At 40.8% G+C, this 60,948-nt stretch overlaps 3 protein-coding genes across 3 annotated transcripts; all 3 read right to left on the reverse strand.

Moving 5' to 3' along the window:
* Positions 1-13,878: 13,878 nt before the first annotated feature.
* On the reverse strand, positions 13,879-14,817 carry LOC116587604 (putative olfactory receptor 2B8). The gene has a single exon (XM_032338227.1). It carries the CDS (start codon positions 14,815-14,817, stop codon positions 13,879-13,881), a length of 939 nt encoding a protein of 312 aa, XP_032194118.1.
* Positions 14,818-37,997: 23,180 nt separating this feature from the next.
* On the reverse strand, positions 37,998-38,936 carry LOC116587602 (putative olfactory receptor 2B8). Its single transcript, XM_032338225.1, has one exon. The coding sequence runs from the start codon at positions 38,934-38,936 to the stop codon at positions 37,998-38,000; it is 939 nt and encodes a 312-aa protein (XP_032194116.1).
* Positions 38,937-49,087: 10,151 nt separating this feature from the next.
* LOC116587598 (putative olfactory receptor 2B8) lies at positions 49,088-58,908 on the reverse strand. Its single transcript, XM_032338220.1, has 3 exons — positions 58,865-58,908; positions 50,918-51,055; positions 49,088-50,046 (listed from the first exon to the last, which is right to left on the reverse strand). Exon 3 carries the CDS (start codon positions 50,024-50,026, stop codon positions 49,088-49,090), a length of 939 nt encoding a protein of 312 aa, XP_032194111.1. The 5' UTR covers positions 50,027-50,046; positions 50,918-51,055; positions 58,865-58,908.
* Positions 58,909-60,948: the final 2,040 nt, after the last annotated feature.

The raw sequence follows: 60,948 nt of genomic DNA on the forward strand, positions 1-60,948 counted from the left end.
GAGTGTTAAAGTCCCCTACTATTATTGTATTATTGTTGATGTGTTTCTTTGATTTTGTTATTAATTGGTTTATATAGTTGGCTGCTCCCACGTTGGGGGCATAGATATTTAAAATTGTTAAATCTTCTTGTTGGACAGACCCTTTGAGTATGATATAGTGTCCTTCCTCATCTCTTATTATAGTCTTTGGCTTAAAATCTAATTGATCTGATATAAGGATTGCCACTCCTGCTTTCTTCTGATGTCCATTAGCATGGTAAATTCTTTTCCACCCCCTCACTTTAAATCTGGAGGTGTCTTCGGGCTTAAAATGAGTTTCTTGTAGGCAACATATAGATGGGTTTTGTTTTTTTATCCATTCTGATATCCTTTGTCTTTTGACAGGGGCATTTAGCCCATTCACATTCAGGGTAACTATTGAGAGATATGAATTTAGTGCCATTGTATTGCCTGTAAGGTGATTGTTACTGTATATGGTTTCTGTTCCTTTCTGATCTACCACTTGTAGGCTCTCTCTTTGCTTAGAGGACCCCTTTCAATATTTCCTGTAGAGCTGGTTTGGTGTTTGCAAATTCTTTCAGTTTTTGTTTGTCCTGGAAGCTTTTAATCTCTCCTTCTATTTTCAGTGATAGCCTAGCTGGATATAGTATTCTTGGCTGCATGTTTTTCTCATTTAGTGCTCTGAAAATATCATGCCAGCTCTTTCTGGCCTGCCAGGTCTCTGTGGATAAGTCAGCTGCCAATCTAATATTTTTACCATTGTATGTTACAGACTTCTTTTCCTGGGCTGCTTTCAGGATTTTCTCTTTGTCACTGAGACTTGTAAATTTTACTATTAGGTGACGGGGTGTGGGCCTATTCTTATTGATTTTGAGGGGCGTTCTCTGAACCTCCTGAATTTTGATGCTCGTTCCCTTTGCCATATTGGGGAAATTCTCCCCAATAATTCTCTCCAGTATACCTTCTGCTCCCCTCTCTCTTTCTTCTTCTTCTGGAATCCCAATTATTCTAATGTTGTTTCGTCTTATGGTGTCACTTATCTCTCGAATTCTCCCCTCGTGGTCCAGTAGCTGTTTTCCCCTCTTTTGCTCAGCTTCTTTATTCTCTGTCATTTGGTCTTCTATATCACTAATTCTTTCTTCTGCCTCATTTATCCTAGCAGTGAGAGCCTCCATTTTTGATTGCACCTCATTAATAGCTTTTTTGATTTCAACTTGGTTAGATTTTAGTTCTTTTATTTCTCCAGAAAGGGCTTTTATATCTCTCGAGAGGGTTTCTCTAATATCTTCCATGCCTTTTTCGAGCCCGGCTAGAACCTTGAGAATTGTCATTCTGAACTCTAGATCTGACATATTAGCAATGTCTGTATTGATTAGGTCCCTAGCCTTCGGTACTGCCTCTTGTTCTTATTTTTGTGTTGAATTTTTCCGTCTTGTCATTTTGTCCAGATAAGAGTATATGAAGGAGCAAGTAAAATACTAAAAGGGTGGCAACAGCCCCAGGAAAATATGCTTTAACCAAATTAGAAGGGATCCCAAATCGTGAGGGAGTAGAAAGGGGATAAAAAGAGGTTCAAAAAGGAGAAAGAAAAAAAAAGAAAAAAGAAAAGAAAAGAATTTAAAAAAAAGAAAACAAATAAGAAAAATATAAAAAAGAAACAATATATATATTGGATAAACATCCCATTTCTTATTCCTCTCCTAAGGTCAGATGTTTCCTGCTATTTCATACAAAAATCTCCTTATGGGGGCTCCTGGGTGGCACATTGTTTGAGAGTCAGACTCCTGCTTTGGGCTCAGGTTGTGTTCTCAGGGTACTGAGATCAAGCCCCAAGTCAGGCTCCACGCTCAGGGCAAACTCTGCTTAAGTTTCTCTCTCACTCTCTGCCCCTCCCTGCCACTGGGTGGCTCAGTCAGTTAAACACCTGTCTTCCACTCAGGTCATGATCTCAAGGTCCAGAGTTGGAGCCCCACATTGTGCTCCCTGCCCAGTAGGGAGTCTGCCTCTCCCTCTCCCTCTGCTGCTCCCCTCCCCATTCATGTGCGCTCTCTCTCTCTCAAATAAATAAATAAAATCTTAAAAAATAAGAGTAACTTCTTTAAAAAAATCTTTCCACAAAGTTATTAAATGAGATTTTCTAGAATTATCCAATGTAAAAACACAGCCCACTGTTTCTGATCAAAATTTAAATCCAGAGAGTGAAAGAATGGCATTTCTAAACTTATTAACTTATGTGTATCTTTTATGACAACAAAAAGAGCATACTTTGTCCTATTCAGCTCTTTACTGGTGTGGATTTTATCAACAGCACATGTCCCCACCACCTCCTGGTAAGTGGTTATTTTCTTTGCAATGTGACCTGCAGGAATAAACTATTACCACACATGCTTGGGTATATTTGTACACATTTCAGAACACATTGGAAATACATCATTTATAATCCTGTCACTTCAAAGGAGTACAAGCTAAAGAAAATAGTTTCTTCTACTATTGAAATTCACAAGAGTTAAGAGATTGACCTACAAGATTATAAGTGGAATACATTTATTTGTGCAAGTGCATATCCCTGTGTGTGTGTGTGTGTGTGCGTGTGTCATAATGTACTAATATATATGTTACATCAATCTAATGCAAGCCACAATGTAACCTATTGTGGTGGCATTTGAGAATAAATATTCTTTGGGAAGTGTAGGATGGTTTTTCCCTGAAAGGCACTGAATCAGAGAGAGGGTGGTTTCATGCTAAAACACACCTTGTAGCCAAGATACTTCCTTTAAAGACAAAAAAACAGAGTTCTCTTTTCCAAATATTAATAAAGAAGTTTTCCGAAAAGAATCTTGCAAAACTATTTCAATATTTCCAAATGGTTGAAATGGGGACTTAAAAATACCTGGAAAGCACTGTTTCTGACCTGCTACCAAGAATCAGGGGGAGGAGGGGAGGAGTCAAGATGGCGGAGAAGTAGCAGGCTGAGACTACTTCAGCTAGCAGATCAGCTATATAGCTTATCTAAAGATTGCAAACACCTACAAATCCAACGGCAGATCGAAGAGAAGAACAACAGCAATTCCAGAAACAGAAAATCAACCACTTTCGGAAAGGTAGGACTGGCGGAGAAGTGAATCCAAAGACGGGAAGATAGACCGCGGGGGGAGGGCCGGCTCCCGGCAAGCGGGGGAGCAATGGAGCACAAAATCAGGACTTTTAAAAGTTCCGCTGTTCCGCTGAGGGACATGGCTCCAGAGGTTGAACCGGGGTGAAGCCCACGTGGGGTCAGCGTGGCCTCAGGTCCTGCAGGGTCACAGAAGGATCGTGGGTGTCTGAGTGTCGCAGAGCTTGCGGGTATTGGAACGGGGAAGCCGGCTACAGAGACAAGCCAACAGTAAGCTCACAACTCGGTGTTGCCTTGAACCGGTCTCAGGCTCGGTGAGCTCGAGCGCAGCCGGAGGTCAGGCAGACAGGAGTTATTGGGCGCTGTTCTCTGAGAGTGCACTGAAGAGTGGGGCCCTGGGCTCTCGGCTCCTCCGGGCGGGAGACCAGGAGGCCGCTGTTTTTATTCCCATCCTCCGGAACTCTACGGAAAGCGCTCAGGGAACAAAAGCTCCTGAAAGCAAACCCAAGCGGATTACTCAGCCCAAACCCTGGTAAGGGCGGTGCAATTCTGCCTGGGGCAAAGACACTTGAGAATCAATACAACAGGCCCCTCCCCCAGAAGATCTACAAGAAATTCAGCCAAGACCAAGTTTACCTACCAAGGAGTGCGGTTTCAAAACCAAGGAGAGCAGCAGAATTCCAAGGAGGAGAAAGCAAAGCACGGAACTCATGGCTTTCTCCCCATGATTCTTTAGTCTTGCAGTTAATTTAACTTTTTTTTCTTTTTCAAATTTTTTTCTCTCTTCTTCTGCTAAAATTTTTTTAACTTTTACCCTTTTCTTTTTTAACGATTTTTAACTAGTTAATCTAATATATTTTTTTTTCTTTTTTATACTTTATTCGATTTCTTTTGTTTCTTTTCTTTCTTTCTTTCTTTTCTGAACCTCTTTTTATCCCCTTTCTCCCCCCTCATGATTTGGGATCTTTTCTGATTTGGTTAAAGCATATTTTCCTGGGGTTGTTGCCTCCCTTTTAGTATTGTACTTGCTCCTTCATATACTCTTATCTGGACAAAATGACAAGGCGAAAAAACTGACTACAAAAAAAAAGAACAATGGGGCGCCTGGGTGGCTTAGTGGGTTAAAGCCTCTGCCTTTGGCTCAGGTCATGGTCTCAGGGTCCTGGAATCGAGCCCCACATTGAGCTCTCTGCTCAGCAGGGAACCTGCTTCCTCCTCTCTCTCTCTCTCTGCCTGCCTCTCTGACTACTTGTGATCTCTATCAAATATATAAAATCTTAAAAAAAAAATAACAAGAGGCAGTACCAAAGGCTAGGGACCTAATCAATACAGACATTGCTAATATGTCAGATCTAGAGTTCAGAATGACAATTCTCAAGGTTCTAGCCGGGCTTGAAAAAGGTATAGAAGATATTAGAGAAACCCTCTTGGGAGATATAAAAGCCCTTTCTGGAGAAATAAAAGAACTAAAATCTAACCAAGTTGAAATCAAAAAAGCTATTAATGAGGTGCAATCAAAAATGGAGGCTCTCACTGCTAGCATAAATGAGGCAGAAGAAAGAATTAGTGATATAGAAGACCAAATGACAGAGAATAAAGAAGCTGAGCAAAAGAGGGACAAACAGCTACTGGACCATGAGGGGAGAATTCGAGAGATAAGTGACACCATAAGACGAAACAACATTAGAATAATTGGGATTCCAGAAGAAGAAGAAAGAGAGAGGGGAGCAGAAGGTATACTGGAGAGAATTATTGGGGAGAATTTCCCCAATATGGCAAAGGGAACGAGCATCAAAATTCAGGAGGTTCAGAGAACGCCCTCAGAATCAATGAGAATAGGTCCACACCCCGTCACCTAATAGTAAAATTTACAAGTCTCAATGACAAAGAGAAAATCCTGAAAGCAGCCTGGAAAAGAAGTCTATAACATACAATGGTAAAAATATTAGATTGGCAGCTGACTTATCCACAGAGACCTGGCAGGCCAGAAAGAGCTGGCATGATATTTTCAGAGCACTAAATGAGAAAAACATGCAGCCAAGAATACTATATCCAGCTAGGCTATCACTGAAAATAGAAGGAGAGATTAAAAGCTTCCAGGACAAACAAAAACTGAAAGAATTTGCAAACACCAAACCAGCTCTACAGGAAATATTGAAAGGGGTCCTCTAAGCAAAGAGAGAGCCTACAAGTGGTAGATCAGAAAGGAACAGAGACTATATACAGTAACAGTCACCTTACAGGCAATACAATGGCACTAAATTCATATCTCTCAATAGTTACCCTCAATATTAATAGGCTAAATGCCCCCAATCAAAAGACAAAGGGTATCAGAATGGATAAAAAAACAAAACCCATCTATATGTTACCTACAAGAAACTCATTTTAAGCCCAAAGACATCTCCAGATTTAAAGTGAGGGGGTGGAAAAGAATTTACCATGCTAATGGACATCAAAAGAAAGCTTGGGTGACAATCCTTATATCAGTCCAATTAGATTTTAAGCCAAAGACTATAATAAGAGATGAGGAAGGATACTATATCATACTCAAAGGATCTGTCCAACAAGAAGATCTAACAATTTTAAATATCTATGCCCCCAACGTGGGAGCAGCCAACTATATAAACCAATTAATAATAAAATGAAAGAAACACATCGACAATAATACAATAATAGTAGGGGACTTTAATACTCCCCTCACTGAAATGGACAGATCATCCAAGCAAAAGATCAACAAGAAAATAAAGGCCTTAAATAACACACTAGACCAGATGGACATCACAGATATATTCAGAACATTTTATCCCAAAGCAACAGAATACACATTCTTCTCTAGTGCACATAGAACATTCTGCAGAATAAATCACATCCTCAGTCCTAAATCAGGTCTCAACCGGTATCAAGAGATTGGGATCATTCCCTGCATATTTTCAGACCACAATGCTCTGAAGCTAGAACTCAACCACAAGAAGAAATTTGGAAAGAATCCAAGTATGCAGAGACTAAACAGCATCCTTCTAAAGAATGAATGGGTCAACCAGGAAATTAAAGAAGAATTGAAAAAAATCATGGAAACAAATGACAATGAAAATACAACGGTTCAAAATCTGTGGGACACAACAAAGGCAGTCCTGAGAGGAAAATATATAGTGGTACAAGCCTTTCTCAAGAAACAAGAAAGGTCTCAGGTACACAACCTAACCCTACACCTAAAGGTGCTGTAGAAACCCTAAACCCAGCAGAAGAGAAATCATAAAGATCAGAGCAGAAATCAATGAAATAGAAACCAAAAAACACAACAGAACAAATCAATGAAACTAGGAGCTCGTTCTTTGAAAGAATTAATAAAATTGATAAACCCCTGGCCAGACTTATCAAAAAGAAAAGAGAAAGGACACAAATAAATAAAATCATGAATGAAAGAGGAGAGATCACAACTAACACCAAAGAAATACAAACAATTATAAGAACATACTATGAGCAACTATACGCCAACAAATTTGACGATCTGGAAGAAATGGATGCATTCCTAGAAACATATAAACTACCACAACTGAACCAGGAAGAAATAGAAAGCCTGAACAGACCCATAATCAGTAAGGAGATTGAAACAGTCATTAAAAATCTCCAAACAAAAAAAGCCCAGGGCCAGACAGCTTGGCCAGGGGAATTCTACCAAATATTTAAAGAAGAACTAATTCCTATTCTCCTGAAACTGTTCCAAAAAATAGAAATGGAAGGAAAACTTCCAAACTCATTTTACGAGGCCAGCATCACCTTGATCCCAAAACCAGACAAGGATCCCATCAAAAAAGAGAGCTATAGACCAATATCCCTGATGAACACAGATGCGAAAATTCTCACCAAAATACTAGCCAATAGGATTCAACAGTACATTAAAAGGATTATTCACCACGACCAAGTGGGATTTATCCTAGGGCTGCTAGGTTGGTTCAACATCCGCAAATCAGTCAATGTGATACAACACATCAATAAAAGAAAGAACAAGAACCATATGATACCCTCAATAGCTGCTGAAAAAGCATTTGACAAAGTACAGCATCCCTTCCTGATCAAAACTCTTCAAAGTGTAGGGATAGAGGGCACATACCTCAATATCATCAAAGCCATCTATGAAAAACCCACCGCAAATATCATTCTCAATGGAGAAAAACTGAAAGCTTTTCCGCTAAGGTCAGGAACACGGCAGGGATGTCCATTATCACCACTGCTATTCAACATAGTACTAGAAGTCCTAGCCTCAGCAATCAGACAACAAAAGGAAATTAAAGGCATCCAAATCGACAAAGAAGAAGTCAAATTATCACTCTTCACAGATGATATGATACTATATGTGGAAAACCCAAAAGATTCCACTCCAAAACTGCTAAAACTTGTACAGGAATTTAGTAAAGTGTCAGGATATAAAATCAATGCACAGAAATCAGTTGCATTTCTCTATACCAACAACAAGACAGAAGAAAGAGAAATTAAGGAGTCAATCCCATTTACAATTGCACCCCAAACCATAAGATACCTAGGAATAAACCTAACCAAAGAGGCAAAGAATCTATACTCAGAAAACTATAAAGTATTCATGAAAGAAATTGAGGAAGACACAAAGAAATGGAAAAATGTTCCATGCTCCTGGATAGGAAGAATAAAAATTGTGAAGTGTCTAAGCTACCTAAAGTAATCTACACATTTAATGCAATTCCTATCAAAGTACCATCCATCTTTTTCAAAGAAATGGAACAAATAATCCTAAAATTTATATGGAACCAGAAAAGACCTCGAATAACCAAAGGAATATTGAAAAAGAAAGCCAAAGTTGGTGGCATCACAATTCCGGACTTCAAGCTCTATTTCAAAGCTGTCATCATCAAGACAGCATGGTACTGGCACAAAAACAGACACATAGATCAATGGAACAGAATAGAGAGCCCAGAAATAGACCCTCAACTCTACGTTCAACTAATCTTCGACAAAGCAGGAAAGAATGTCCAATGGAAAAAAGACAGCCTCTTCAATAAATGGTGTTGGGAAAATTGGACATTTCTTTACACCACACATGTAAATTGACTCAAAATGGATGAAGGACCTCAATGTGAGAAAGGAATCCATCAAAATCCTTGAGGAGAACACAGGCAGCAACCTCTTTGACCTCAGCCGCAGCAACATCTTCCTAGGAACATCACCAAAGGCAAGGGAAGCAAGGGCAAAAATGAACTATTGGGATTTCATCAAGATCAAAAGCTTTTGCACAGCAAAGGAAACAGCTAACAAAACCAAAAGACAACTAACAGAATGGGAGAAGATATTTGCAAACGACATATCAGATAAAGGACTAGTGTCCAAAATCTATAAAGAGCTTAGCAAACTCAACACCCAAAGAACAAATAATCCAATCAAGAAATGGGCAGAAGACATGAACAGACATTTCTGCAGAGAAGACATCCAGATGGCCAACAGACACATGAAAAAGTGCTCCATATCACTGGGCATCAGGGAAATACAAATCAAAACCACAATGAGATATCGCCTCACACCAGTCAGAATGGCTACAATTAACAAGTCAGGAAATGACAGATGCTGGCGAGGATGCGGAGAAAGGGGAACCCTCCTACACTGTTGGTGGGAATGCAAGCTGGTGCAGCCACTCTGGAAAACAGCATGAAGGTTCCTCAAAATGTTGAAAATAGAACTGCCCTATGACCCAGCAATTGCACTACTGGGTATTTACCCTAAGGATACAAACATAGTGATCCAAAGGGGCACACGCACCCGAATGTTTATAGCGGCAATGTCCACAATAGCCAAACTATGGAAAGAACCTAGATGTCCATCAACAGATGAATGGATCAAGAAGATGTGTTATAAATACACAATGGAATACTATGCAGCCATCAAAAGAAATGAAATCTTGCCATTTGTGACAACCTGGATGGAACTAGAGCATATCATGCTTAGCGAAATAAGTCAAGCAAAGAAAGAAAACTATCATATGATCTCCCTGATATGAGGAAGTGGTGATGCAACATTGGGGGTTAAGGGGGTAGGAGAAGAATTAATGAAACAAGATGGGATTGGGAGGGAGACAAACCATAAGTGACTCAATCTCACGAAACAAATTGAGGGCTGCTGGGGGGAGGGTGGCTGGGAGAAGGGGGGTTTGGTTATGGACATTGGGGAAGGTATGTGCTATGGTAAGTGCTGTGAAGTGTGTAAACCTGGCAATTCACAGACCTGTGCCCCAAGGGATAAAATATATTATATGTTTATTAAAAAATTAAAAGTTAAAAAAACAAAAAAAGAATCAGGGGGAGCTCCTGGAAAGGTTTTGACAATTGATCATGATGTCATTTTGACCATGAGGATCCCAAATAATCCAACCATTAAAAATGTCCGGGATGAGGGATTCCTGGGTGGCTCAGCCATTAAGCATCTGCCTTCCGCTCAGGTCATAATCCTGGGGACCTGGGATCAAATCCATCAGCAGGCTCCTTGCTCAGCGGGGACCCCACTTCTCCCTCTGCTGCTTGTGCTGTGCTCTCTCTCCCTCTCTCTCTCTCTCTCTGACACAAATAAATAAAATACTTAAGAAAAAAAATGTGCAGGATGATTACTGAGATGAAGGACACAGTTCAAGAACTGAACAACAAACATCATTCTCAAAAGAGCTTAAAACTGTCCTCAGAAATCTTGCCTTATCAGAAGAACTTACAATTCTTAAAGACCCCATAGATTTCTTTTTGATTTGGCTTTCCTTTTTTTTTTTAATTTTATTATTTTTTTTCAGCGTAACAGTATTCATTATTTTTGCCCCACTGCTGGTGGGAATGCAAGTTGGTGCAGCCACTTTGGAGAACAGTGTGGAGATTCCTCAAGAAATTAAAAATAGAGCTTCCCTATGACCCTGCAATTGCACTACTGGGTATTTACCCCAAAGATACAGATGTACTGAAAAGAAGGGCCGGCTATACCCCAATGTTTATAGCAGCAATGGCTTTCCTTTTTTTTTTAATTTAATTTTATTTTTTCAGTGTTCCAACAGTCATTGTTTACGTACCATACCCAGCGCTCAGTTCCGAATGGTTAAAATAAATCCCCCAACAGTGTAAATCAATGGAATTAAGTTTCTAGAAAGCATCAAGGGTATGGCAAGTGCAGAGACCCAGGGCAGATTCTAAAATGGGCCTCAAGGTCATACTGACTATCTTGAATGGAAGCTACTTCAGAAACAGCAGGTGCAAGGACACCACACTGTCCTCTGTCCTCCTGAATGCAGGAAACAAATCTCCCCATGAAAGGCACCTGACCAGGATGAAGAAGTAAAAGACATCCCAAATCCACCAGTAGGGACCTTGGAGTTGAGAAAGCTACAGACACAAACCTTGCTACTTTTTTAGGAATTGGCACATCAGCCCAAATTCTGATTACAATTCCTTCCTAACTAAAGCTCCCAAAAACGTATTTCCTCTATCCTGTCAATTCTGCACACATTTCTTGTCTCTTTATAGGAGGTGTAAAAACTGCCTGCCTTGGTCATTTCTTTGGGTCTCAATTTCATCATTGAGCCTCCATGTTCAATTAATAAACCTTCAAATTTTTTCTCCTGTTACTCTACTCTTACAATTTAATTCCAAAACAAGTGGAAGAACCCTGGGAGGAAGAAGGAACTGTCTCCCTCCCCAGAGCAAGTGTTCAGTCCCTAGACCATCTCAGGGACCCCATCCCCTGACCCCTCTGAGCAGCGCTCGTTTCTGGACTGACACAGAGCAAACCACATCCCCATGCACAGTGGTTCCCAGAGTCTGCAAGACCAAGTCTGAAATACGCTGCAATACCACAGCCAGGAAAGAACTTCTCACCTGTATTACAAGACAAGCATCTGAAAAGAAGCCACCTGCGAAGGAAAGGGCTCACAGGGACCTATAACCTGTTCCTCCCTCCTCACTGAGCCTGGACAGAGCAGATCTGGCAAACAGTAACTGAAATGCACAGACTCTGAGCAACGTGAGGGTCTGACAGGGGTGGCTGTGCTGTGATTTCTGACCTAGTAGTGATTACAGCACAATGCAGAAGGTCTGTTTAGAACCTCCACTCTACACACTGCAGATATGCTACCAAATGACAGTCCTAAAGCCAGGACAGGGCGATGAAGGTAGGGAGACACAATGTGTGAATCCCCCCAAGCTTTCTCTGTGCTGACTCATACCACACTAGTTCTGTCTCACATTTGAGAAGGAAAATGTTTCCCATTGCAGTGAAGGGGTCTGCCAGGCTGTGTCTGATGGCTCTGGGACCTCCTGCACACACTCCTGCTACTTGGTATCCTTCGCTAACTGGCAATGAATCACCAGCTGTTAAAAATTGTGTTTCATGTGAGTGTGACGGACATTCTGGGCTTCTGCCATCACTATCTGAGCAAATGGTGTGTGCCCTGTGCTCCTCAGGAGCAGAAGAGCTGGAAGAATCCATGACTTGCTCTAGAGCATCAGCTCCTGACCTCCAGGGGCTAAACACAGATGGAATAATTTAGCCAAGCCTTGGTACAAGTGCACAGCCATGCGACACTTACTGGTGACCACGCAGATGGAAGCAGTGCAAATAATATTGGTGACAATTTACACAACTCTGGAGTCTGTTACAGACAAGGCATGGACACCATGGGGAGCAGATTCCTAACATTAGAAAAATGTCACAGAACAATCCTGAACTTCTTAGACTCTTAACTGACTTCTTTTTCTGTCATAGATCCCAGAGGTCTTTGTTCTCTATAACTTATTTCCATGAGTTGTAAATATCCAAATGCCACTCACACATTCACTTAAAGGAAATAAATATTTTGCCCCAGGTTCTGTGTGTCCTTAAGAGCAGAGAAGGAGTTGTTTACCCACTACAATAGGCTCTGTAACGTCATGAGACCTTGAGGATTTTGCACCAAAGACAGTTCACTTGAGGGACTTTAAAGTGACCATTTGGGTATAATTGTCAGGATGTGGCTGACATAATGGAAAGCAGGAAGTTTGTCACCCACGGGATAAACAGTGGACAGAACTGTTTTCCTACTGGCATACAGGAAGCATCACTATGGAGTCAAGATACATCCTAGGTGTTGATTTCAAGTAAGAATACTGTGATGCTCGTATTGATACAGAGAAAACATGACCGTGTGCATAACCTCCCCTGGCTGTCATTTGCAGCCTCCACATGCTGTCTCTGCAGCAAGATCACTTGGCACAAGCATGGCCAGCTCAGGGTTCAAGGCCCTGGGAAGGCCTGCTAGCTGTCAGGAGAGGGAACAGGAGAGTTGTTATGTGCATGTGTCCACCCCAAGACGCAAACACATCTACCTGCACTCGACTGTGTGCAGAATTAGGAACTGTGTGACACTTACTTCATAATGAGATGGCTATCTATAAAGCTTAGACACACAGAGATCTTTAATAGCTCATGTATATTTTATTTCTTCTTTAAGTTTTCTCCTGGTGAAAATGAGTAAGCTCCACAGAACATGGGATTTCCAGGGAAACCGAGGTCATTTCTCTTACTTTCATGTGTCCCTACATTCAAATTGCCTGGGGCCTTGGGCAGATGTGAGGTACAAAGCATAGATCAGTTGATGCCTGGATCAAAAAATTTACAAAATGGTACAAAGAGAAGATCTAAATGTTTCCCCCTTTGAAATTTTGCTGCATTATTGTAGATAGAACATATAGAATATTGACTAGGAACTGAGTTATGTACTTTCAGATACAATAATGTCCTAAAAGTCATTTTGAATGCAGGGGGTGGCTCCCAGGCCATGTAGCCGGCTTTCAGACCTCACACGGGCGCTCCTCTGCCTGCAGCACAATGTGACACGTAAGCACTGTCTGGGGCTCAGCAGCTGCTGCTCAGTGTATCGGCAGCAACTCACCAGGCCCTGCCCCTGTGTGACAGGAACGCCTCACACAGGCTGTATAGAACCACTGTCACACTGCTCACATCACACCTGCACTGATATCTGAATGGCTGTATCAGAAGTGATGTTACCAAATTTCTCGTCCATCTAAAAGTATGCTGTTCCCACAGATGCCCACCTAATTCTGTGAAAAGGCAATGATACAGTCAATCTATGGACCTGGTAATCCGGCCATGATCCAAATGCAAGAATAAGTGACCCTCCTACAGAAGTTACTACGAAATGCTAAAATGTTAACACTTCTTACAGCGCGTTAGTGGTTCCTATTCTTATCTTGCCTATGCCTTCATATCATGGGCATAAATGTCCTTTTGCACTTAGAAATGGAATAGGATTCCCAAATGGAAGTGAAATAAGAAAACCTGTGGAGCTCTCTAAAATATGAATGTGAGGAAGAGCTCGGGCAGCCAGGTAGGTGCACGTGGTGAGTGCCCAACACGTGATTCCAGCTCAGGTTGTGATCTCAGCGTTGTGTGACCAATCCCAGCATCAGGCTCTGCACTCAGGGTACAGTTTGCTTGAGATTCTTTCTCCCTCTCCCTCATGCGCTCTCTTTCTCAAATTAAATAATAAATTCATATATATATATATATGCAAATGATCTAGGAACAAAAATCAGCCTCTCTGGAAGTTCTGTGGATCCATGAACTTGGATTTGAGCACTCATTTGCTCCAAAGAATGAGGTAAGTAAATTCCCTTGAGACTTATCACGGGAAATTTGAGATGATCCACATAGGTCACAAACATCTCAATCACTCTGGCATTCAATGTGTTCCATCAAAGGGTCTTCCTGCCCAGTCATCTGGAATCCTGGCCCCTGCAAAGTACCTTCTTCATTGCTCCCGTCACATCCTTGTTCCTCAGTGTATATATGATGGGGTTGACCGTGGGGGTGACGATGGCGTAGAACAGAGAAACAAACTTGACCTGATCCTGGGAGTAGTTGTTGCTGGGCTGGAGGTAAGCATAGATGGCCGTGCCATAGAACAGGGAGACCACTGTGATGTGGGACCCACATGTGCCAAACGCTTTCCTCTGCCCTGCAGATGACTTTATTCTTAAGACCGCCCTGACGATCTGACCATAGGAGAAGATGATTAATGCCACAGGTATGAGGAGAATGATCACACTGGCAAAGAAGAGCTCAGACTCATTCACAGTGGTGTCTACACAGGCAAGCTTGAGCAGTGCGGGAATCTCACAAACAAAGTGGTCTATTTTATTTCTCCCACAAAGTGGCAAAAGGAAGATGAGCACTGTCTGCAACAGGGAGTTGCCAAAACCAATGAACCATGACACAGAAGCCATGAGGGCACAGAGACGGGGGTGCATGATCACAGTGTACTGCAGGGGCTTGCAGATGGCTGCATAGCGGTCAAACGCCATGACCCCTAACAGAATGCATTCCGTGCATCCCAGCCCAAGCGAGATGAAGAGCTGAGCCACACAGCCACCAAACGAGATAGACTTGTCTGTTGTCCGGAGATGAACCAGGAATTGCGGGACACTGCTGGTCGTGTAACACAGGTCCAGAAAGCTTAGGTTGGAGAGGAAAAAGTACATGGGAGTCTGAAGATGTGGGTCCAGTTGAGCCAAGGCAATGATGGTGGTGTTTCCCAGCAGAGTGAACAGATAGAAGATCAGGAGAACCACAAAGAGGACTAGCTCCAGTTGAGGCCGGTCAGAGAACCCCAGCAGGAAAAACCCCGTGAAAGAACTGCCATTCTTCTGTTCCATACTCTGTTAGCACATGTTTCCTGCCTGGACCAAGCATTTAGCAACTTTTAAAAGAAATCATAAAAAAGAAGAAGTTGGGGGGGGGGTGGATCTGTCATAAGACATGGCCACAGAATATTAAAGGTTGTACTTAAGTAAATGACTGAAATTGACATAGCTTATACCAATTTAGTTCCACATTATCATGAACAGTGAATCATTAATACATAATTTAAGAAAATGAAATAATGGACATTGTGTTGCCATCAGTCATAAATATTAAAAGTCTTTCAGTCTGAGCTTAAAGACACTTAAAGTACTATAAGTTTGTACATACATTCTAGAAAGAATGGGGATGAGGGAAAAAGAGGGAGAACCATCAGGAAGAATCAGAAAGAAGTAAAGAAAGAGAGACTTTACTGTAAATACATATTTCATGATTGTACACAACTGGATTTCTACACACCTCACATGCAATAAAATAAAACATAATCGCAAAAATACACTCAGATATAAGAATTTATTAACTGAAATGTACATATACAAATAATTAATTACATTCAAAATATCATTAATAGTTCTGCATATGAACATTGTATATATTAGAGAGATACAGTATCTCTCTAAGATACTAAATTTATAAAAGCTACAGGTTTGTTCGGATTTTTTTCGTATGGTAATAAAACAACTAAATACTCAAATCAGAGAGAACCTGAAAACACCACCACCATTCAATTATACTGCTTAACTTTTGTCCTAAAGATGCTTAAAATCACGGTAACAGTATAACCAGAACTCTGAAAAATTCCTTGGCCCTGCATAGTCAGGGGGGATCAGAACTCTAAAATCCACTGGCCATGACATTCCTCTTCCTTCTGCAGATTTCTGCTCCAAACAGTACCAAGTAGAGCACATGAAATTCCTAAAAAACGGGGGATTATCCACTGTCAACATTCTACTCAGAATAAACATTTTAAAAATTTACCCAACTGTGTAATCTATGTACAAAATGTAATGTTCTGCTTCACTCCCTATGGTAAAACCCTTATGCTAAAATATTTAAATAGATAAATATATAGAGATATGGACAAATATATTCTCAAAGCAATGACAAGTAAATGCCTATAATGGAAACCTTTAAGTACAACACAAAAGGTCATAGAACAGGATATTTGGATATTATCTAAAATCTCAGATACCCGTCCATATTAGATTAATACCTTCTGGAAGTTGTCTTGCAGAGTTAATGATACTGAATCAGACACGTAACCAGCGCTCGGGTGAGTCTGATGACCCTATACTTCTAGCTGCTTAGTACTGAAGAAGCAGTTATAAACCAACCAAAGAGGCTCAGAAAATGAGTGTTTCAGTTCTTTCATGTTCAAATGCTTAGACATACAGTTCATTTCTTGTTCTTCTGAGACTGAATATCTGAATCAGGTTTCAGGGCAGACCCACTAGTCTGTGCAAGGAATTGGTACAAAACTGGCATAAAATAAGTATTTATGGAATCAGAATAGAGGATAAAGTATTTCACATTATTTTTTACTTCCTTGGATTTCCTGTAGAGATGCATTCAGTTGAATCCACAAAAAAAAATCTATCCACAAAAACATTCTTAATGGAATTAATTATAAGAGTTTCTGAGACAGTGTAAATGTGCAAAACAGGGAATGTGCCCAGACTCACACCTGCTCAGAAGAGCAAATAAACTACAGTCAGTTTCATGCACACACGCACAAATACAGATAAATTATCTGAAAGAAATTGCTGGCATTTTCAAGGTGTCTAATGAAGGCTTTACTCACCAAAGTAAGGAGGACAAAAGGGAAATGTTAACTCATCCAAGGAAAACACCAGTATCATATTGTACCGTCACAATACATAGTGATCTATTTTCACATTATCTTATCAATAAGGACTAAGAAGGAAGGGAAGAGAAGACAAAACTGTGGTGACCTGAACTTGTACAAATGGTTTCCTTCTTTACCAGATTATTTATATATATACGTGTATGTGTATATACATATATCTAAAGAATGCTGAATGGCTTCTATCCGAAAGGTACAAAAAAGAATATGATTTTCCATTGAAAAATAAAGTATCAGGCAAAGGAGAAGCCCACTAAAAGAGACAGAAAGAATGGGATTGTCTGTGGAGGTTACAATTGCTTCCAGTGCCTTCCTGGAGAGAACCCTGGGAGGGAACAGGAATACTCTTGTCATAGTCCACCGTCTTCTTTCTTTTTTTTTTTTTTTTTTTTCACATTACATCTAGGAAAACTATTCCCCTTGAGCAGCACTGGACGTGAGAAAGAGCAGCCTGCATAATGCATTCTTCGGATCTCAACAGCTTGAGCTGCGGACCCGGCTCACTGTCCTCCCTTCCACCTCCCCCGCTCAGCATCCGTCCCGCTCCAATCTCTGTGCACCACCTCAGAACACATCTTCCCAGAGAAAGGACATGTGTAGCCTAAGGTTAAATGAAAAACTTCATTTCATCTACTTCTTACCACGTAAAGACTGTGTGAGTAGACTAAAAACCATCATCTCTACGTAGGTAGGTATCAAATGCCTGAATGCAGTAAGAGACATTCATTCCTCTTGGACAAACTATGTAAATAATCCTGGCTGGACAGGAACAGTAAACACACCATCCTATGTAAGGAGCACAGAACGCCATCTCTAGCAATTATCATGATGTGAGACTGTAGAGGAAAATCCAGTTACAAATCCACACATAAATTATTATCTTGCATACAAAACAATACATCCTTGAGAAAAGCACAGGTTATACATTGAGAGACTAAAGAGTTATTTGGTGAAATAAAAATAAATAGATTCTACAAAACAGAAACAATGGCACTTTATGTAATAATCACCATCTAAAAACAATAAAGTAGGAAATGACATCTCAAAAATAAACAATTCTACAATAAAAATTAAGAGAACAGACATCTGATGGAAGAGGTTAAATGTTTAGTACCAGCACATAAAAGCTGATAGAGCCATTACTGGGTGTTCAACGCTGATACATAAGTCTAAAACTTCAAGTGGAAGAGTCCATATTTCTTGAAAATCACATACTCAGTAAGGGAACTACACATTTTAAAGACCAAAGATCTCATGAAAATGTCTGTATTGAACATATTTCAAATATATAAGAGTCACCAACATAATTGACATACAAACCCTGCACTATTCAGTCCCTGAATGAATCCTGAAGTACTGTTGGCAGTGGTAGAATGAATCGCTATTACTTTAATAAATCTTCTGTCCCCTAGGTCTGAGCTGACCCCACATATTCTACAACAGGCCCCCAAGGTCAATGCGGGATGAGCTAGTGAGGGGGAAGGCAGCTTTCACAACCCTGGAAATGACGGGTCTCACGAACCGGACAGTGCTTTCCACCAGGTTCCATGGGAGAAGGGAATCAGGTAGGATGTCCACTGCACGTGGTTTGTTTAGGGAGTGCTCTCAGGATAAAGGCGATGAGGGAAGCAAAACAGAGCAGAGAATGATGCTAAGCAAGGATGTGGTCTCAGGTAGAAGATGGCATGCACCTGATCCCATAAGAAGCTGGACACAAGTCTCCCATACAAGTATACATCTGTGCTGGTGGAAATACTCAGCCCTCGCTGTCTAATGCAATAGCCACTATCCCCATGTCACTACCTGAGCATTTAAATGGCCTCACTGAGAAATGGAATTTTGTATTCTATTTAATTTGAATTAATTTAAATTTAAATGACTTCCTGTGGCTACATACTCCAGTATTGGACAGCACAGCTCTGGACCATGCATTGCATCAGACCTGCCTTGACATTGGCAGCCTTTTGTGATCTCCCGTGAGTCTGTCTGGCTGTGAGCTGCCCCAAATATGTTCCTGAGACCCCCTGGCAAAGTGGATCCCTTTCAGCTGAGGGCAAATCTCTGAAGAAGGGAATGGCTGTGCACCTGGCAGCCCATATTCCTAACACATAGGGTTAGGATTGGAGCAGCAGCCAGGTAAAGAGCGTCTGAGCAGGGCCCCAACAGCATTCACACAGAGTCCATTCATCATCCTGCACAAGGATAGAAGGATGGAACCCAGTGTCCGAATAGAAATGTGCTGACACAATATGGAACTCCCCTGTTGTAATCTTCAACATAGCATTTTTATAAAACTCCATACGTATTTTAGACATGTTGGGAACTCATAAGGGAAAAAATGACCATTTAGAAGTGATAAACACTGACAATGAGTTTTCAGCATAGAAAACAAATACTGCCTATTTTCACAGACAATACAAACTATTGGAAAGCATGGAATCAGAGTCTAATACTTTGACACATAGGCATACTCTAATTCTATTCCTGAAGGGCATATTTTATTACCACTATATACGCATACTTAAAGTGTTTTCCACGTGTGCATACACGGGTATAATAAAGGTACTGCTGTACACTGAAACGTCTGGGAATGATTTGGTGGAGCCTATAACGAACAGCTAAATTTAGTTCTTACAGTTTGTGAACTACCACCGTCTGTTCCTTTAGACAATGGACCATTATGCAAACCAATACAGCTTTTCTGTTTCAAGAACATTCCCTACTAAAAAGAAACCCATTTACCATTCCTAAAACAACACACAGACCAAGTTCCATTTCACTCACCTTTGCTCAACTTTTCTGTGGGTTCTAAGCTCTTTCCCTACTTCCATTCCAAGTCATTGTCTAAAGACAGTACTGGAGATTGGCACTTAGTTGTACACAGTAAGTGCAAAGGCTGACTATACCAATACTGGGTTATCCATAGGTTTTTCCTAAGCAAAAGGATGCTTTCTGTGATGACATCACGTGTCTTCATGTGGTACAGAGATCTGCACTTTGCCTCTAGGACGTGGGAGATGAAGGCAATTGCAAACTCCACTATGGTTTCCCAAAAGCAATGACCTGCCTCTAAGACAGGGAGTCCCTTAAGAGTGCAGGAGAGGTGCTGTGACACTCAGCTGTGGCTGGGCTGGCACCGAAAACCAAATGTGTTTCCCTGGCTGACGTCTCTGGGGAGCAGATGCCCCACACTGTTAATGAGCCCCTGTCACTGAGCTATGTAGAGATGGCCGTCCTCAGGGAGAACAATGATCAAGGACAATGTCAGAGGAGACCTCGTCTGTCTCCTTTGTTACTTCACATATTTCACAGAGGACAAGTAACTCCCGTGATCTCCCCAGCCACCTTGGCTATCATCTGTGAATAATCTATAGCTTTTACAAGTCACCTTAGATTTTTATCCTCACAGCTGACCAAATATTTACACATAAACAACTCAGCTATATAATTTTAATGTAAATATGTGAATAAATTATTATTTTAATTTCATTCATAACCAATGTATATGGAATCACAGAGCTAATAATTAGGCATATTCTTTTTTTTTATAAATATATAATGTATTTTTATCCCCAAGGGTACAGGTCTGTGAATAGCCAGGTTTATACACTTCACAGCACTCACCATAGCACATACCCTCCTCAATGTCCATAACCCCACCCCCTTTCCCGACCCCCCTGATCCCCAGCAGCCCTCAATTTGTTCTGTGAGATTAAGAGTCACTTATGGTTTGTCTCTCTCCCAATCCCATCTTGTTTCATTTATTCCTTTCCTCCCCACAAATCCCCCATATTGCATCTCCACTTTCTCCTATCAGGGAAACCATATGATAATTGTCTTTCTCCGATTGACTTTTTCACTAAGCATAATACCCTCTAGTTCCAACCACATTGTTGCAAAAGGCAAGATTTCATTTCTTTTGATGGCTGCATAGTATTCCATTGTATATATACTACATCTTCTTTATCCATTCATCTGTTGATGGACATCTAGGTTCTTTCCATAGTTTGGCTATTGTGCACATTGCTGAATTAGGCACATTCTCATCATTACCATGAATATAAAGGAAGGCAACCAAATTCTACCAAACTTCTAATAGAGCAAAGGGAAAACAAAATCTCAAATCATCTAGAACACTGTTCAGTTAATATGGATAGGTTTGTGATATACTCAGTTTTTTTTTAAAAAATCATCTCTTTTTAACAAGACACATATGATTTAATTTCAACTACTCTTGCATTTAAGTTCCAAATGATTTTTACTTTTTGGAGATAGTTAAAATAATCACTACAGAAAAATGCGAGGAAGTTCAGTGATCTGTGGCTGTTTCTCCTGGATCCGTAAGTTCCAGGTTCATTTACCCTGTTCAACCAAAAGAGATTAACTACTTCCTGCTAAAAAAAAGTTCTTAGATTTGAATTTTCTCAGTTATCCCTATACCAAATAGATCCTCTCGTGAGACTCAGAGGGGGAGCTGGCAGCCACTACAGTGTGGGTGTCCTGACTAGGGAAGGAATCACAGACCTGCTGTTAACCATTTGGGTCCCAGGTCCCACTCACTAACAGCCTTACATGCTCAAGTCACTTTGACAATCATGAGGCATTATCTAGAGACGCTGACCCACACTCACATTCCTGGATCCAATATTATCCAGGACGGTGCTCTGCCGCCTGGCCCAAGACACACATATAAGACACTCCACAGCACTGTCACTGATATTAACCAAAACCCAGATGAATCCAAAGACCCATGCACAGTAAACTGGTAAACTGTGACCTATTCATACAGGAGTACTTTCCAACAGTATGAATAAAACTCCAACTAAACAAACTGGAACACTCTTTTTCACACAAAGTGCTGAGGAAAGGATGCAAGTTACAAAGTAAACAATCCCCCTGCATAAGTTCAAAAACAGGTAAAACAAACTGCTGTTCATGAACTCATACATGTGGGGTAAGGCTATAATTACAGTACAAAATTATAGTCACAACTAAAAATAGTATCAAAGGGCTGATTATAACAAAGTCAAGAACAAAGGAGAGAGAAAGGTATGCAGTTGGGTAGAGGCCAGCGGAAGATCTCTCCAGGTCTAGTTAGCAAAGGAGGCAATATCATAACCATTCACTTCTTTTTTCTTTAAGATTTTATTTATTGATTTGAGAGACAGAGAGCAAAGCAGAGGAAGGAGCAAAGGGAGAGAGAGAGACAGACTTCCCACTAAGCAGGGAGCCAGATGCGGGGCTCGATCCTAGAACCCTGGGATCATGACCTAAGCCAAAGGCAGACACTTAACTGACTGAGCCACCCAGGTGCCCCTCCGTGAGGACGGTCCTTCCTCTGAGAGATCTAAATTGCCACCAGCTCAGTACATTCTCCAACAGGCTCTATATCTGGTCTGTGAACTCTTCCCAGCTCTCTGGTCCTCTTGCTCACTACTTGTCCTCCCTTTGAGGGAAGCACTGGGAACAGCCCAACCTTCCTGCTAAGTGAGATGTCACCACCCTGCACTGCTGCCCTGTGCTGGGATCCATGGTTATCACTGGATAAACAGATGAAGAGCCTAGTAGGGAAAATGAAAATGAAATGCCTCCCAAAAAAGGGAGAGACAGAGAAGACAAATCCAGAGGGATAAATGACAGAAGCTGAAAGAGACAGGCGACACAGAGAGAGGTTCCAGTTATATAGAGAACAGATATCTGAATGGCTAACAGGCACATATTAAAAAAAAAAAAAAATGCTTGGGGCACCTGAGTGGCTCAGTGGGTTAAAGCCTCTGCCTTCCGCTCACTTCATGATCTCAGAGTCCTGGGATCAAGAGCCACATGGGGCTCTCTGCTTAGCAGGGAGCCTGCTTCCCCCTGCTCTCTCTGCCTGACTCTCTGCCTACTTGTGATCTCTGTCTTTCAAATAAATAAATAAAATCTTTTTTTAAAAAATGCTCAATGTCACTCGGCATCAGGGAAATGCATATCAAAACCACAATGAGATATCACGTTGCACCTGTCATAACAGTTAAAATTAACAACAGAAGAAACATCTGATATGGGGGAGGAAGCAGAGAAAGGGGAACCCTCCTACACTGTTGGGGGGAATGCAAGCTAGTGCAGCCAGCCACTCTGGAAAATGGTATGGAGGTTCCTCAAAAAATTAAACATGAGCTATCCTACAACTCAGCATTTGCACTACCAGGAATTTATCCAAAGGATACAAAAACACAGTGTCAAAGGGATACATGCTCCCCAATGTTTACGGCAGCATCATCAACAATAGCTGAATTATGGAAAGATCCCAAATGTCCATCGACTGATGAATGGATAAAGAAGATGTAGAACACTACTCAGCCATCACAAAGAATGAAGTTTTGCCATTTGCAACGATGCAGATGGAGCTGGAGTGTATTACGCTAAGTGAAATAACCCAGTCAAGGAAAGACAAATACCATATGATCTCATTCATATAATGAATTTAAGATAATTAATTTAAGATAATCTCATACAATGAATGAGATCATATGGTATTTATGAATTTCTTAAATTTATATGTGAATTTAAGAAAGAAGAGACATGAAATACAAGAAGGAGGAAAAGAGAAAAAGAAGAGAGGGAATGTAGCCATAGGAGAGTCTCCATAACAGAGCACAAACGGAGCATTGATGGAGGGAGGTGGGTAGGGGTGGGGTTAAATGGGCGAAAGGTATTAAAGAGGGTTCTTCGGAAGAGCACTGGGTGTTTCATGTAAGTGATAAATCACTTAATTCTGCTCCAGAAACCAATATTGTACTGTATGTTAACCACCTAAAATTTAAATTTTTAATATTAAAACAAGACACATTTTCCCTCATGGTCCTGGAACCCAGTCCAAAATCAGGTGCCACCTGGGTACCCTTTCTCTGAAGGTTCTAAAGGAGAGTGTGTTTCATGTCTTTCTTTTAGCTTCCTGTTGCCAGAAATCCTTGGTCTTCCTTGGTTTGTAGATTCCTCATTCTCCAAATTTGCCTCTGTGGTCACATGGCATTCTCCCTGTATCTGTGTCTGTGTCTCTGAGCTGGCTTCTAGTAAGGACACTGGCCATTCTGGATTAAAGGCCATCTTCATCACATATGACCTCCTCTTCATTTGATTACATCCGCAAAGACTTTCTCTTCAAACAGGTCACATTCATATGCACAACGTGTTAGAATCTTCCGAATCTTGGATCGGAAGAATAAACATCTTGCTGGGACACAGTTCAGCCCAAAGTAGGAGCATTGCCTCTTCTAACAAAGAGATCATCTAACCTCTCAGTCACCAAGACTGGTGTCCTTAATGATGCTGTGGATAGCCTGATAATTCCCTTACAGTCACCCCTTATATGCTGTCCTATCTCACGCTGCCCTCGAGCTCCATATGCTGATCCAGAACTAAAGGAGAATTGATAGACTATATTGCATATTTGAAAATTGCTGAGAGAATAAATCATAAACGCTCTCACCTCTAGATGAAAAGGGGTGACTGCGTGCAGCAGTGGATGTTAACCAGACTCACCAGGGTGATGACTCCACTTCATACACCAGTACGGAACCGTTACATTGTACGCCTAAAACTATTACAATGTTATGTGAATAATGTGTCTCAAATTTAAAAAGGAATTGAAACACTAGCAAAAAATATTGTAGCCACTACTATTAAATGGGATTGGTAAACGGAAGTTAAATGGAGACATAGTTTCACTCCCAATCAATCTGGCAGCCAGAGATTGACGACCTGTTGATGTCCCCTCTCCAGAGCCTTCCTCCTTGGCTGTCTCTGGGAGCCAAACTCTGAATCCTGCAACTGAGGCTAATGAGTTACATGGGACGGGACACTCCTGGGACCATTAAAAACACATCCATCTTCTTGAAGAAGACACAAAAAGATGGAAGACCATTCCATGCTCTTGGATCAGAAGAATAAACATTGTTAAAATGTCTATACTGCCTAGAGCAATCTATACTTTTAATGCCATTGCGATCAAAATTCCACCAGTATTCTTCAAAGAGCTGGAGCAAATAATCCTAAAATTTGTATGGAATCAGAAGAGACCCCGAATCGCTAAGGAAATGTTGAAAAACAAAAATAAAACTGGGGGCATCACGTTACCTGATTTCAAGCTTTACTACAAAGCCATCACCAAGACAGCATGGTACTGGCATAAAAATAGACACATAGACCAGTGGAACAGAGTAGAGAGCCCAGATATGGACCCTCAACTCTATGGTCAAATAATCTTCGACAAAACAGGAACAAATATACAGTGGAATAAAGACAGTCTCTTCAATAAATGGTGCTGGGAAAACTGGGCAGCTATACGTAGAAGAATGAAACTTCTTCTATGGTGTAAGACCATTCTCTTACACCGTACACAAAGATAAACTCAAAATAGATAAAAGACCTCAATGTGAGACAGGAATCCATCAGAATCCTAGAGGAGAACATAGGCAGTAACCTCTTCGATATCAGCCACAGCAACTTCTTTCAAGATATGTCTCCAAAGGCAAAAGAAACAAAAGCAAAGATGAACTTTTGGGACTTCATCAAAATCAAAACTTCTGCACAGCAAAGAAAACAGTCAAGAAAACAAAGAGGCAACCCACAGAATGGGAGAAGATATTTGCAAATGACAGTACAGACAAAAGGTTGATATCCAGGATCTATAATGAACTCCTCAAACTCAACACACACAAAACAGACAATCATATCAAAAAATGGGAAGAAGATATGGACAGACACTTCTCCAATAAAGACATATAAATGGCTATCAGACACATGAAAAAATGTTCATCATCACTAGCCATCAGGGAGATTCAAATTAAAACTACATTGAGATATCACCTTACACCAGTTAGAATGGCCAAAATTAACAAAACAGGAAACAACATGTTTTGGAGAGGATGTGGAGAAAGGGGAACCCTTTTACACTGTTGGTGGGAATGCAAGTTGGTGCAGCCTCTTTGGAGAACAGTGTGGAGATTCCTCAAGAAATTAGAAATAGAACTTCCCTATGACCCTGCAATTGCACTACTGGGTATTTACCCCAAAGATACAGATGTACTGAAAAGAAGGGCCATCTATACCCCCAATGTTTATATCAGCAATGGCCACGGTCTCCAAACTGTGGAAAGAACCAAGATGCCCTTCAACGGATGAATGGATAAGGAAGATGTGGTCCATATACACGATGGAGTATTATGCCTCCATCAGAAAGGATGAATCCCCAACTTTTGTAGCAACATGGACGGGACTGGAAGAGATTATGCTGAGTGAAATAAGTAAAGCAGAGAGAGTCAATTATCATATGGTTTCACTTATTTGTGGAGCATAACAAAAAGCATGGAGGACATGGGGAGTTAGAGAGAAGGGGGTTGGGATAAATTGGAAGGGGAAGTGAATCATGAGAGACTATGGACTCTGAAAAACAATCTGAGGGGTTTGAAGTGGGGAGGGGTGGGAGGTCGGGGTACCAGGTGGTGGGTTATATAGAGGGCATGGATTGCATGGAGCACTGGGTGTGGTGAAAAAATAATGATACTGTTATGCTGAAAATAAATAAATGGAAAAAAAACACATCCATCTTCAGTCTCTAAAGCATGGATTTTCACTCTGGTGACATAAAAATATCCCTCAGAGGTAATACTATCCCTGCAGACTTAGTTGTCCACTCTAATTTATCCTTGCTACCCTTTTTGGATTGAACCATATTTTGCCTAAAGAAGTATATCTACTCTTTTGCCCCAATCATTTAAGAACTAGCATCTTTAAGAACATTTAAGAACAATCATCTAAGAACTGCACCTGGCTGGTATAGTCAGTTAAGCTGCTGCCTTCAGTTCAGGTCATGATCTCAGGGCCCTGGGACGGAGCTCTGTGTTGGACTCCTTGCTTGGCAGGGAGTCTGCTTCTCCCTTTCCCTCTAGTACTCACCCTGTTTGTACTTTCTCTCCCTCTCTGCCAAATATATAATTAAACCTCTGAAAAAAATATTAGCAAACCAAATTCAACACCAGATTAAGAGGTTCATACACCATCAACAAGAGCAATATATAAGAGGACACAGGGTAAGCCAACATACAAAATCTATAGATGTGGGGCACCACATTAGTAGAATGAAAGAGAAAAATCATTTGATTATCTCAATAGATGCAAAAAAAAAAGCATTTAACAAAACACAACGTCTCTTCATGGTAAACACACTCAACAAATCAGGTGTACAAGGACTATGTCTCAACATAATAGAGGCCATATATGACAAACCCATGGCTGACATACTCTATGGCAGAAGGTTGGAAGCTTTTCCTCTAAGATCAGAAACAAGAGAAAGATGCCACCTTCACTACACTTACAGAACATAGAGTGGAAGTCCCAGCCTCAGCAATCTGGGGGAAAAAAGGAATAAATGGCAGCCAATTTTTTTAAAAAAGTGAAATCATTTTTGTTTGGAAATGATCTGATCTTATATAGAGAAATTCATAGACACCACAAACACAGGTTAGAACTCACCAATAAGTTTAGTAAAGTTGTAGAATAGAAACTCAACATACACAAATTTGTTGCCTTTCTATACAATAACAACCAAATTGGGAAAAGATTTTTTTCATCCCATTCACTATAGCATCAAAAACAACAAAACACAGGAATAAGCTGAACCAAGATCTATACACTGCAAACTATAAGATTTTGATAAAGGAAATCAAAAGAGAATTAAGATAATCTATATTTATGACTTAAAAGAATTCATATTGCTAAATTTCCATGCTACTCAAAACCATTATAGATTCAAAGAAATCCCTATCAATATTTGATTGACATTTTCACAGATAGAGAAAAAAACAAACCTAAAATCTGTATGGAGCCACAAAAGTCCCCAATTTCCAAAGCTACCACAACAGAGAAGAACAAAGCACGTAGCATCTCACTCCCTGATTCAAACTATCTTATAAAGCTCTAGTAATTAAGACAGTATGGTACTGGCTGAAGAGACAGACACATACAGCAAAGGAACTGAATGAAGAGCCCAGACATACACCCAACAACCATAAAGACAACTGATATTTGACAAAGAAGTTGAGATATTTATGGGGAAATACAGTCTCCTTAATGAGTGGTCCTGAGAAAACGGGCTAAGTACATGCAGAGAAATGAAATTGGAGCTTTATATTATATACCTCAGAAAATTTGACTTGAAATGGATTGAGATGCAAATGTTAGGAAAAGATTCATGACAATGGATATGTTGACCTTTATCAAATGAGGGTGGTCTAGCATTATCCTATCTACAAACTGGTCCCCTCTGTGATCCAAATTCAACTCAGGGCCTGCATGTGACACCAAAAGCATTAGCAACAAAAGCAACATTAATAAATGAAACTACATCAATCTAAAAACCTTCTACACTTATGGTTCTTGGTGCTATAGTAAATGGAATCAATTCTCTAATTTCCCTTTCTGTATTTTCATTGTTAGTGTATAAGAAAGCAATTGATTTCTGTACATTGACTTTGTTTCCTGCCACCCTACTGAATTGCTGTATGAGTTATAGTAGTTTGGGGATGGAGTCTTTTGGGTTTTCCATATAAAGATTCATGTCATCTGCGAAGAGAGAGAGTTTTACTTCTTCATTGCCAATTTGGATACCTTTTATTTCTCTTTGTTGTCTGATTGCTGTTGCTAGGACTTCTAATACTATGTTGAACAAGAGTGGTGAGAGTGGGCATTCTTGTCGTGTTCCTGATCTCAACGGGAAGGCTGCGCGTTTTTTCCCATTGAGGATGATATTTGCTGTGGGTTTTTCATAGATAGATTTTACGAAGTTCACGAATGTTCCCTCTATCCCTATACATTGAAGTGTTTTAATCAGGAACGGATGCTGGATTTTGTCAAATGCTTTTTCTGCATCAATTGAGAGGACCACATGGTTCTTCTCTCTTCTTTTATTGATTTGTTCTATCACATTGATTGATTCGTGAATGTTGAACCATCCTTGTAACCCACGGATGAATCCCACCTGGTCATGGTGGATAATCTTTTTAATGGGCTGTTGGATCTGTACTCGAGGAACTACAGAACACTCATGAATGAAATTGAAGAAGACACTAAAAGATGGAAGACCATTCCATGCTCTTGGATCAGTAGAATAAACATTGTTAAAATGTCTATACTGCCTAGAGCAATCTATACTTTTAATGCCATTGTGATCAAAATTCCACCAGTATTTTTCAAGTAGCTGGAGCAAATAATCCTAAAATTTGTATGGAATCAGAAAAGACCCCAAATTGCTAAGGAAATGTTGAGAAACAAAAACAAAACTGGAGGCATCACGTTACCTGATTTCAAGCTTTACTACAAAGCTGTGATCACCAAGACAGCATGGTACTGGCATAAAAACAGACACATAGACCAGTGGAACAGAGTAGAGAGCCCAGATATGGACCTTCAACTCTATGGTCAAATAATCTTCGACAAAACAGGAACAAACATACAGTGGAAAAAAGACAGTCTCTTCAATAATTGGTGTTGGGACAACTGGGCAACTATATGTAGAAGAATAAAACTCGATCATTCTCTTATACCGTACACAAAGATAAACTCAAAATGGATAAAAGACCTCAATGTGAGACAGGAATCCATCAGAATCCTAGAGGAGAACATAGGCAGTAACCTCTTCGATATCAGCCACAGCAACTTCTTTCAAGATATGTCTCCAAAGGCAAAAGAAACAAAAGCAAAGATGAACTTTTCAGACTTCATCAAGATCAAAAGCTTCTGCACAGCAAAGAAAACAGTCAAGAAAACAAAGAGGCAACCCACAGAATGGGAGAAGATATTTGCAAATGACAGTACAGACAAAAGGTTGATATCCAGGATCTATAATGAACTCCTCAAACTCAACACACACAAAACAGACAATCATATCAAAAAATGGGAAGAAGACATGAACAGACACTTCTGCAATGAAGACATACAAATGGCTATCAGACACATGAAAAAATGTTCATCATCCCTAGCCATCAGGGAGATTCAGATCAAAACCACTTTGAGATATCACCTTACACAAGTTAGAATGGCCAAAATTAGCAAGACAGAAAACAACATGTTTTGGAGAGGATGTGGAGAAAGGGGAACCCTCTTAGACTGTTGGCGGGAATGCAAGTTGGTGCAGCCTCTTTGGAGAACAGTGTGGAGATTCCTCAAGAAATTAAAAATAGAACTTCCCTATGACCCTGCAAATGCACTACTGGGTATTTACCCCAAAGATACAGATGTACTGAAAAGAAGGGCCATCTGTACCCCAATGTTTATAGCAGCAATGGCCACGGTCTCCAAACTGTGGAAAGAACCAAGATGCCCTTCAACGGATGAATGGATAAGGAAGATGTGGTCCATATACACGATGGAGTATTATGCCTCCATCAGAAAGGACGAATCCCCAACTTTTGTAGCAACATGGACGGGACTGGAAGAGATTATGCTGAGTGAAATAAGTCAAGCAGAGAGAGTCAATTATCATATGGTTTCACTTATTTGCAGAGCATAACAAATAACACGGAGGACATGGGGAGATGGAGAGGAGAAGGGGTTAAGGGAAATTGGAGGGGGAGGTGAACCATGAGAGACTGAGAACTCTGAAAAACAACCTGAGGGTTTTGAAGGTGTGGGGGGTGGGAGGTTGGGGGAGCCAAGTGGTGAGTATTGAGGATGGCACGTATTGCATGGAGCATTGAGTGTGGTGCAAAAACAATTAATTCTGTTAAGCTGAAAAGAAATTTAAAAAAAAAAATGACTGCTTTGGAAAAAAGAAAAGAAAAAAAGCAATAAAAGACTTAAAATACTAAAAAAAAAATACAAAAAATAAAAACCTGCTTCACAGCAAAAGGAAAAATCAAGAAAATAAAAAGTTAGCCTATGAAAAGGGAGAAAATACTTACATTCTTCTACCTGATAAGGGGTCATATCGAAAACATATAAGAAACTCACGCAGTGCAATACAAATCAAAATCACAGTCAGATACCAGTTCACACCAGTCAGAATGGCCAAAATTAACAAGTCAGGAAATGACAGATGCTGGTGAGGATGCGGAGAAAGGGGAACCCACCTTCCCTGTTGGTGGGAATGCAAGCTGGTGCAAACACTCTGGAAAACAGCATGGAGGTTCCTCAAAAAGTTGAAAATAGAGCTACCCTACAACCCAGCAATTGCACTACTGGGTATTTACCCTAAAGATACAAATGTAGGCATCTGAAGTGGCATGTGCACCTGAATGTTTATAGCAGCAATGTCCACAATAGCCAAACTATGGAAAGAACCTAGATGTCCATCAACAGACAAATGGATAAAGAAGAAGTGGTATATATATATATATATATATATATAATGAAATACTATGCAGCCATCAAAAGCAATGAAATCTTGCCATTTGCAACAACGTGGATGAAACTTGTGGGTATTATGCTTTGCGATATAAGTCAATCAGAGAAAGACAGTTATCATATGATCTCCCTGATTTAAGGAAGCTGATAGGCAATGTGGGGGTTTGAGGTTAGGAAAGGAATAAATGAAACAAGATGAGATCGGGAGGAAGACAAACCATAAGGGACTCTTAATCTCACAAAACAAACTGAGGGTTGCTGGGGATGGGGGAGTACGGAGAGGATGGTGAAGTTATGGACGTTGGGGAAGGTTTTTGCTATGGTGAGTGCTACAAAGTGTGTAAACCTGGTGATTCACAGACTGTATCACTGGGGCTAATAACACATTATATGTTAATTTAAAAAAAATAAAAGTTAAAGGAAAAAAGAAACTCATGCAATTTAGTGGAATAAAAACCAACAATTGCACTTTTTTTAAAGGACAGAGGAACTGAATTGACATTTTTCCAAAGAAGACATACAACTGGCCAATACCTACATGGAAGGTATTCAACATCACTATTCCTCCAGAAGATGCAAACCACAACCACAGATATCACTCACACCTATTAGAATGGCTATTGTCAAAAAGACAAAAGATAACAAGAGTCAGTGAGGGAAAACTCATGTGCAATTGATGGGAATGTAAACTGATAGAGCCTCCATTGATAGCAGTAAGGAGGTTCCTCAAAAAAATAACAACGGAACTGCTATTGTATCCAGTAACTAGCTTCTAAGTAACTAGCTTCTAGGTACCCATCCAAAGGAAATGAAATCAGGATATGAAAGAGATTTGTGCCCTCCCATATTCACAGAAGCACTATTCACAATAGCCAAATGTGGAGACAACCTAAGTGTCCACACAATGAACGGAGAAAGAGGATGTGGCATAAGTATCTAAAGCAATATTATTCAGCCAGGAGAAGGAAAGAAATCCTGCCATTGGTGACAGCATGGATGGACCTTGAGGGCATTAGTAGTAGGTGAAACAAGTCAGAAGAGCAAGACAAACACTCTGTGATCCCACACAACTGTGGGATCCAGAAAAGCTCAACCTGTAGGTACAGAGAGTAGAAATGTGGTTACCAGGGGTAAGGGGAGGAGAAGTGGGAGATGTTGGGCAAAGGGAACCGACTACCAGTTATCACATGAGAGTCCTGAGGAGCTAATGCACCACATGGTCCGTGGTCCACGGAGTTAATGTGATTGTATTACAGACTTGAAAGTGGCTGAGAGTAGATCTCAATCGTTCTCACCACAAAGAGGAAAGGGTAATTACGTGATGAGATGGAGCTTTAACTAACCCTAAGGTGGTAACAGTTTTGTTATATGTAGATATTCACATTTTCTACTCCTAAAATTTGCTCAATGCTACATGTCAGTTCTATCTTAGTATATCTGGGGGGGGAATAAATAAATACAAGAGATATCATTCAATTATTTCATCCCATTTCTTATTCCTCTCCTAAGGTCAGATTTTTCCTGCTAGTTCATACAAAAATCTCCTTATGGGGGCTCCTGGGTGGCACATTGTTTGAGAGTCAGACTCCTGCTTTGGGCTCAGGTTGTGAGATCAAGCCCCAAGTCAGGCTCCACGCTCAGGGCAAACTCTTGCTTAAGTTTCTCTCTCACTCTCTGCCCCTCCCTGCCACTGGGTGGCTCAGTCAGTTAAACATCTGCCTTCCACTCACTCAGGTCATAATCTCAAGGTCCGGCATTGGAGCCCCACATTGTGCTCCCTGCCCAATGGAAAGTCTGCTTCTCCCTCTCCCTCCGCTGCTTCCCTCCCCATTCATGCGCACTCTCTCTCTCTAAATAAATAAATAAATAAAATCTTAAAAAATAAGAGTAACTTCTTTAAAAAAATCTTTCCACAAAGTTATTAAATGAGATTTTCTAGAACTATCCAATGTAAAAACACAGCCCACTGTTTCTGATCAAAATTTAAATCCAGAGAGTGAAAGAATGGCATTTCTAAACTTATTAACTTATGTGTATCTTTTATGACAACAAAAAGAGCATACTTTGTCCTATTCAGCTCTTTACTGGTGTGGATTTTATCAACAGCACATGTCCCCACCACCTCCTGGTAAGTGGTTATTTTCTTTGCAATGTGACCTGCAGGAATAAACTGTTACCACACATGCTTGGGTATATTTGTACACATTTCAGGACACATTGGAAATACATCATTTATAATCCTGTCACTTCAATGGAGTACAAGCTAAAGAAAACAGTTTCTTCTACTATTCAACTTCACAAGAGTTAAGAGATTGACCTACAAGAGATTATAAGTGGAATACATTTATTTGTGCAAGTGCATATCCCTGTGTGTGTGTGTGTGTGTGTGTGTGTGTGTGTGTGTGATAATGTACTAATATATATGCTACATCAATCTAAATGCAAGCCACAATGGAACCTGTCATGGAGGCATTTGAGAAGAAAATTTATTTGGGAAGTACAGGATGGTTTTTCCAAGAAAGACAATGAATCAGAGAGAGGGTGGTTTCATGCTAAAACACACATTGTAGCCAAGATACTTCCTTTAAAGACAAAAAACAGAGTTCTCATTTCCAAATATTAATAAAGAAGTTTTCCCAAAAGAATCTTGCAAAACTATTTCAATATTCCCAAATGGTTGAAATGGGGACATAAAAATACCTGGAAAGCACTGTTTATGACCTGCTACAAGGGGAGCTCCTGGAAAGGCTTTGACAATTGATCATGACGTCATATTGACCATGAGGATCCCAAATAATCCAACCATTAAAAATGTCCAGGATGAGAAATGCCTGGGTGGCTCAGCCATTAAGCATCTGCCTTCAGCTCAGGTCATAATCCTGGGGACCTGGGATCAAGTCCATCAGCAGGCTCCTTGCTCAGCAGCTTCCCTCTGTGGCTTGTGCTGTGCTCTCTCTCCCTCTCTCTCTCTCTCTGACACAAATAAATAAAGTCCTTAAAAACAAAAATGTGCAGGATGATCACTGAGACGAAAGACACAGGTCAAGAACTGAACACCAAACATCATTCACAAAAGAACTTAAAACTATTCTCAGAAATCTTACCTTATCAGAAGAACTTACAGTTCTTAAATACCCCATAGATTTCTTTTTTATTTGGCTTTCCTTTTTTTTTTAATTTTATTTTTTCAGTGTTCCAACAGTCATTGCCTATATACCATACGGGATGCTCAGTTTAGAATGGTTAAAATAAATCCACTCAACAGTATAAAACAATGGAATTAAGTTTTTAGAAAGCATCAAGGGTATGGCAAGTGCAGAGACCCAGGGCAGATTCCAAAATGGGCCTCAAGGTCATACTGACTATCTTGAATGGAAACAGCAGGTGCAAGGACACCACACTGTCCTCTGTCCTCCTGAATGCAGGAAACAAATCTCCCCACGAAAGGCACCTGACCAGGATGAAGAAGTAAAAGACATCCTAAATCCACATAGGGACCTTGCAGTTGAGAAAGCTTAGACACAAACCTTGCTACTTTTTTAGGAATTGGGACATCAGCCCAAATTCTGATTACAATTCCTTCCTAACTAAAGCTCCCAAGCATGTATTTCCTTTATCCTGTCAATTCCGCATACATTTCTTGTCTCTGTTAAAAGGTATAAAAACTGCCTGCCTTGGTCATTTCTTTGGGTCTCAATTTCATCATTGAGCCTCCATGTTCCAGTAATAAGACTTCAGAGTTATCTCCTGTTAAGTCTGCTCTTATCAATTTTATTCCAAAACAAGTGGAAGAACCCTGGGAGGAAGAAGGAACTGTCTCCCTCCCCAGAGCAAGGGTCCAGTCCCTAGACCATCTCAGGGACCCCATCCTCTGACCCCTCTGAGCAGAACTCCTTTCTGCACACTGACACAGACCTCACCTTCCCAGCAAACCACATTCCCATGCACAGTGGTCCCAGAGTCTGCAAGACCAGGTCTGAAATACGCTGCAATACCACAGCCAGGAAAGAACTTCTCACCTGTATTACAAGACAAGCACCTGAAAAGAAGCCACCTGCGAAGGAAAGGGCTCACAGTGACCTATAACCTGTTCCTCCCTCCTCGCTGAGCCTGGACAGAACAGAATTCTGGCAAACAGTAACTGAAATGCACAGACTCTGAGCAACGTGAGGGTCTGACAGGGGTGGCTGTGCTGTGATTTCTGACCTAGTAGTGATTGCAGCATTACGCAGAGGGTCTGTTTAGAACCTCCACTCTACACACTGCAGATATGCTACCAAATGACAGTCCTAAAGCCAGGACAGGGCGATGAAGGTGGGGACACATAATGTGTGAATCCCCCCAGGCCTTCTCTGTGCTGACTAGTACCACAGTAGATCTGGCTCACATTTGAGAAGAAAAATGCTTTCCGTCGCAGTGAAGGGGTCTTCCAGGCGTGTCTGATGGCTCTGGGGCCTCCTGCACGCACTCCTGCTACTTGGTATCCTTCGCTACGTGGTAATGAATCACCTGAGGTTAAAAATTGTTTCACGTGAGTCCTACAGGCATTCTGGGTCTCTGCCATCACTACCTGAGCCAATGGTGTGCGCCCTGTGCTCCTCAGGAGGCAGAAGAGCTGGAAGAATCCATGACTTGCTCTAGAGCATCATGATCCTCCTGACCTCCAGGGGCTAAACACAGATGGAATAATTTAGCTAAGCTTTTGGGTACAAGTGCACAGCCATGACACACTTACTGGTGAACACACAGAAGGAAATGGTCCAAATCATACTTCTCACAATTTACACAACTCTGGAGTCTATTACGGACAAGGCATGGACACCATGGGGAGCAGATTCCTAACATTAGAAAAATGTCACAGAACAATCCTGAACTTGTGTTTGGTCTCTTAACTGATTTCTTTCTTATTTTGTCATAGATCCAGAGGTCTTTGTTCTCTATAACTTATTTCCATGAGTTGTAAGCATCCAAATGCCACTCACACATTCACTTAAAGGAAATAAATATTTTGCTCCAGGTTCTGTGTGTCCTTAAGAGCAGAGAAGGAGTTGTTCACCCACTACAATAGGCTCTGTAACATCATGAGTCCTTGAGGGTTTTGCACCAAAGACAGTTCACTTGAGGGACTTTAAAGTGACCATTTGGGTATAACTGTCAGGATGTGGCTGACATAAGGGAAAGCAGGAAGTTTGTCATCATCGGGATAAACAGTGGACAGAACTGTTTTCCTACTGGCATACAGGAAGCATCACTATGGAGTCAAGATACATCCTAGGTGTTGATTTCAAGTAAGAATACTGTGATGCTAGTATTGATACAGAGAAAACCTGACCGTGTGCATTACCTCCCCTGGCTGCCATTTCCAGCCTCCACATGCTGTCTCTGCAGCAAGATCACTTGGCACGAGCATGGCCAGCTCAGGGTTCAAGGCCCTGGGGAGGCCAGGATAGGGACAGGATAGCTGTCAGGATAGGGAACAGGAGAGTTGGTATGTGCATGTGTCCACCCCAAGACATAAACACATCTACCTGCACTGGGCTGTGTGCAGAATTCGGAATGATGTGACAGTTATTTCATAATGAGATGGCTATCTATAAAGCTTAGACACACAGAGACCTTTCATAGTTCACATACATTTTATTTCTTTCTTTAAGTTTTCTCCTGGTAAAAATGAGTAAACTCCACAGAACATGGGATTTCCCGGGAAACAGAGGTCATTTCTCTTACTTTCATGTGTCTCTGCATTCAAATTGCCTGGGGCCTTGGGCAGATGTGAGATACAAAGCATATCAGTTGATGCCTGGATCAAAAAATTTACAAAATGGTATGAAGAGAAGATCTAAATGTTTCCCCCTTTGAAATTTTGCTGCATTATTGTAGATAGAACATACAGAATATTGACTAGGAACTGAGTTATGTACTTTCAGATACAATAATGTCCTAAAAGTCATTTTGAATGCATGGGGTGACTCCCAGGCCACGTAGCTGGCTTGCAGACCACACACAGGCGCTCCTCTGCCTGCAGCACAACGTGACACGTAAGCACTGTCCGGGGCTCGGCAGCTGCTGCTCAGCGTATCGGCAGCAACTCACCAGGCCCTGCCCCTGTGTGACAGGAACGCCTCACACAGGCTGCATAGAACCACTGTCACACTGCTCACATCACACCTGGACTGATATCTGAATGGCTGTATCAGAAGTGATGTTACCAAATTTCTCGTCCATCTAAAAGTATGCTGTTCCCACAGATGCCCACCTAATTCTGTGAAAAGGCAATGATACAGTCAATCTATGGACCTGATAATATGGCCATGATCCAAATACAATAATAAGTGACCCTCCTCCAGAAGCTGCTACAAAATGCTAAAGTGTTAACATTTCTTACAGCGCATTAGTGGTTCCTATTCTTATTTTGCCTATGCCTTTCATATCATGTGCATAAATGTCTTTTTGCACTTAGAAATGGAATAGGATTCCCAAATGGGAGTGAAATATGAAAACCTGTGGAGCTCTCTAAAATACGAATGTGATGAAGATGCTCGGGCAGCCAGGTGGGTGCACGTGGTGACTGCCCAACACGTGATTTCAGCTCAGGTTGTGATCTCAGCGTTGTGCGACCAATCCCAGCATCAGGCTCTGCACTCAGGGTACAGTTTGCTTGAGATTCTTTCTCCCTCTCCCTATACCCCTGCTGCTCATGCTCTCTCTTTCTCAAATTAAATAATAAATCCATATATATATGCAAATGATCTAGGAACAAAAATCGGCCTCTCTGGAAGTTCTGTGGATCCATGAACTTGGATTTGAGCACTCATTTGCTCCAAAGAATGAGATAAGTAAATTCCCTTGAGACTTATCACGGGAAATTTGAGATGATCCACGTAGGTCACAAACATCTTAATCACTCTGGCATTCAATGTGTTCCATCAAAGGGTCTTCCCTGCCCAGTCATCTGGAGTCCTGGCCCCTGCAAAGTACCTTCTTCATTGCTCCCGTCACATCCTTGTTCCTCAGGGTATATATGATGGGGTTGACCGTGGGGGTGACGATGGCGTAGAACAGAGAAACAAACTTGACCTGATCCTGGGAGTAGTTGTTGCTGGGCTGGAGGTAAGCATAGATGGCCGTGCCATAGAACAGGGAGACCACTGTGATGTGGGACCCACATGTGCCAAACGCTTTCCTCTGCCCTGCAGATGACTTTATTCTTAAGACCGCCCTGACGATCTGACCATAGGAGAAGATGATTAATGCCACAGGTACAATGAGAATGATCACACTGGCAAAGAAGAGCTCAGACTCATTCACAGTGGTGTCTACACAGGCAAGCTTGAGCAGTGCAGGAATCTCACAAAGGAAATGGTCTATTTTATTTCTTCCACAAAGTGGTAAAAGGAAGATGAGCACTGTCTGCAACAGGGAGTTGCCAAAACCAATGAACCATGACGCAGAAGCCATGAGGGCACAGAGACGGGGGTGCATGATCACGGTGTACTGCAGGGGCTTGCAGATGGCTGCATAGCGGTCAAACGCCATGACCCCTAACAGAATGCATTCCGTGCATCCCAGCCCTAAGAAGACAAACAGTTGAACTACACAGCCACCAAACGAGATGGACTTGTCTGCTGTCCTGAGATAAACCAGGAGCTGAGGGACACTGCTGGTCGTGTAACACAGGTCCAGAAAGCTTAGGTTGGAGAGGAAAAAGTACATGGGAGTATGTAGATGTGGGTCGAGGTAGGACAAGGCAATGATGGTGGTGTTTCCCAGCAGAGTGAACAGGTAGAAGATCAGGAGAACCACAAAGAGGACTAGCTCCAGTTGAGGCCGGTCAGAGAACCCCAGCAGGATAAACCCCGTGAAAGAGCTGCCATTCTTCTGTTCCATCCTCTGTTAGTGCATGTTTCCTGTCAGGACCCAGTGTTTAGCAACTTTTAAAAGAAACCTTTAAAAAAAAATGTTGGTGCTGGTGGAGATAGATCTCTCATGTTATAAGACATGGCCATGGCATACTAAAATTAACTATTTTAATAAATGATTGAAATTGACATAATTTATACCAGTTTAGTTCCACATTATCACAAAAAGTAAATCTTTAATAAGTAATATAAGAAAAATGAAAGGGGTGCCTGGGTAGCTCAGTGGGTTAAAGCCTCTGCCTTCGGCTTGGGTCATGATGTCAGGGTCCTGGGATCGAGCCCCACATCGGGCTCTCTGCTCTGCGGGGAGCCTTCTTCCTCCTCTCTCTCTCTTCCTGCCTCTCTGCCTACTTGTGATCTCTCTCTCTGTCAAATAAATAAGTAAAATCTTTTTAAAAAAAGAAATATGAAATAATGGACTTCGTGTTAGCATCAGACATAGGTATGAAAGGTCTTTGGTATGACTTAATGGGACTTAAAGGACTGTAAGTATGTACATACATTTTAGAGATAATAAGGATGAAGGAAATAGAGGGAGAACAATCAGAAAGAATCAGAAGGAGATGCAGACAGAGGGAGAGACGTTATTGCAAATATGTATCTTGTGTTTTACACAACTGGATTTGTACACACCTCAATTGCAATAGAATATAATACAAAAGAAACTCGAAAATGTGTTCAGATGTAGGAGTTTAAGAGCTAGAATGTACATATACAAATAATTCAATTACATTCAAAATATCAGTAGTAGTTCTGCATATAAACATTATGTCAGAATTACCTAAGATACTATACTTATGAAAGTTACATGTTTGGAAATTGTGTTTCCTTAGAGTAGTAAAAGAACTAAACACACACTCAGAGAGACCCTGAAAACACCACCATTTAAATACAGTGCTTAACTTTGCATAAAGACGCTTAAAATTACTGTATCAATTTTCAGGAACTCTGAGCATACCTTGGTTGTGCATCATCATGTGGAATCAGAGCCCTAAAATTCAGTGCCCGCAACTTTCTTCTTCCTTCTGCAGACTTTTATTTCACACATTGCCAACCAGAGCACATGAAATTCCTGAAAAAGGTTGGAGTATTCACCATCCACATTCTAATCAGAATAAATATTTTTTAAAAGTTACCCAACTGTATGATCTACATACAAAGGGTAATGCTTTACACCACTTCTATGATAAATTAATCAACTAGACAAATATATAGAGATAAAGACCGATTTATTCTCAAAGCAATGACAGGTAAATACCTATAAAGGAAGCCTTTGAGTATGACAAAAAAGTCATAGAAAAGGATATTCGGGTATTATCTAAAATCTCAGATACCCGTCCACATTAGGTTAGTACCTTCTCGAAGCTGTCTTGCAGAGTTAATGATGCTGAATCAGACATGTAACCAGCGCTCGGGTGAGTCTGATGACCCTATACTTCCAGCTGCTTAGAACTGAAGAAGCAGTTATAAACCAACCAAAGAGGCTCAGAAAATGAGTGTTTCAGTTCGTTCATGTTCAAATGCTTAGGCATACAGTTCATTTCTTGTTCTTCTGAGACTAAATATCTGAATCAGGTTTCAGGGCAGACCCACTGGTGTGTGGAAGAAATTGGTACAAAACTGGCATAAAATAAGTTTTATGGACTGAGAATAGAGGATACAGTATGTCACATTATTTTATACTTCCTTGGATTTCCTATAGAGATGCATTCAGTTGTATCCACTAAAAAAAAAAATCTATCCACAAACACTTTCTTAATGGAATTAGTTATAAAGGTATCTGAGACAGTGTAAATGTGCAACAACAGAGAATGTGCCCAGACTCACACCTGCTCAAAAGAGCAAATAAAAAAAAAAAAAAAAAAACACGGTTCAGTTTCATGCACACACGCACAAATACAAATAAAATATCTGAAAGAAATTGCTGGCATTTTCAAGGTGTCTAATGAAGGCTTTACTCACCAAAGTAAAGAGGACAAAAGGGAAATGTTAACTCATCCAAGGAAAACACCAGTATCATATTGTACCGTCACAATACATAGTGATCTATTTTCACATTATCTTATCAATAAGGACAAAGAAGGAAGGAACGAGAAGACAAAACTGTGGTGAGCTGAACTTGCACAAATGGTTTCCTTCTTTTCTGGATTACATACGCATGTGTATGTGTGTATACATGCATCTAAAGAATGCTGAATGGCTTCTATCCGAAAGGTACAAAAATGAATATGATTTTCCATTGAAAAATAAAGTATCAGGCAAAGGAGATGCCCACTAAAAGAGACAGAAAGAATGGGCTTGTCTGTGGAGGTTACAATTGCTTCCAGTGCCTTCCTGGAGAGAACCCTGGGAGGGAACAGGAATACTCTTGTCATAGTCCACCGTCTTCTTTCTTTCTTTTTTTTTTTTTTTTTTCACATTACATCTAGGAAAACTATTCCCCTTGAGCAGCACTGGACGTGAGAAAGAGCAGCCTGCATAATGCATTCTTCGGATCTCAACAGCTTGAGCTGCGGACCCGGCTCACTGTCCTCCCTTCCACCTCCCCCGCTCAGCATCCGTCCCGCTCCAATCTCTGTGCACCACCTCAGAACACATCTTCCCAGAGAAAGGACATGTGTAGCCTAAGGTTAAATGAAAAACTTCATTTCATCTACTTCTTACCACGTCAAAGACCGTGTGAGTAGACTAAAAACCATCATCTCTACGTAGGTAGGTATCAAATGCCTGAATGCAGTAAGAGACATTCATTCCTCTTGGACAAACTATGTAAATAATCCTGGCTGGACAGGAACAGTAAACACACCCATCCTATGTAAGGAGCACAGAACGCTGTCTCTGGCAATTATCATGATGTGAGACGGTAGAGGAAAATCCAGTTACAAATCCACACATAAATTATTATCTTGCATACAAAACAATACATCCTTGACAAAAGCACAGGTTATACATTGAGAGACTAAAGAGTTATTAGGTGAAATAAAAATAAATAGATTCAGGCACCTGGGTGGCTCAGTGGGTTAAGCCGCTGCCTTTGGCTCAGGTCATGACCTCAAGGTCCTGGGATCGAGTCCCACATCGGGCTCTCTGCTCAGCAGGGAGCTTGCTTCCTCATCTCTCTCTCTCCCTGCCTGCCTCTCTGCCTACTTGTGATCTCTGTCAAATAAATAAATAAAATCTTTTAAAAAATAAATAAATAAAATAAAGTAAGTAGATTCTACAAAACAGAAACAATGGCATTTTATGTAATAATCAGCATCTAAAAACAATAAAGTGGGAAATGACATCTCAAAAAATACAATTCTACAATAATAATTATGAGAATGGGCATTAAATGGAAGAGGTTGAATGTTTCATACCAGCACATGAAAGCTGATAGACCCATTACCACGTGTTCAATGCTGACACATAAGTCTAAAACTTCAAGTGGAAGAGTCCATATTTCTTGAAAATCACATACTCAGTAAGAAAAATACACATTTTAATTATCAAAAATATTGTAAAAATGTCTGTATTGAAGATATTTCAAATATATAACAGTCACCGACATAATTGACATTAAACACTGCCCTATCCATTTCCTGAATGAATCCTGAAGTAGTGTTGACAGTGGTAGGAATGAATCACTATTACTTTAATAAAGCTTGTGTCCCCTAGGTCTGAGCTGACCCCACATATTCTACAACAGGCCCCCAAGGTCAATGCGGGATGAGCTAGTGAGGGGGAAGGCAGCTTTCACAACACTGGAAATGACAGGTCTCACGAACTGGATGGTGCTTTCCACCAGGTTCCATGGGAGAAGAGGATCAAGTAGGATTTCCACTGCACGTGGCTTGTTCAGGGAGTGCTCCCAGGATAAAGGGGATGAGGGAAGCAGAACAGAGCAGAGAATGCTGCTAAGCAAGGATGTGGTCTCAGGTGGAAGATGGCATGCACCTGATCCCGTAAGAAGCCGGACACAAGTCTCCAGTACAGTATGCATCTGTGCTGGTGGAAATACTCAGCCCTCGCTGTCTAATGCAATAGCCACTATCCACATGTCACTACCTGAGCATTTAAAATAGCCTAGCTGAGAAATGGAATTTTGTATTCTATTTAATTTGAATTAATTTAAATTTAAATGACTTTCTGTGGCTACATACTCCAGTATTAGACAGCACAGCTCTGGAGCATGCATTGCATCAGACTTAGTCCTATTTTGACATTGGCAGCCTTTTGTCTCTCCCGTGAGTCTGTCCCTGGCTGTGAGCTGCCCCAAGTGTGTTCCCCAGACCCCCTGGCAAAGTGGATCCCTTTCAGCTGAGGGCAAATCTCTGAAGAAGGGAATGGCTGTGCACCTGGCAGCCCATATTCCTAACATGTACGGTTAGGATCAGAGCAGCAGCCAGGTAAAGAGCATCTGAGCAGGGCCCCAACAGCATTCACACAGAGTCCATTCACGATCCTGTGCAAGGATAGAAGGATGGAACCCAGCGTCCCAGTAGAGATGCACTGACGCAATATCCACAAAATGGAACTCCCTGTTGTGATCTTCAACATAATGTGTCTAATAATCCTTACATGTTTTAGATTCTTTGGTAACTTCGAAGGGAGAAAATGAACATTTAGAAATGATAAATGGTGACAATGAGATTTAAACAGAGAACAAATATTGTCTATTTTCATAGACAATAAGAACCAATAGGAAAGTATGGAAGCATATAATACTTTTATACACATGAAGATTCTCTTATTCTATTGCTGAAGGGCATATTTTATTCCCATTACATATAGATATTTAAAGTATTTTCCACATGTGCGTACACAGGTGTAGTGAATGTACTGTAGTAGAATGAAATGTCTGGGAATGACTTGGTGGAGTCTATAACAAAGAGATAAATTTAGTTCCTACATTTGGTGACTTTACAGTTTTCTGTTAGACAGTAGACCATGCGTGCAAACCAGGACAGCTCTTCTGTGACAAGAACAATTGCAACGGAAAATGAACTAACTTCCAATTCCTAAAGCAACACACAGACCAAGTTTCATTTCACTCACCTCTGTTCACCCTCTCTGTAGGTTCAAAGCTATTTCCCTACCTCCTTTCCAAGTCACTGCCTCAAGACGGTATCAAGGACTGGCACTTGGACATGTAGAATCAGTCGTGTGAAGTAAATGCACAGGTTGACTACACCAGCACTGGCTTATCCATAAATTTTTCCTAAGCAGAAGGATGTTTTCTCATGATAACTTCATGTATCTTTAGGTGAACAGAGATCTGCCCTTTTCCTCTAGGAGCTAGGAGATGAAGACTACTGCAAACTCCACCTTGGTTTCCCAAAAGCAGTGACCTGCCTGTATGACAGGGAGACCCTTAAGAGCACAGGAGAGGTGCTGTGACACTCAGCTATGGCTGGGCTGGCACTGAGAACCAAATGTGTTTCCCCAGCTGACGTCTCTGGGGAGCAGATGCCCCACACTGTTAATGAGCCCCGTCACTGAGCTGTCCAGAGATGGCCGTCCTCAGGGAGAATGATGATCAAGGACAATGCCAGAGGAGACCTTGATTATCTCTTTTGTCATGTCATATATTTCTCTATGAATGACCTACATGTTTTACAAAACATTGAAGACTTTTCTGACACAATTGCCCAAAGCATTTACATATAAATATATAAGTAAGAGTCCTTTCACTTACTGACTTTTAAATGCAAATCTGTGAATAAATTTTTCATCTAATTTTAATATAATCGTGATCTCAGGTTGAGGGGTGGAGCCCAGCTTAGGCATAGAGCTCCCTGCCCAGCTGGGAGTCCACGTCCCTCTCTATCTCCTCCTTCACCTCACCCTCTTCACGCACTCTCTTTCTCTCTCTAAAAGAAATAATTTAATCTTTAAAAATAAATAAATAAATGTAAATACGTGAATTTTTTTCACTTACTCTCCTTCATAACTACTGTACACGGGATCACAGAGCTAATAATGAGGCATAGTCTAATCTTTGGTAGAGTCAAATTCTACCAACCTTCTAATGAGGTTACTTTTAAAAATTCTTTCTTTAATTATCTTTTTATTTAAATCCAGTTAGTTAGCGGTGCCTGGGTGGATCAGTGGGTTAAGCCTCTGCCTTTGGCACAGGTCATGATCCCAGGGCCTGGGATCAGGCTCGTGCTCAGCGGGGAACTTGCTTCCCCTTCTATCTCTGCCTGCCTTCTGCCTACTTGTGATCTCTGTCTGTCAAACAAATAGGTAAAATCTTTTAAATAAATAAATAAATTCAATTAGTTATCATATAATGTATTACTTGTTTCAGAGTACAGGTCTGTGATCCACCAATCCTATACAACACCCAGTGCTCCTTAAAACACATCCCCTCCCCAATGTCCATCACCCAGTTACCCTTTCCCTCCACCCCTGTCCCCTCCAGCAGTCCTCAGTTTGCTTCATGTGATTAAGTCCTCATGCTTCATGTGATTAAGAGTCTCCTATTCCTTTTGTCCCTCTCTGGTTTTAACTTGTTTCATTTTTTCCTCTCTTCCCCTGTGATCCTTGGTTTTGTTTCTTAAATTCCACATATCAGGGAGATCATATGATAACTGTCTTTCTCTAATGACTTATTTCACTTAGCCTAGTACCCTCTAGTTCCATCCGTGTCATTGCAAATGGCAAGATTTCATTCTTTGATGGCTGCATAGTATTCCATTATACACACACACACACACACACACAACATACATACCACCTCTTCATTATCAACTCATCTACCACTGGACATCTGGGCTCTGTCCATAGTTTGGCTATTGTGAACATTGCTGCTATGATCATTGGGGGTGCACATGACCCTTTGGATCACTATATTTGTATGTTTGGGGTAAATATCTAGTAATATAATTGCTGGGTCATAGAGTAGCTCTATTTTCAACTTTTTGAGGAACCTCCGTGCTGTTTTCCAGAGCGGCTGCACCAGCCTGCATTCTTACCAACAGTGTAGAAGGGTTCCCCGTTCTCTACACCCTCACCAACACCCATCATTTTCTGACTTGTTAATTTTAGCCATTGTAACTTGTGTGAGGTGCTATCTCATTGTGCTTTTAATTTGTATTTCCCTGATGCCGAGTGATGTTCAACATTTTTTTCATGTGTCTGTTGGCCATCTGGATGTATTCTTTGGAGAAATGTCTGTTCATGTCCTCTGCCCTTTTCTTCATTGGATTATTTGTTCTTTGGGTTTTGATATGCTACCAAATGACAGTCCTAATGCCAGAACTGGGCGACGAAAGTAGGGACACATAATCTGAGAGTCCCCCAAGCCTCTCTGTGCTGACTTGTACCATAATAGTTCTCTGCCCCACATTTGAGAAGAAAAAGGATTTACACTGCAGTGAGGGGTCTCCAAAGCTAATGTCTGATGGGTCTGGGGCCTCCTAGATACTTGAAAGGGCTCTCAGCATTTTCTATCCTCTGCTAATTGGTAGTAAATCTGCTGCTAGTTAAGAACTGTTTCATGTGAGTCTGACGGACATTCTGGGTCTCTGCCATCACTACCTGGGCCAACGGTGTGCACTCTGGGTTCCTCAGGAAGCAGAAGAGCTGGAAGAACCCATGACTTGCTCTAGAGCATCATGATCCTCCTGACCTCCAGAGGCTAAAAACAGATGGAATAAATAATTGAGCCAAGTCTTAGGTACAATCCCTGTAGCCATTCCACAGTTATTGGCAAAAATGCAAGAGTCCAAAAAATATTGGTGACAATTTACACAGCCCTGGAGTCTGTTTGCAGACAGGGCATGGAGAGCTTGGGGAGCAGATTCCTAACGTTAGAAAAATGTTACAGAACAATCCTGAACTTGTGTTTCGTCTCTTCAGTGATTTCTCTTTTATTTTGGCGAGGATCCCAGAGACCTTTGTTCTCTGTCATTTAGTCCCATGAGTCATAGACAGCCATATGCCATTCAAACATTCACTTAAAGGAAATGAATCTGATTCACCCCAGGGCTCTCTGTGTCCTTAAGAGCAGAGAAGTTTTTCACCTAGAACAATAGGCTGCATGGTTTCCCAAGACCTTGAGGGGTTTTGTGTCTAAGAGAGTTCATTTGAGGGATTTTAAAGTGACCATTTGTACATAACTGTCAGGCTGTGGCTGAAACAGACAGTAGAGGGGTGCCGTGGAGGTTATTTCTATTTTTTTAATATTTTATTTATTTATTTGACAGAGAGACAGAGATCACAAGTAGGCAGAGAGGCAGGCAGAGAGAGGAGGGGAAGCAGGCTCCCTGCCAAGCAGAGAGCCCTATGAGGGGCTCGATCCCAGGACCTTGAGATCATGACCTGAGCTGAAGGCAGAGGCTTAACCCCCTAAGCCACCCAGGTACCCCCTTTGGAGGTTCTTGATTTCAGCTCAGCTCATGATCTCCATGTCACAAGATGGACACCCCCATCAGGCTACGTGTTCAGCCTGCAGTCTGCCTCTCTCTCTCCAAACCCATCTGCCTGTCCTCCGCCTGGTCTCTCTCTATCCCTGTCTCTCTAAAATAAATAAATAAATAATAAAATAATAAAATCTTTAAAACAAAAAAAGAAAAATAATGGAGAGTGGGAAATTTGTCACCATCGGGATATACAGTGGACAGAACTGTTTTCCTACTGGCATACAGGAAGCATCACTATGGAGTCAAGATACATCCCAGGTGTAGATTTCAAGTAAGAATACTGTGATGCTCGTAGTGATACAGAGAGAACCTGACCGTGTGCATAACCTCCCCTGGCTGTCATTTCCAGCCTCCACATGCTGTCTCTGCAGCAAGATCACTTGGCACGAGCATGGCCAGCTCAAGGTTCAAGGCCCTGGGGAGGCCCGTTAGCTGTCAGGATAGGGAACAGGAGAGTTATTACGTGCATGTGTCCACCCCAAGACACAAACACATCTACCTTCACTGGGCTACATGTTGGGAAAACTTACCAAAATCATAACCCAAATCCATACCCCAAAACACATTTATGTGAAAACTGAGTTTGATTAAGATCTAAGGGCTTACAGTGTCAGATTCAACTGTTCTGGGATGTTGACAGTCATTACTCCTAATTCAGAAACATATGACAGGGGCGCCTGGGTGGCTCAGTGGGTTAAAGCCTCTGCCTTCAGCTGGGGTCATGATCCCAGGGTCCTGGGATCGAGCCCTGCTTCGGGCTCTCTGCTCAGCAGGGGGCCTGCTTCCCCTCCTCTCTCTGCCTACCTCTCTACTTGTGATCTCTGTCTGTCAAATAAATAAATAAAATCTTTAAAAAAAAAAAAAAGAAACGTATGACAGTAGAGCCATGATTACAATGCAAGAAAAAGTGATATGCCTCCAACAATTTGCTAGAAAAATTCTAAAATTTTAATATTTCCTATAGTTTTTTAGTCATTTCTATTCTTATTTTTCACTATGACTTTATGGTATGTATGTGTCTTCTTAGAGAAAAAATTGGAATAGTGTTCCTAAGTAAGGGGGGAATATGAAAAACCTATGGAGCTTCTTTTTTTTTTTTTAATTTTTTATTTCTTTTCAGTGTAACAGTATTCATTGTTTTTTCATCACACCCAGTGCTCCATGAAATCCCTGCCTCCATAATACCTACCACCTGGTTCCCCCAACCACCCCCCACACCTTCAAAACCCTCAGGTTGTTTTTCAGAGTCCATAGTCTCTCATAGTTCACCTCCCCTTCCAATTTCCCTCAACTCCCTTCTCCTCTCCATCTCCCCTTGTCCTCCATGTTATTTGTTATTCTCCACAAATAAGTGAAACCATATGATAAATGACTCTCTCTGCTTGACTTATCTCACTCAGCATAATCTCCTCCAGTCCCGTCCATGTTGCTACAAAAGGTGGGTATTCATCCTTTCTGATGGAGGCATAATACTCCAACCTAACCTATGGAGCTTCTTAAAATGAAATATGATGCAGACTCTATAGGAGCAACTCTGGAGGCTTCATGAACCCATGAACTTGGATTTTGAGCACTGAAATGTATTAAAGCAACAGGTAAGGAAATTCCCTTGAGAGATGTCACAGGAAATTTTGGATGACACAAGAAGGTCATAGTCATCTTAAATACCCTGGCAGTCAAAGTCCTCCATCAAAGGGTCATCCCCACCCAGTCATTTGGAGTCATGGCCCTTACAAAGTACCTTCTTCATTGCTCCCGTCACATCCTTGTTCCTCAGTGTATATATGACAGGGTTAACCATGGGGGTGACGATGGTGTAGAACAGAGAAACAAACTTTCCCTGATCCTGGGAGTAGCTGTTGCTGGGCTGGAGGTAAGCATAGATGGCCGTGCCATAGAACAGGGAGACCACTGTGATGTGGGACCCACATGTGCCAAACACTTTCCTCTGCCCTGCAGATGACTTTATTCTTAAGACCGCCCTGACGATCTGACCGTAGGAGAAGATGATTAATGCCACAGGTATGAGGAGGATGACCACACCGACAAAGAAGAGCTCAGACTCATTCACAGTGGTGTCAACACAGGCAAGCTTGAGGAATGGTGGGATCTCACAAAAGAAGTGGTCTATTTTATTTCTCCCACAAAGTGGTACAATGAAGATGAGCATTGTTTGCAATGAGGAGTTGGCAAAACCAATAAACCATGATGCAGAAGCCATGAGGGCACAGAGACGGGGGTGCATGATCACAGTGTACTGCAGGGGCTTGCAGATGGCTGCATAGCGGTCAAACGCCATGACCCCTAACAGAATGCATTCCGTGCATCCCAGCCCTAGAGCAACAAACAGCTGAACTACACAGCCACCATATGAGATAGACTTGTCTGCCGTCCTGAGATGAACCAGGAGCTGCGGGACAGTGCTGGTCGTGTAACACAGGTCCAGGAAGCTTAGGTTGGAGAGGAAAAAGTACATGGGAGTCTGAAGATGTGGGTCCAGTTGGGCCAAGGCAATGATGGTGGCGTTTCCCAGCAGAGTGAACAGGTAGAAGATGAGGAGAACCACAAAGAGGACTAGCTCCAGTTGAGGCCGGTCAGAGAACCCCAGCAGGATAAACCCCGTGAAAGAGCTGCCATTCTTCTGTTCCATCCTCTGCTAGCGCATGTTTCCTGCCAGGAGCAAGCATTTAGCAATTTTAAAAGAAATCTTTAAAAAAAAAAAGAAATCAAAAAAAAATAGTTGACAGGGTTAGGGTGGATCTCTCATATTAAAGTAGGACCATAGGATTTTATCATTAACTACTTGAATGAATGATGTGATCATTAAGTGCTGGATGATAATGAACAATGAATCATGGAGCACTTCATCAAAAATTAATGACATACTATATGGTGACTAATATAACATAATAAAAAATAAAAATTTTTATAAAGAATAAACACTTAAGTAAATTTAAAAATTGACATAATTTATCCCAATCCAGTTTTACATTATCACAAAAAGAATATCATTAATATTTAGTATAAGAAAAATGAAATAATGCATATTGTCTTTGAATGAGTCATAGGTACAAAAGGTCTTTCGGCCTGAGCTCAATAAGACCTAAAGTACTATAAACATATACCTACATTTTAGAAAGAATGGGGATAATGGAAAAAGAGGGAGGGTAATCAGAAAAAATCAGAAAGAGATGCAGACAGAGGGAGAAATGTTATTTCAAGTATGTATCTCATGATTCTACAAAATTGGATTTGCACATACCTCACGTGCAATAGAATATAATACAATATAATCTCAAAAATGCATTCAGATACAGGAATTGAAAACCTAGAATGTATTAATTCAAAGAATTCAATTGCATGCAAAATACCACCACTACTCTGTACACAAACATTTTGACAGAACTGACTAACGTATTTATGAAAGTTGCACCGATTTTTGATATGGTAGGGAAAAAATTAATAATCACAGAGAACCAAAAACATTACTATCCAAATACAGTGCTTAACTTTTCCTTAAAGATACTTGAAATTACCATACCAATTTAATAGGAACTCCAAAAATTCATTGGCCCTGCATATCCATTGAAATCAGAACCCTGAAATCCAGTGGCCAAGACTTTCTTCTTCTGTCTGCAGACTTCTGTTTCACACATTACCAAGTACAGGGCATGGAATCCTAAAAGAGGTAGGATTTTTCACTATCAACATTCTAATCAGATTAGTCATTTTAAAAGTTATCTAGTGCTGTAATCTATCTACAAAGAAAAATGCTTTACATCACTCCCTATGATAAAATAATTAAATATATAAATACATAGAGATAAAGACAGATACATTCTCAAAGTAAGGTAGGTTAAATCACTATAATGGAAACCTCTAAGTACTAGAAGAAAAGTTATAAAGAAAAGGATATTTTCATATACAAAATCTCAGACATCCATTGATATTAGACTAATTACCAACTTTCTGAAGCTAAATATTTAGTGCCGGTACACGGGAGCTCTAAATATTTAGAGCCATCACTGTAGGTGTTCAATGCTGACATATAAGTCTAATTTCATTGGAAGAATACATATTTCCATATACTAGCTGGTCAGTATACAACTACACATTGTAAAGACTGAATATCTCAAGATAGTGTCTATATTGAAGATATTTCAAATACATAACATTCACTGATATATTTGACATACAAACCCTGCCCTATCCAGTTCCTAGTGAATCCTGAAATCGTGTTGGCAAACTATGAACAGCCTCAGGGCTACGAGTGAATCTCTTCGCGTTAATGATGCATCTGTTTCATAGGTCTGAGCTAACCTCAGATATATTACAACAGGCTCCTCAGTAAGAATTGCATCAGACTTAATCCTGCCTTAGCACTGGCAGCCTTTTGTCTCTCCTAAGAGTCTGTCACTGGCTAAGAGTTGCCCACACTCTGTTCCTGAGACCTCCTTGCAAAGCAGATCCCTCTCAGCTGAGGGCAAATCTCTGACGAAGGGAATGGCTGTGCACCTGACAGCCCATATTCCTAACACATAGGGTAAGGATCAGAGCAGCAGCCAGGTAAAGAGCGTCTGAGCGGGGCCCCAACAGCATTCACACAGAGTCCATTCATGGTGCTGTGCAAGGATAGATGGATGGAACCCAGTGTACCTTATACATCACCTCAGTGCAATTATACACATACACACACACAAACACAGACACACACAACTTATCATTTGCCTAATTCATGAATTAAACATTCAGGATTCTTCTTTTTTTTTCTTCAGATTGGTATTTGTACTCACTCGAATGGTCATCATTTCTTATTAAAAATAACATGAAAATAGAAAAATGCTGACACAATATTCACAGAATGGAACTCCCCTGTGGTACTTACACTATAGCATTTTTAAAAATCCATAATATTTTATATTTTAGATATTTTGGTAACTCTTAAGGGAGAAAATGACCACTTAGAAACTATAAATACTGATAAGGACTTTTATGCATAGAGAACATATATTGTCTAATTTCACAGACAACAAGGACCAAAGAGAAAGCATGGAAACATATAGTCTAATAGTTTTACCATATAGTCTAATACTAGTCTAATATTTTTACCCATATACATACTCTCTTATTCTATTCCTGAAGCCCATATTTTATTGCCACTAAATATTCTTAATTAAATGATTATCCACATGTGCATACACAAGTATAATGAATGTATTACAGTAAAATGAAATATCTAGGAATGACTTGGTGGAGTCTGTAATGAACAATTAAGTTTACTTCTTATATTTGGTGAATTTCCATGGTCTGTTCCTTTAAACAATGGACTATATATGCAAACCAATACAGCTTTCTGTTCCACGAACAATTGTAACTGAAAATTAACTAACTTAAATTCTTAAAGCAACACAGAGACCTAGTTCCATTTCACTCACTTTGTTCACCCTCTCTGTGGGTTCTAAGCTATCTCCCTACCTCCTTTCCAAATCACTGACTAAAGACGGTACCGGGCATTTGTACTCGGACATGTAGAAACCGTTGTGTTCTTTGCAGTAAATGCAAAGGTTTACTATACCAGCACTGGCTTATCCATAAATTTTTCCTAAGCAAAAAGATACTTGCTAACAATGACTTCACATGTCTTCATGTGGTACAGATCTGCACTTTGCCTCTAGGAGGTAGGAGATGAAGACTTGCAAACTCCACTATGGTTTCCCGAAAGCAGTGACCTGGCTGTATGACAGGGAGATCCTTATGAGCACAGGAGAGGTGCTGTGACACTCAGCTGTGACTGGGCTGGCACCAAAAACCAAATGTGTTTCCCTAGCTGACGTCTCTGGGGAGCAGAAGCCCCACACTGTTAATGAGCCCCTGTCACTGAGCTGTCCAGAGATGGCCGTCCTCAGGGAGAACGACGATCAAGGGCAATGTCAGAGGAGACTTCATCTGTTTCTTTTGTTTTTTCACATATTCAACAAAGGACAAATAATTCCCTAGATTTCCCCAACCACCTGAGTCTCATCTGTGAATGACTGTCATAGTTTCCAAGACACTTAAGAGTTTTTCATCACAATTGCCCAAGTATTTACATCTATAAGTAAGAGTCTTTCAGTTACTTAATTTTTAATGTAAATATGCAAATAAATTCTTAATTTCATTCATAACCCATTTCATTCATAACCTATATATATATTAGCTCTATCATATATATATAATATATATACACACATAATATATATATTAGCTCTGTGATCCCATATATATCCCATATATATCTATATATATCCCATATATATATATGGGATCACAGAGCCAATATATATATTTTATATATAGATATGGGATATATATAGATATATATGGGATCACAGAGCTAATATTAAGGCAATTCTTATCTTTACCATAAATATAAAAGAAGGCAACCAAATTTCTAATGTGACAAAGAAAAAAAAACTTCAAATCCTCTACAACACTCTTCAATTTATAGCCACAGGTTTTAATGATGTACTCAAACGATTTTTAAAAATTATCTATGTATTGCATGGAGCACTGGGTGTGGTGCATAAATAATGAATCTTGGAACACTGAAAAAATAAAATTAAAAACAAAATTATCTATGTTTTGGGTGCTGGGGAACCCAGTCAGTTAAGCATCTGCATTTGGTTCAGGTCATGATCTCAGGGTCCTGGAAGTGAGCACTGCATCAGTCTCCCTGCTCAGGGGGAAATCTGCTTCTCCCTATGTCTCTGCCCCTCCCCCTTCTCATGTTTGCTCTTTCTCTCTCTCTCTCTCTCTCTCTCTCTAAAATAAATAAATAAAATCCTAAAAAACATTATCTCTGTTTTTCATAAAACATACATGGTTTATTTAAATTCAACTAGTCTTCGCATTTAAGTTCCAAATGATTTTGACTTTACCAGGATAATTAAAATAATCACTACAGAAAAATAGAAGGAAGCTGATGGGTTTATGGTTATTTCTGGTAGGTCCGTAAGTTTCAATTTCATTTATCATGTTCAGCAAAAAGAGATAAACTACTTCCTGAGGAAGATGTTCTTAGGTTTGAATTTTTTCAGTTATTCCCATCCCAGTTAGATCCCCTCCTGAGAGCTGGCGGGAGAACAGGCAGCCACGGGTCCGGGTGTCCTTTGAAGAAAGAGGGAATCACAGTCCTTCTATTACGCTTTGCAGCCCAGACCTCACTCACTGGCAGCCTTACACGCTCAAATGGCTTTGATAATAGTCTAGCAATCTGACTCACACTCACATCCTAGATTGCATATTATCTAGGATAACGCTTAAGCACCTACTCTAAGACATGCATGTAAGAATGGTCAACAGCATCATTGTTTGTATTAATGGAAACTAGAAACAATCCTAACGCTTGTAACAGCAACCTAGGTAAATTGTGCCCTGTTTTCACAAACAAGTACTCTACAACAATATGAGTAAAACTATAGCTAAACAGGGCCATCTGGGCGGCTTACTCGTTAAGCATCTGACCCCTGACCTCAGGGTCATGAGTTCAAGCTCTGTGCTGGGCTCCACGCCAGTGTAGAGCCTAGTAAAAACCAACTTCAGCTAAACAAATAGAAATGGTGTTTTCCACACAAAGTACTAAGCAAATGATGCAAGTTTACAAGGATTACAAAGTAATCCTTCCCTCTACATAAAGCTAAAAAATAGGCAGAACAAATTACTGTTTATGAATTCAAATATGGGTGGTAAGACTATAGTTACAGTAAAAAACTATAGCGAAAACTAAAAATGATATCAAAAGGCTGATTATAACAAAGTCAAGATCCAAATAGAGAGAAAGGTATGCAGTTGGGTAGAGTCCGAGGTTCTGTCCAGGTTCTAGTTAAAAACGTCAATATCGGGCCACCTGGGTGGCTCAGTGGGTTAAAGCCTCTGCTTTCAGCTCAGGTCATGACACAGGGTCCTGGGATCGAGCCCCGCATCGCATAATTCCATAATTCTTTACATTGAACGTATTTTTAAAGGTGTTTGTCTGTTTGTTTGTTTGTTTGTTTTAAAGATTTTATTTATTTATTTGACAGAGAGAGATCAGTAGGCAGAGAGGTAAGCAGAGAGAGAGGGGAAAGCAGGATCCCCGCTGAGCAGAGAGCCCAGTGCGGGGCTTGATCCCAGGACCCTGAGATCATGACCTGAGCCGAAGGCAGAGGCTTAACCCACTGAGCCACCCAGGCGCCCCTACATTGAACATATTTTTATACGACAGTGTTGTTCCTAATATTATATCTATGATGACGAGAAATCAGGAAACAAAGACATAATATAAAAATAATATAAATGATGAAGAGTATTTTTTTTAAAGGATGAAAGTGGCTGATAAAATCACATTTGGAAAAGCTAACTTTAGGCAAAAAAGATACACTATTAAGCATTTGTAAAGAATAACACATGTAAACGACAATGAATACCTGTCACAATAGGATTTTACAGAAAAGCAACACAACTGAAAAAGGAGGGAGCAGGAATGCTTCTTCAGCAGGAGCCTGGCCACTGTTCTCTCTGCAAAGCTGGAATTGTGAGGACGGTCCTTCCTCTGAAAGATCTAAATTGCCACCAGCTCAGTACATTTTCCAACTGGCTGTCTCTGGTCTCTGAACTCTTCCCAGCTCTCTGATCCTCTTCCTCACTACTTGTCCTCCCTCTGAGGGAAGGGAACAGCCCAACCTTCCTGCTAAGTGACATGTCACCGCCCTGCACTGCCCTGCACTGCTGCCCTTCGTAGGGGTCTGTGGTTACCAGTGAATAAATGGACAAAGTGAATAAATCTGCCTAGTTGTGATTTCTCTCTCTGTCAAATAAATAAATAAAATCTTTTTTAAAAAAGAAAGAAAGCAAGCAAGCTTCCAAAATTGGATTTACTATGTCTTCTTTAAGTATTTGACCACTGAACTAATCCTTGCTCAGGCTGCTGAAAATATAAGGAAACCTAAAACAGTTTGAGCCAATCTCTATTTTCAGACATTAAAATTCTTTTAATTATGGCCTTTTGGGAACAAACCCTGTAATCTTGTGAAATTAAATGTTTAACATTATTCACACCTTAAAATTTTAAGTTATAAAGATAAAACTTGTAATCACAGTAAGAAGATATTTGTATTCTCAGCAAGCTAACACATTAAGAGCCGTGGATCACTGCCTTTTGGTAACCTTTACTCTCCACCTAGTAAGAGTAAGGACTTAACTTTTTTAAAAAGATTTTGTTTATTAGTGAGAGAATGGCAGTGAGAGCAGGAACACAAGCAGAGGGAGTGGGAGAGGGAGATGCAGGCTTCCCGTGGAGCAGGGAGCCCAATGCAGGGCTCGATCCCAGGACCCTGGGATCATGACCTGAGCTGAAGGCAGACACTTAATGATGGAGCCTCCCAGACACCCCAAGAGTAAGGACTTATTAAAAGCAGTTTTAAAATAGTCCAAAGTCCCATGGAAAGAACATAATTTTGGAATCTACGTGTCTAAGTCTACATTTTGGCCCCATCATTTAAAACTGTGGCATTTCAAGAAAAGAATTTAACATCCCTGTTCCAGAGTATGTTCACTTGTACATTAACAATAAATGTTCACCCTCAGTGGTATGGGAAATAAATCTGAAGAAACAAGACACTGGACTAGCATCGTCAACCAAATACCATCAGAGAAGTGAAGGCTCAACACCACCATTACCTCACTGCTCTACTTCCATCATTAGGTCTAACAAACTGAGAACTCAGGAAATGATTGTCATTTTCATTTGCAGGAACTTAGACAGCAAAAGTGCCCACCAGCCTTCCACCTGTGCAAGCACATCTGGACCAGAGCTGGCCACTCTCATGCATGGAGGCAAGCATCAGATAGTTCAACAGGAGAGTCTTTCAGCTCCTATTGGGTATCATCTTTACAGTGGCAGAATATGTACTTTGAAAAGTAGAGCTGAAAATCTTGGGCATTGTATATAACACAACATAAGAACACCATGAAAGAGTAGAAGGCAGACAGGCTAGAGGTGTTAGGACCTAAGGAGCAACACTGTGGTGAGTTCCCTGAGTTGCTGTCTTCCCTCTTATATGACAGGACTGATTGTTGGAGAAGCCACCATCCCAGAAATACCAATGGGCACAGACCAAAGAAAAATATCAAGAAAGACCTCATCTCAGACCCATGAAAAAATGTTCATCATCACTAGCCATCAGGGAAATTCAAATCAAAACCACATTGAGATACCAGCTTACACCAGTTAGAATGGTCAAAATTGACAAGGCAAGAAACAACAGATGTTGGAGAAGTTGTGGAGAAAGGGGAACCCTCTTACACTGCTGGTGGGAATGCAAACCGGTGTACTCACTTTGGAAAACAGTGTGGAGGTTCCTCAAAAAATTAAAAATAGAGCTACCCTATGAGCCAACAATTGCACCACAGGGTCTTTACCCCAAAAATACAGATGTAGTGAAAAGAAAGGCCCCATGCACCCCAACATTCATAGCAGCAATATCCACAATAGCCAAACTGTGGAAAGGACCAAGATGCCTTCTAACAGATGAATGGATGAAGAAGATGTGGTCCATATACACAATGGACTATTATGGCTCCAAATTTTGCATCAACTTGGATGGGTCTGGAGGAAATTATGTTGAGTGAAATAAGGCAAGCAGAGAAAGTCAATTTTCACATGGTTTCACTTATTTGAGGAACAAAAGTGCTAGCATGGAAGATATTAGGAGAAGGGAAAAAAATGAAGGGGGAGAAATCCGAGATGAACCATGAGAGACTATGGACACTGGGAAACAAACAGAGAGTTTTAGAAGCAAGGGGGTGGGGAGATGGGTGAGCCTGGTGATGGGTATTAAGGAGAACGCGGATTACAGGGAGCACTGGGTGTGATATACAAACAGTGAATGATGGAACAACATCAAAAACTCATGATGTACTGTATGGTGACTAATATACATACATACATAAAACACCTCATCTTTCTCTAGCCAAAGAACAGGAAAAGAGCAGCTTAGAAAAGCAAAAAACAGAGAGGGAGGAGCAAGACCACGGAGGAGCTGAAACCTAAATATCCTTTGGTCTCAGATCAGCTAGCTAGCTAGTATAAAACCATTCTGAACACCTCAACAGGAAAGCAAAGAGAAGTACAGCAATTCTAGGAACAGAAAAGCAACCACTTTCTGGAAGGTAGGATGTCGGGGAAAAGTCAATCCGAGGCCATATATGGGAAGATATATTGCGAGGGGAAGGGCCAGCAAGCGGCGGAGCAGCGGAGCACAAAATCAGGACTTTTAGAAGTCTGCTCCACGGAGGAACGTCACTCCAGAGGCTAAGCGGGGGTGGAGTCCTCCTGGGGACCGTGTGGTCTTCAGGACCCAAGGGTCACAGAAAGACTGGGGGTGCCTGAGTGTGACAGAGCCCCCAGCATCGGAGTGGGGAAGCCGGCTGCAGAGAGGCGTCGAGGGGGCAGTTCTCAGCTTGGACTTACCTTAAACTCTGATCCGAGGCAGAGTCAGGCTACTGCTCATGGAGCAGGGACCCCACAAGTGGCAGATCTGGGGAGACTTACCTTTCTCCTCCGGGAGAAGCAGCACAGGAACACACGGCAGGAATCTGCTGGGTTTGGAGACTCCAAACGGGCCAAGCGCCAGAGACAGAAATGCTCCGTCACAGGCTGGGTGAGCTCAGAGTGTGGCCGGAGACCAGGGAGATGGGTGGGATTGACGCTCTTCTCCAAGACAGCACTGAGGAGCCCAGCGGAACTCTCGGCTTCTCCCGGAGATCCTGCGGCCGCCATCTTTATTCCTGTCCTCCAAAACCCTACGGAAAGCCTTCAGGGAACAAAAGCTCCCCGGAGCAAAACCGCGCAGATTATTTAGCCTAGCCCCTGGCAAGGGCAGTGCAATTCCGCCTCGGGCAAAGACGTTTGAGAATCACAGCAACAGGCCAGCAACAGGCCCCTCTCCCAGAAGATCAGCAAGAAGGTCCAGCCAAGACCAAGTTCACTTAACCAGGAGAACAGTGGAATTCCAGAGATACAGGAATGCAACACATAGAACTCATGGCTTTTTCCCCATGATTCTTTAATCTTTCTAAGTTAAATTTTTAAGTTTTTTTATTCTATTGTTTTAATTTTTCCTCTTTCCTGTTTTAATCTTTTTTTAACTATTTTATCTTATCAATACCTTTTTAAAAATCTTTTTAATTTCATTGTTATAGTCTATCCATTGTATTTAACCTTATTTTTTGTATACATATAGGTTTTTCTTTCTTTAAAATTTTGGGTTACAGTTTCTCCTAAAAGATCAAAATATACCCTAAATCTAGCACATGGCCTTGTTCTAGTCTCCAGCCTGATTACAGTCTTTACTTTTTTTTTCCCTTTTTTTCCAACCAACTTATTATCTTATCAATTCTTTTTTTAGAATCTTTTTTAATTTTCATTTTTACAGTCATATTCCATCCTTTCTTTGTGTTTACCCTTATTTTTGTATATATATAACTTTTTCTTACTTTAAAATTTTGGAAAGTAGTTTCTTCTAACAGACCAAAATACACCCAAAATCAAGTATGAGGCTCTGTTCTAAAAATATAATTTTTTTTTCTCCTTTCTTCTCCCCCCAGTATCAAGTCTCTTCTGATCTGGTTAATGTATATTTTTCTGGGGTCATCACTACCCTTTTAGTATTTTGTTCTCTCATTTATCTGTTCTTATCTAGATAAAATGACAAGGTGGAAAAATTCACCTCAAAAAAAGAACAAGAAGCAGTACCAACAGCTAGGGACCTAATCAATATGGACATTAGTAAGATGTCAGAACTACAGATCAGAATGACGATTATCAAGGTGCTAGCTGGACTCAAAAAAAAAGCATGGAAGATACTAGAGAATCCCTTTCTGGAGAAATAAAATCCCTTTCTGGAAAAATAAAAGAACTAAAATCTGACAAATCTGAAACCAAAAAAGCTATTAATGAGGTGCAATAAAAAATGGAGACTCTTACTGTTGGAATAAATGAGGCAGAAGAGAGAATTAGTGATATAGAAGACCAAATGATGGAGAATAAAGAAGCTGAGAAAAAGAGAGACTAACAACTACTGGACCACAAGGTGATAATTCAAGAGATAAGTGATACCATAAGATGAAACAACATTAGAATAATTGAGCTCCCAGAAGAAGAAAGAGAGAGAAGGGGCACAAAGTATATTGGAGCAAATTATAATAGAGAATTTCCCTAATTTGGTGAAGGGAGCAAGCATCAAAATTTAGGAGGCACGGAGAACCCCCCTCAAAATCAATAAAAATAGGTCAACGCTCCATCATCTAGTAGTAAAACTTACAAGTCTCAGTGACAAAGAGAAAATCCTGAAAACCAGCTCGGCACAAGAGATCTGTAACATACAATGGTAGAAATATTAGGTTGACAGCAGACCTATCCACAGAGACCTGGCAGGCCAAGAAGGACTGGCCTGATATATTCAGAGCACTAAACAAGAAAAACATGCAGCAAGAATACTATATCCACCTAGGCTGTCACTGAAAATAGAAGGGGAGATAAAAAGCATCCAGGAC

The sequence above is a fragment of the Mustela erminea genome, chromosome 4, assembly GCF_009829155.1.
Source record: "Mustela erminea isolate mMusErm1 chromosome 4, mMusErm1.Pri, whole genome shotgun sequence".
Lineage (NCBI taxonomy): Eukaryota > Metazoa > Chordata > Mammalia > Carnivora > Mustelidae > Mustela > Mustela erminea.

What these genes read in the sequence shown, in the direction of transcription:
- LOC116587604 (XM_032338227.1), bottom strand. Translation starts at nt 14,817, where the DNA reads ATGGAACAGAAGAATGGCAGTTCTTTCACGGGGTTTTTCCTGCTGGGG.
- LOC116587602 (XM_032338225.1), bottom strand. Translation starts at nt 38,936, where the DNA reads ATGGAACAGAAGAATGGCAGCTCTTTCACGGGGTTTATCCTGCTGGGG.
- LOC116587598 (XM_032338220.1), bottom strand. Translation starts at nt 50,026, where the DNA reads ATGGAACAGAAGAATGGCAGCTCTTTCACGGGGTTTATCCTGCTGGGG.